The following is a 72089-nucleotide window of genomic DNA, read 5'->3' as shown; positions in this document are numbered from 1 at the left end:
GATGTGAATTTCTATTAGAGAGCAGTGACTTAGAGTATAGTTATTTTGTTTGTGTGTGTGTGTGTGTGTTTCTTAGAATACTAGATGATTTTTGTTTGCCTTTGTTGTTTTATTAGCACTATTTATTTAATATGCTAGAAAGAGTTAAACTCAAAAGTAAAGATAAACACAAATGATACATATATGCCTCAGTAATTAAAAAGTGGAGTGATTTTCTCCACATACAAAAAATTAATAAATTGTTGGAGCATTGTAAATTAGATTCAATTAAGTCGATAGTAAAAAAATCACTGTTTAGAATAAGATGCCTCCATTTCCTTGACAGGTTTCATAAGCCATTGTGATAATTGTCGATACTAGGAAGATTTGTAAAGACTGCAGTCTTCAGTCAGTCTTAAATAGTTTATTTTGGAATTTGCGCTTGATAGTTAAATTTTCAAGCAAAACACAACAAATGTGGGGGTTTTGACAATCCATGCAGAGTAACTTGTGATTCTTCAATATTAAACCAAGTTACATGCTATCAGTAATGCCATAAACTTAATCATTTCTATTTTATGTGGTATTTAAGAGTAACATCATCAAAAAATCAAAATATCAAAAATTGTATGAGACACAAATAAGATTGGTTACGTATTATCTGGTTCTAAGATTTGTATAATTATTTGCATCTTTTGTATACATGTTTGTCATCAACAATTAATTTTCATTTCTATAAGCCTGAAATTCAGATTTTTTTATTTCAATTTATGTGGTTTCCTTTCCAAATTAATATAGTGTTTCAAGATGCAGATACTTATGATCTCATTTGAACTCAAGTTGTTTTTGAAGACCATCATGGGTTACAGGAGCAATCAAATGATTCATTTTCAATTAGTTGATACTTAATTTCTCAAAAATAGTCTTTTTTTTTACTCTAGAATGATAATAATCTCCTCCACAAAATCTTCTACAATTTATAGGACATTTAAATCCCTAAAATTCAAATTTGATTTTGTGAGAAATGTGCACAGACAGTTCCATTCTTAGGGAATACAAGAAACAAATAGATTCAAGCATCAAGCTTTCCAAGTCCCTGCTAGATATATATTTTTGTTAGCTTTATGATTTCTGTATGTAAAATATCTGTGAAAACAATTTAAAGGAGAATGGATTTATCTTGTTTCAGGGTTCCAGAAATATCTGCTGAGTGAGTAGCAGGGCAAGAATGATGGTGTATAGTTCACCTTGTCGTTTCCAGGAAAGGGAGCCAGAGTAATAGACTGGGATATATTGGATAGATGGATGGGATGGTACAACTCACAGGTCTCTCTGTGAGCTAATTCCTCTGGCTAGACCATACCTACCAAAGTGTCTACAATCTTCTAAGATATCTCTGCTGCTGCTTGTACAACCAACATTCAAAGAATGTTACAGTAAGACATTCAATGTTCAAGAGATTATGTATTTGGCCTGGACTAAAGTAAAATAAAGCTGATTTATTCTATTTCTAAGGGTTTTAGGACATTGAGAAAATTTAAAACTGTCATGTGTATACAGTGTTTATAAAGGGATTTTCTAGGACAAACTTTTAGTTGTCTTTAAATTGAACAAATGTTACATTATTTAGCTGAAGATTTAAAGATGTAGACTAAGAATGGTTTTAGTTTTAATTTCCTAATAGATGGTTAGTGATTGTTAAAAATATTTTCTTTTGTTTAGCTTTTCTATTTATTTAAACAGACTATATTTGCAGAGGTTTCAGATTTACATAAAAATTGGGAAGCAGGTATCTATTCTATAGCTCATGGTGTTAAATAGATGCAAAAGCTTCTGAAGAAGGAACATATCACATGATAGAAGCATATTTGTTTCAGTTGAAGAAACTAAGTTGACAAATCATCATTCAGAGTTTCCATTGGTTGTCCCTGGTACTGTGTCTTCTGTAGGTTGAAGAACTATACAGTGACATGTATTCTCTACTATAGCATCATACAGTGTCACTGCCCTAAAATGATGTAGGATTCTGCCTCTTCAGACTTCTTTATCCTCAACAAGTTGGCAGCCATTTTACTCCTCAACTTTTTGAACGTTCTATAATTTCACAAAGGAGAAATGATAAAAACCTTCAGCATTAACATTGTTCTTTTTTATTTGATGTATACATGTAAGTTCCTTCATCTTCTTATAGCCTATAACTCAGTCTGTTTAATGATGAAACCTGCTCTTTTTTCCAGAGGTCATTTATATGTCCATTCACTGAATATCAATCTAGTTGCTCCTAAGATTTGAAAATTTTGAGTAAAATGTATCACCTCTATGTGAGATACATTGTGTGGATGTGTTTTCAACCATACTCTGTGAATAAATGTCAAGGAACAGAATTGTTGTGTATTGGACTGTAAGTGTCTTTAGTTCTGTAAAAAACTGTCAAATATTTTCCAAAGCATTTTTTTTATTCCTACCAGCACTTGCAAATCTTGAATAGCATTTGATTTTAATCATATACTGGGCTTTTACCATTGTAATAGGTATGAAGTATGACCTTTTTCTGTTTTAAGTTGCATTCCCTTGGTCTAACATATTGTTTGTTAACTTGAAGTAATGTACAGAGAGGTTTTATGCTAATTTTTAGTGTATTTTTTCAGTTTCTTATTTCTGGATTTAAGGATTCTCTGTATATTTTAGAAAATTTTTGAGTAAATTTTCTTCTCATCTTTTGCATCATTCATTCATCACATAATTTTCATATTTTAGATCTATCTTGTCACTTATTTCTTCCATGATACTTATCTTACATCAGATATTACATCACTTTTGACTCACAATTTTTACATATAGGCAACTTATAGTTTTATAATGGACTTTTGTGCTTATGGTATATGTTAGTAAATTTTATGAGTGTGTTCCAGAACTATATATAGTTCTAGAACTAAATATTGAAATAATTAATGTTTTTATTTCATGGATCTCACTGTTATAAAAAGTGAGATAAGCCCATTTTTTTTTTAACTTTGCATGGTTTTAATAAGCTTTCATTTGTAGCCAAAACTTGATTTCCATTTGCTTACCTTTAACTGGTTGGACAATGTGCTTATTCATGGGATTTTCGGCAGTCTCTAGGTTATGGCAGTTGCTTCCTGGCCTGTTCCTGGACTACTATTCACCATGACCACTCTCGAAACAGCAAACATACATCCTACCTTTTCTGCAAATAGTTTTTGACAGTTATTTTTAATTAAATAAACTTATAGTTCTACTTGTATGCTGAGATAAATATTAATTTTCTATTGTTCACTGCTTCCATTTTGTATGATTTTTAGCTGTATAGTTAATAAATGGGTCTGTGCTATCCCTGTCTTTTGTTATTTGCCTCAGAAATGTAATTTAAGTGTCAGAATTTTTTATTTTGAATAGTGCTTTATAATGCAATATTTAAACTACAAATAGTCTAATTTGCCTTTCAATTTAATTTTGTTTCTCTCTCTCTCTCTCTCTCTCTCTCTCTCTCTCTCTCTCTCTCTCTCTCCATCCTTCCCTTCTTCCCTCCTTTCCTCCCTTTCTTCCTCTCCCTCTCCCTTTCTCTCTTTACAGACCAAGCTGACCTTAAATGCAAAGAGATCTTGCCTGTCTCTCTTCCTATGTACTGAAATTAATAGTTTGTGCCATGTATATTTAGAATATAAGTACTTAACTTGTTAAGCTATGCGTGTATAATTTTTATTGATAATATTAATAAGAATCCATTTCTAAAGTTAGCATTCATTTCTTTCCTTATAGGTATATAGCCTTGCATACTAATTATAACTATTTTTATATATTAGTTAAATTTGAAAATCTGTTTTATTAATCTAATACTGCTCATTAATCTTGTAGATAAATTGTTTCATGTCTATATCAACATATGAAAATAAGTTGCACTTCATTCTTCCTAAAATATTTACCCCAATTTTATTACATTAAAAAAGGTTTTCAGTAAATTTTGAAAGGAGTATAGCAATGGTATAATATTTTGTTGTTTCTGATAAGATGTTTTATTTCAACTTTCTCCTTTGTCTTTTACATTATGTGATTTTTTAAACCTGCACATGCCTTAATAATAAATATGAGTATACTCTACAACACAGACATACACACACACATACACACACACACACACACACACACACACACACACACACGCACGCACGCACACATACATGCACACACACCCAGAAAACATTTAACACTAAGATAATGTTATATGGTAACTGTCATATGCGGCCCCATGTATTTGTATGGTTGGTTAGGTCTTGGAAGATGGTGATGCTTGAGGTGGTCATGAGACGTTTAGGGAACGCAGTGGTGTGAACTGCGGATATAGATAATTTGGGGATAATCTTGGAGAGTTATCAGTTGATCTTTGTTTATAACTAAAGCATTATACGGACTTTTCCCCCCGACTTCACTATCTAAACTGTGAACCCAAATAAAGGTTTGTATATTCTTTCTTCTCCAGTTATCTTGTCACAAATGTTGCTAGTAAATATCATACAAGTTTACACTTCAATTTAATTGACTTAATGTGTTGAGAATTAAGGTTGAAATTTAGACATTTTTTCACTTATATTTTTGAAAATTTGCATCATGCAAATTAAATTCAGCTTAATGTGAATAGTTACCAAGTCTGTGTCCAGAGTAGTAGGCTGTGCAGCCAGCTCAAAATGAGATTACATGGCTATTGACTGGATCATGGAGATGTACTTATATGTCAGTTGTGAAAAGGCTAATGACCAACAGATGGCTTTAGTTTTAAAGCCTTGGAATGAAGGGTTTGAATTTAGATTATCATGTGTCAAGAATCCACAGATCATTTTGTTTTTCAGCTAAAATACAAACAAAAACAAATATTCTGGGTATACTTTTGTTGTTGCTTGGTTTTTTTGTTTTTGTTTGCTTTTGTTGTTATTTTTTGAGACTTTGCTAATCACATTAGAGATGTGCACTAATGTGCTCAGCTTTTTACAGGGGGGCTTGAAAATTAGACTTGGGTTTCTATACTTGCACTGAAAGCACTTTATTAAGTGAGCTATCCCCCAGCCCATCCTTAAATTTTTATTTTAGATTTCAGTAATCTGGGTGTATGAATTTTAAGGATAACTCGTAATGTGTTCACCACTATTCTTGCTCTCCTTATCATTACAGGGATTTGCAATTTTATATAGTAAGGATTTTGACTGCATATATTGGAAGATAGCTATTTCAAAACATTGATTTCCTGTATTAAAAATAGAACAAATCACCTCTCTTAGGGGATTAATAAAATACCTTTCAATAATAGTGACAGTGGATTCTGTGTTCTGTTTGTCCTATTTCTTTGGCTGTTATTCTATTAACAGAAGGTGGATTTTGATGACCATTTGTTCAGAAATTGAGAACACAAAATGCCTAATCTAATCTTTGTCTTGACAGAGTCCCTACTAATTTCATACCGTTGGCACAATCGGTGCAATTGTGATATAAGCTTGCAATGAATAGTCATGAAATGAAACAAAAGTCTGTTTCACTGACCATCTATCTATATGCATTTATTGGTTTGACAAAAAATTTTAAAATGACTTTTTGTCAAACTGAGGTTGACCTAGATCCCAGCACCTGAATCGCAAAACTGACATACATAAAGAATGATAGATTATTGCAAGAGGTGGTAGAGATAGCATAGATGTTGTCAAATGTTCCTCAAGGAAAATTGAACCAAATTGCATCCTTACTGGAACTATATGTATGAAAATGTAATGTCTTAGAAATTGGCAGACTTCTAGAACCAAATGTACCTTCTAGGAATGCATCTCAGGGAAAATTATCATTAAAGTTTTTAGTTTTAGGGTCTTCTCTGCTGGGCTTTATACAGAGATAAAATCAACCTTTCAAGTGCAGATAATTGCTTAACAGGTTCTAAGTTATGAAGAAATAATTTTATTGTTCAAAATATTTTAACTCAAATGAGTTCAAAATAATTAAATTCCAAAGAGCTTATTTTTTATTGGTTTTCTCCTTATTCATTGATACAATACCTGAAACATAGAATATGCTTACTCTATACTATTTAAGTTGTCATTAACTAAAGCCATTCTTCATTGGTATTTACATCATTATTTTGTTTGCACCATACTCTATAGCATTTGAGATAACATGAGATCATTTATGTAGAAGCTATGTGAGTGATTTTTTTTTTTTTTGGTGACAAATGATTACTGTTTAAAACTGAATGGCATAATCAATTATGACAATTTTTGACTCCTGTAAAAAACAGGTATAGAAGAGCTTTGAATCTGACATAAGGGAAATATTCTCTTTTATTGAAAAATTGAGGAAAAAAGAACTCTTTCATCTGTAATTAAATGATGTACCACTAAAATACATGTGGTTATAATGGTTTTAATCATTTGGTCACAGAGTTGATGGAAAATATTTCATTTTGTCCACATTGTTTAGTTCACCCAAGCCTCTTGCTTTTCTTTGCTACTGAGGGAGAGAAGATAATTTCTATTTTGCACATCTTTATTAATGAAGCAAAGAAAGAGAACAGATGTGGGATACTTTAGCTGTTATAGGGATAAACAGAAGGAGATTTGCAAATTTTGGTTGTGTTGTTTTAAATGATGCCCATGAGACATCGCAGCAGAGGTAGAGGCTTTAAGGTGTAGAATACTAATGCCAGTAACACTGTTTAAAGAAAAAGTAAATGCATGGTAGGTCAGTTTTATCGTACATTAATTATACAGTCAGTCACGTATACACTGCAGCTTGTTGTTGAAAGGGCTCATGCTTCCTATGTGTTCTTTAAGTTTGTGGAAAGGTTAAATGGAGGAATTGGGTGAGGGAGGAAAAATGGGGGAGGACAACTAAGTGCCACTTGGGGGGAATCCTATGCCAACCTACTACAGTAGGAGCTTCCTAAAATACACATATGCGAAAGAAAGCTAAATGGAGTCACTCAATAATAGGGTCACAGTATCCCCATAGAAATTTTTTGCCACCAAATAAAACCTCCAGTGCCAGGGAAAAGTTGCATCTAGTTAAATCATAGGCCAGAGGGACAATGTGCATGAGCTTTTCTACACAGCCTCTTTGTTGCCAGAATAATAACATGGAGACTTAATTATGACTAAATGCCTAGTCCATAATCTTTGGTTGATTTCTGACTAGCTCATAACTTATAAAAACTGCTTATTCTATTCTATGTCTGCTACATGGCTACTTATGTCTCTTCAGGTTCATTTGTTTCCTCCTTTGAGTCCAAGGCAAAATCTTGCATTTGACTCACTCCCAGAATTCTCTTTCTCTGCCAGATGTCTCCCCTTCTATTTCATGCCTCAGCTAATAAGCCATCAGCTTTTTATTGACAGGTAATGCTTGCACAGTACATACGAGATTCTCTGTACAGGGCACCACGGAAACCCCAAAATACCCCATGCTTTTGTCATGGTAATCGGTTGCTCTCCACAAACTTATGGTGAAACCTAATAGCTGAAAACAACACAAACATACACACACACACACACACATACACACACACACACACACAAACACACACACTCATACAGACACATAATTTATATAACTTAACATGAAAATGTAGAGTTAGTTCCTAAGTAGAATCTTCTCCATGACTGAGTAGAAGATTGTACTAGAAAGTACTCTGCCATGCTACTAGAGACAAAAGATTACCATTAACCCAGCTACAAATTCTCTCATCTAGAATGGTGACCTATCTTTAATGTACAATAATGAAATAGAGGCATGAATATGGGTGTAACCAACTGCTCTGTTATTTTATATAAAGTTCACTAAATGGGATTGAACACATCTTTCAATAGCTGTCCAACTGCTGCTTAGTTGGCCAAGAACCTGTGACTAGAAATAAAGGTCATTGTCTTATGGAACCAAATGCTCCTATTCTGCTAAGGGCTTGTACCAATAAAATAATTCCTAGTAACATTTTGTTATGCCCCCAAATCTGTACTTCAGTTAGCTATCATCAGAAAAGATTCCTCTTGTACTGAATGATGAATTAACATGGAAATCTATGACTAAACAATGTGCAGAGTGACAGACTTGCAAACAGTCAATCCTAAATAAGATACCTTCATCAAATTCCTCCTCTCAAGACTCAGAGAGATGTGACAAATAGGAAGCAGAAAGATTGTAAGAGTAAAAATACTGCTTTCTAGACACAACAGAACTGCTATACATATAAAATCTCACAGACTGTGGCAGCAGAATCAAAGCTTCCACAGCTTCAAGCAGTGAGGGTCTCAGTGCTGACAGACAGAAGTAGACTAAGGATCACACTGCTAAACAAGTATCTGTCCTCAATAGTCACCTACCTGCAAAGAAAACATTAGTTTTTTTCTAACGGAGTCTCATTTTGAATATTAATCATAGGTAGAGTAGGTAACAGGCAATAGTGGGTCAATACAAAAAAAGTAGCATATTGTACTTTTTTGTAAACTTCTTGTCTTATTGATTCTTGCTTATTTTAATTTATTTTTTCACTATTTAGTCTTAACAGCCTTTACTTTGTACAATTTGCTTTCTTATTTTGTGTTTTTATAAGTGTTGTATGTATGTTTCTTGTTTTGTTTTGTTTTGTTTTGTTTTCCTTTTCTCTTGCTATGTGCACTGCCTGGCTTTGTGTGTCAACTTGACACAGGCTGGAGTTATCACAGAAAAAGGAGTTTCAGTTGGGCAAGTGCTTCCCTGACATCCAGTTGTGGGGCATTTTCTCAATTAGTGATCAAGAGTGTAGCGCCCCATGTGGGTGGTACCATCTCTGGGTTGGCATTCTTGGGTTCTATAAGAGAGCAGGCTGAGCAAGTCAGGGAAAGCAAGCCAGTAAATAACATCCCCCCACCCCCCCCCATGGCTTCTGCATCAGCTCCTGCTTCCTGAACTGCTTGAGTTCCAGTTCTGACTTCCTTTGGTGATGAAGAGCTGTGTGGAAGTTTAAGCTCAATAAACCCTTTCCTCCTCAACTTGCTTCTTGGTCATGATGTTTGTGCAGGAATAGAAACCCTGACTAAGACAGTATGTTTGTTTGTTTTTTGTTTGTCTGCCTGTTTGTTGTATTTGTTACTTAGGGGGAGAGAGAGAGAGAGAGAGAGAGAGAGAGAGAGAGAGAGAGAGAGAGAGAGAGAGAGAGAGAGAGAGAGAGAGAGAGAGGAGAGAGAGAGAGGGTGGGGGGAGAAAGAGAGAGAGAGAGAGATGAAACTTCACAGGTGTGTGAAGTCAGGAAAATTCTGTGAGATGAAGAAGGAGAAGGAGAGATAACTAATCAGAATATATTGATACATTGTATAAAATATATTAAAAAAGATTGCAAGAATCAAATTTGAGAAATTTTGCTATGATATTCTGCCTCCTAAAAATACCAGAGAAACTATACTCCTTATACCTTGATACTACACTGTTGAAACATGGTCTGAATAATGACAATATCAATAAACTTGCTAACATGAAAAGGGAAAAATCTTACAGAATCAATTTCTAGACCAAGTACTATATACAAGTAATGACTGCTAAGTGATAGAGAATTAATAACTTTCAGGGACAAACCTTCTAAATGGTTATCTAAAATAAAGTAGTCAGTCCTAAAGTTATATCCACATAAGCCACACTAAATATGCTCAATAGCTTATATTTTATACTTATGAAATAATATGTAATAATAAAACAAAAATCCATCCATTTGAAAGGAAGTGAGGAAGCATAATAAAGGGTTTGGAAGAAAAGTTGTAATTACAATTTCTAAATTTTAATAATTTTTATATAAATGCCCAATTTAAATAAATGGTATTTAATGAAGCAATTTTAATCTTCAGTAGTTAAGATTAATAATCAAACTTCTGATATATATATATATATATATATAATTTTAAAACACTTGCTTTTTAAAAATATCTATTTATAAACCAGAAAATGTTAATCCAGAAATATTTCACCCATGTCTCTAATTGACTAGTTTATACAGTGTTCATAGAGTGAAGGATCAATGCCAAGACAGAGCCCAAGTATTTCCCCCGCAAAGATTATTGCTTCTTATTTAATTTCCATGAGCCTACTGATTATATGCTTTGATTATTTTTCCCACAGCAAATAGTGCAAAATGTGTGGTTAGAGTATAATATACACACCTATTCCCTGACTCTTAGAATTCCAAAATCTTAGGATATAATTCAAATGAGAAAGTTTTACTATTTTCTAGAGAAATGTTACTTCATAATTGTGTGTAGAGAAAAAAATTACACTAAAGTCATTATGAGGAAGTTTGGACCTGTGATACATATGTCATGGATCTACCCACTCTCAGCAAACAGAAAGGATAAAGATTTAATACATTTCAAATAACATAGGAAATATTTACAGAAGACTTTCATGTTTTCTAAAATGTCAGTAAACATAATCATTAAAAATTAGTAGGCAGAATTCTTTACTGCTCTTCCAGAAACTAAAATAAAGTTTTGTTTTGTTTTGTTTCTTTTTTTTTAACCTTAGAAAAGGTAGCCAAATCTAGTAGGCTTTCTGGCATACTCAAACATCAGTAATAATAACTGAGACAGTATAAAATGCATTGAACTATTTCTATGTAATGGACATCCGTGCCACCAATTAACAATTTCCTTTCCTTTCCCTTCCTTTCCCTTCCCTTCCTTTCCTTTCCCTTCCCTTCCCTTCCCTTCCCTTCCTTACCTTTACCTTTCCCTCCCCTCCCCTCCCCTCCCCTCCTCTCCTCTCCTCTCCTTGCCTTTCCTCTTCTTTTCTTTTCTTTTTGTTTTTCTTTTCTTTTCTTGACTTTTCTCTTTCCCCATGTATGCCTTCTTCCTTCCTTCCTTCTTTCCTTCCTTCTTTCCTTCCTTCCTTCCTTCCTTCCTTCCTTCCTTCCTTCCTTCCTTCCTTCCTTTCTCTCTCTCTCTCTCTCTCTCTCTCTCTCTCTCTCTCTCTCTCTCTCTCTCTCTTTCTTTCTTTCTCAAAAGAAAGTATTTAACTGGGGCTGGCTTATAGTCCATAGCTTTAGTCCATTATCTCCATGGGAAGCATGCCAGCAGAAAGGCAGACAAGGATGCTGGTGAGGTAGCTGAGACTTCTGCATCTGGATAAGTAGGAAGCAGGAAAAGAGACTAGACTTCCAACTTTTGAAAAAATATATAAGAGAAACCAGCATGAAGTATTTGTTCAGTATTCCATATGCATCTCAGTATATATCAGAAAGCTTAAAGCAATAATATTCATTCTGTGTCTTGAATATGTATAGGTATTCTTTACTATGAAGCACAGTTTACTTGTCATTTGTCAATTTTTCTTGAGAATACAAATAACATAACAACAGAAAGCATTACTTATGTTGGAAAGTGTATTAATTTAATAACTGCTTGTGAGTGTTGACCATAGAGAAATATGTGATGAGAAGCTACCACAGATCAAGATGAAGATAAAAATACTCAACATATATATCCTGTAGGAACAAAAATATGATTTAATAATGTTTGCATTAATATTTTTCTTCCTTGTGACATTTAATCATAGGGAAGTTCTGAAGAGCAGACAGTTCTGAAGTATACTTCATTAATCTCCCATACCTTATTAATCCAACTATACTGAAAACTGTAAATAATCATTGCAGTATGTTTATAGTAAGAATAGGAGTAATGATAGCTAAGATAAGAGTATCAAAGGGGGGCTGTGGTGGAACAGGCCTTTAATCCCAGTGTGTGGGAGGCAGAAACAGGAGGATTTCTGAGTTCGAGGCCAGCCTGGTCTACAGAGAAACCCTGTCTCGAAAAAACCAAAAAAAAAAAAAAAAAAAAAAGTATCAAAGGAAGCAGAAGTTTACATGAATACATTTTTTTTCAACTGGCAATTTTACATTTGGTCTTTATTTGGGGGCATAATAGTTTACATGTTAATAAAATTTAGTGACTGAGTAGCAAGCAGACAAATGCATTAAGGATTAGGTATGCAGCAAGGCAGGTCTGTCGTTCCCATAAAAGTCAAGTATTTCCCATCTCATTGCCACTAATCCTAAAATGTGGAACATTTTAAACATATGGTAGTGTTTAAATTCATAAAATATCACATTAAAAGTCTGAGAGAAGGTAAATTAGATTAAAAAATTTCACAACTTAAAAAAGACAAAAGAAAATGTGTGCTTGCTATCTCCCAAGAACTAAGGGGCGGGGGTTAAGGGATGCTGAGTCATAGGATAATCAAAAGGAAATGTGGAGTCAATAACTGGATTGTTACGTAAAATAAAAATAAAAGACTGAACTTATGATTTATAAGCTATCCAGATATCTGGAGATTTCCAGAGAGCTGAACATAGAGAAAGCAATGTGGAAAGCTGTCTCAAGCAGAATATAGATCATCAGCTTGGAGCACAGTTTCACTTCTAGTCATTTGTTTTGCTGCTCCTAGAAACACTCTCCAAGCCAAGGATGCTCCTTGGCAACACTCATTTTTTTAATTGAATATTTTATATATTTAGATTTCAAATGTTATCCCCTTTCCTGGTTTTCCCTCCGGAAAACCCCTATTCCATCCTCCCTCCCCCTGCTTCTATGATGGTGATCCCCCACCCACCCACTCTCCTCCCTGTTTTGGCAACAGCTATTTAGTAAGTTCATTAGAACTCCAAATTCCAGGAAGAAGAAATTCTTTCTCTTCACTTGCATATACTTTTATTTACAAAGAGAGTAGGAAGGGAAAGGGAGGGGGAGGAGAATGCAGAAAGGATGAAGAGAGGAAGAGGAAGTGAGAGGGGGAGGCTGCAGAAAACATTCTTATTTACAAGATGACCCTCATATCATTTCAACTTTAGAGAGCTACTACTTTTAAAGTTATTCAGTATTGCTTTATCCTTTGTTGAATTTTTCCATACTCACATAATCACACTTATTCAATTAATCTGGATATTTTTCTCTTTTCCTTTATTTCCTAGATTTTTAATGGTTTCTAAATATTTACTGGTTCAAATTCAAATATTTTAGTTGAAATTCAGTATTTGAATATATTTATTAGGTCACAAAATTGCATCCACTTATGGGACTTTAAATGATATTTTAATGCATATGTACTGAATAGTCTTCAAGTTAAGTTAAAGATGTTGAACTTAAACATCATTACTGTTTGAGAGTAAACACTTTAAAAGTACTTCCAGCTATTTGAAACATATAGTACATTACAGGGGAACACAATGTAAGATCCAAAATAGCTATGGGCTGTGCAATGAAAATTAAATTACTATTTAACTTCTAACTTCCCATCACATTTATGCCCCCAGAGTTATCCACACATCGATTTATCCAACACTGGTGGTGTGGCTGTGAAGTAGAGCAAGAAAAATGATTATTGGTGAACTTATATTCATACTGATTAGACAGAATTGAAAGTGAGGTGATCATGCAGAAGAGAAGGGAAAGATCACAACTTGAGACAAAAGCACATAGAATTTGTGTGCAGTGACTGTCAATTGGCCCTCTGTCTGAATCTACTCTACGTTCCTGAAAACAACAGTGAAATGAAGAGAACTATCAATGAAACCATCTTAGTGAATAATACTAAAGGTTTTGTGTTTAACTTGGAACTCCTGTAGAATTCAGTGAGCTAGAAAAGGGGTCACTGGAGGGGGCAGGAAGATCTTAAGCAAGTATGGTAGGTAGTAAACCGAAGGCAATGTGAGTGAGAAAGAATTAGGGAGTGAGGCTTTGGTGGGGAGAGAGATGGGCCTGTAGGAACAGGAGTGTGAATGATGGATAACTAACCTTAAAGATGTTTGAAAACATTGCTATGCAGCCTGCCTAGGAAGTAGAGTAATCATCTGTATACACACCTAGCTGGAACACCTATGAATCACAATGGAAATACTAACAATATGTCCACAATTACAATAATAATAGCACTTTTATATTGGGGATAATTAGGAACTGTTTAATTGTATTTGATCTTCTCTAAGATCCTCTTGAGAGAAGAAAATTCCCATTGTGTTTTGTTCACCTAACAAACTACCCATAGCTGGGGAGGTCATAAACACAAAAGAATATACACTTCAGTTGGGACCCTGCTATTCTCCTGCACAAGATAGGAAAGCCTGTCTTCTACCAACCTCATCTTTCCCTGTCTCTGAATTTTTCAAAACCCACCCTTGAGTGCCTGCCCAAGGGCTTAACATTTTTACCACATATAGGCATGATCCCAGCTCCTCGTTCACAAATCATCACCCCTTGTACAAGACCCTCCCTTACTTTAGCCTGGGTATATGTCTCCAATGACCTCTACCCTAGAGATCAGAGCTGTTTCTCAATAAACCTGACTTCATATCCTTGAATAGGCTTGAGTTGGATTATTGGTGAAGAAACCTATTTTGTAATACTTTCATTTCCTAAGCCAATAACAATTGTGTTTGTATATACTTGTCCTTATATGCACAGGTGCACAAAAGAAAACCTTCACTTTGTAATAGATGAAAACTACTGGTTTTAGAACAGATCAAATGGATAGAAAGACTACTGGTGAAAATGAGAGAATAAAGAAATGTGGACTTCCACGCCTAACCACTATTATCTCTACAACAGAACTCATAAATTTAAGGCACAGTGAAAACCATAGAGGATGGGGAAGAAATATTGTATGAGCCAAGGTCCAGGAAAGCATCTGCTAGATAGTGACTTTTAGACAAGATAGAGAAAATGTAACAATGAACTTCCAATGATATAATTTTCTGAACAAGTACCTCATGACATTTGACATGTCCATATGGGCAAAAGAAATTCTACATGTTTCCACCTCTAGCTAAAGAGCTACAGGTGATCAGTGGCTGCTAAAATGGGAAGTTGGTGGCTTCCATGGAGAGATTCCCACATGGAATGTCCAATGTCAAGTGGCCAGCCCTGGACAAATGTATATATTATTAAATCAAAATGGATTCAATAAGTAATTCATACATTTGCATAAACACATACACAACCAAATGAACAAACACACACACACACACACATACACACACACACACACACACACACAAACACAAACACACACTTCCTCCCCATTTGCTAGCTTCCCTAGGTCAAGATCGTGTTGCATAGACTGCTGGGGTGAAGGTCATCAATAGTCTCTCTCAGCTGTGAACATCATAAACTGTAAGAAAGACATGTATGACAGGCTGTAGGCATGGGTGTGACAGTGTCATGAATACATGGAGTAAGCACAGCTTTCTGAGTGTATCTAACTCCACACTCCACAGGAGGAAATACATCCCTGGTAATGTAAACCTAGTCAAGAACCCATGCTGGAGGGCCTCACATCCCCAGCAATGAGTTTACTATCATTCCAATAAGTGCTATGATATCACACTCTTCTCTATGTGATTACCTCTCTTTCCATGGTCTACTGCAGCTCTCTGACCTCATCAGAGAAGTGTCTTTGTGCACTGGATAGTGGCTCATAGAGAAATTCACAACTGATCTGCCTTAGAGTTACCATTGCTGCGATGACATACCATGACCAAAAAGCAAATTGAGAAGAAACGGTGCTTCTTAGCCTTTTCTCATCACTGTTTATCACCAAAGGAACTTAGGAACTCAAGCATAGGAGGAAGCTGGAGTCAGGAACTGATGCAGAGGCCATGGAGAGTGCTACTTACAGGCTTTCTTCCCATGTCTTGTTCAGCCTGCTGTCTTATAGAAACCAGGACCTCCAGTCCAGGTATGACACCACACACAATCGGCTGAGTCCTTCCTCACTGTTCACTACTTGAGAAACAGCCTTACAGCTGGATCTCATGGAGGCATTTCCTCAACTGATGCTCCTTTCTCTCTGATTAGTCTTGCTTGTGTCAACCTCATATAAAACCAGTGAGTCCAGGACCAAAAGGTCTAGCATGTATCAGTTAGTGCTCAGCTATAAAGGGGCATCTGTATTATCCCTGTACTCTATTGCCAAGGCTCAGGAAAATGTATGGATTAGAAAGCAGAGGCTGCAAGAGCCAGAAAATTGGGAGAGCAGAAGAGAAACAATGAAATCATGAATATTGCCTTAACACTCTTGAAATAGAAATTATGATCTGTGGGTTTTGGAGGAGTGTCTTAGTCAGGGTTTCTATTCCTGGACTAAACATCATGACCAAGAAGCAAGTTGGGGGGAGAGGGTTTATTCAGCTTAGACTTAAAAATTGCTATTTATCAACAAAGGAGGTCAGGACTGGAACTCAAGCATGTCAGGAAGCAGGAGCTGATGCAGAGGTCATGGAGGGATGTTTCTTACTGGCTTGCTTGTTCAGCTTGTTTTCATATAGAACCCAAGACCACCAGCCCAGGGATGGCACCACCCACAAGGGGCTAGGCCCTCACCCCTTGATCACTAATTGAGAAAATGTCTTATAGCTGGATCTCATGGAGGCATTTTCTCAACTGAAACTCCTTTCTCTGTTATAACTCCAGCTTGTGTCAAGTTGACACATAAAATAAGACAGTACAAGGAATTACAATGAAAAAGAATATTTAATGTATTGGCATTGAAATCTTTCAAATTCATACTTCAATTAATTAAAGTACTATATTACTTTTATGACTTGTGCTGTGTTCTTATTCATGACAATTTATTAATAATGTTTTCCAGTCAAAAAGTAGTTCTTCAGTTTAATGACTAAAATATGCAATCTTATGAGTTACATGTTCATAAAAAACACCACAGTTCATAAATTGGGTAGAAGTCAAATCTTTTCCTAGTGCCATTTTCTAATTTTCTGTCCAAATCACACTAGCTCCAAATAAGGAAATGGATAATGTTTTCTCTTTATTCAGTTAAAGAATTTCCATAAGATTTGCTTATTTTGTCTTCTGGGTTTATATGTACTTTTCTATATAAATATAGGATTTTCTTGTGCTTAGTAAAACAAGTTTACTTTATCTTGCTCATGCTAATACTAATCTGAATAACATTTTGAACTAAATATAAAATTTATCTACTGAAGAATTATGAAGTTGTTTGACTTAGGAAAGACATTGTAATTTTAAGAAGGCACAGAGAATTTCCCAAGGTTTGGTTTGCTTGGCTTAGTTGTTGTTCCCTATTGTCTTTGTTTTTGAATTTATTTCTCTCAAATTTTGATCTGAGGTTAAAGAGAAGCCTTGGTGCTAACCAAAGCATGCCCATCTATAACCTGAGGAAAGCATCTCTGTCTTAGTATCTGAAGGGTTGAACACTTGTAGAAGATCTATAAATTTATTTCTTCAGTTTTTTTCTTCTCTTCTGTGTCCTCTCAGTGGCATCAAGGAAAACCCCAAACTTTAGCTGTGTCAAAACAACAGGCAATTTAAACTCCAAGAAAAGCTAGCTGATCTTCAAAACAAGCAACTGATGACTAAGAGTCATCAAATGCCTCTTCTTGGCATTTGAGATTCCTCTGTTGAGAATTCTCTGTTTAGCTCTGTAGCCTGTTTTTTTAATTGGGTTATTTGGATTATTAGTTCCTACATTCTTGAGCTCTTTATACATTTTGGATATTGGCCCCCTCCCCACTAGCACACTATATTAATGAAACTCTGCTGTGCTTAGACAGGAGTATAACATAACTCTTCTCTGAGAGGCTCCACCCAGTAGTTTACTGAAACAGATGTAGAGACCCAGAACTAAACATTTGAACTCAGGGAGTCTTATGGAAGAATTGGTCTAAGGATTGATTAAGGTAATAGCGACTCTACTGTAACAACAGCTAGTTAACTAACTTGGATCCTTGGTGGCTCTGAGTCTGGACCACCAATGAAAGACCATACATAGCCTGGAACTAGGACCCCCACAAATATGTAGCCGATGTACAGATCAGTCTTAATGTAGGTTCCCCAACAACTGGAGCAGGGGTTGTTTTTAAAGCTGTGGGCTGTCTGTATATCTGGTTCCCCTAACTAGTCAGTCTTGTTTGGGTTCAGTGGCAGAGGACGTTCCTAGTCCTGTCGAGACTTGATGTGCCAGGGTAGGGAAATTCCCAGGATAGAACTCCACTCTCTCTGTGGAGAAGTGGCAGGGGGATGGTAAAAGGGGGAGGTGGGTGTCATAGGTCATGGCTTGGAGGTGGGACAGTGAGGAATGCAGCAATAATCCAGATGTAAATTTAATAAAAGTAGAAAGAATGAGAGAGAGAGAGAGAGAGAGAGAGAGAGAGAAGAAAGAAAGAATGAATGAATGAAAGAAAGAAGGAAAGAAAGAAAGAAAGAAAAGAAATGGAAAACAAAGAGACCAACATAAACAGCAAACAAACAAACAAACAAACAAACAAAAAACAAAGCAACTGGCCTGAGCAGCACAGCAGAGCTTACTTTCGAGGCAGAGTGCACAGGCGAGCCGACACAAGGGTATGAGCATAGGAGAGCTGGACCCACCAGGTGGTGGAATGGGCATGGGAGAGATGCCTTCATGATGCCTTCATCAACACCTGTGGCAGGCAGGGATAGAAGGCTCCAAGTGTGGAGTGAAAATTTGAAAGGACAGGGAGATGTATGAGGTTGGGCGTACATGTATGATATTCACAAAGCATCAATAAAGTTAAACACACAAACTACAAATGAACAATGATGGCAACTTTGCAAGCAACTGTGTGAATTAGACTCACCAAGAAATTTTTAGTATGTTTTTTTTCCTCTTGTGTCAGAGAATCAGTAGCCTTTATTTTACAAGTCATACACGTAGCAGGAACACACTGTATGAGAAGATCTAGCCAATTTAAAGTAAGAGGCTAGAAAGCAGAAGTTAAGTGTCAGACTATAGATATCATTAATCTGTACATGGAAGAATCTCAAGGAATTTATGAAAAATTTCTAATACTGATTGAGCTAAAAATAGTAGAAGATACCATATCAGCATATAAAAGTTTATACTTTTATATTGTCAGAGATCATTCATGAATAATATTTATGATAGGACCAAAGAGACATGATCTATTGATGCTTGGAGAATGTGCATGATCTATGTCAAAACTTACAGAACCATGATGACATAAGATTAGAATAAAGATTAACTAAACTGTAACTGTAGTTAACAAAATCTAATGAATGACTTTGATTCTCATGAAGTACTCAGTAAATATAATCCGAATAAGAATAAAGGTAGATTCTTGGAAACAATAACTGTCCCTTCCCCCCACAGCATTTAGCTGTGACCCTCCTGGCTGGCAACCCCCACCCTTCCCCAGGCGTTATCTTCGGCCTATTCAAGCTGCAGCATTCCTGGCCTACAGCCTCCACCCTTCCCTGGCATTATCTCCGGCCCTAGTTCCTTGGGAACAATACAGCTGATTTCACCTCAGCGCAGCTCCACCTGGAGACCAACAGAAAACTGACTGAAAGCAGACAACCCGCCGAGAAGAAGATCTAATGAACTCTCGGCCATTTGGGGGGCAGGGTGGTTTTTCCTAAGATTATGAATATTGGCTTAATGATAGTAAAGTCGGTCTCTATGGGCAACTGTCCTCTTGACTCATTTCTCTTTTGCCCCCTTCCCGTTAACCTCAGAATTCTCTTCCAGGTATTCCAGTTCGTATGTGGCCGCTGGTGGCAACAAGTAACAAAGCAGTTTTAGATATTTATGGAAATGTAAGGGATTAGTAAAGTAGAAATAATAGTATACAAGAAATACCTAATATTTGTACAAAATAACAACAAAAACTAAAATAAGCATGCCAATGGACTAGATATGTTAATCAAGGTAACAGATTGCAATTAAAAAAAACTAAATAGGGTAAACTATTGATGGTGGTTATCAATGTACATATCTATATCATTCGGATTGGTACTCAAATGATGATCAGACAGAATTCCTTAGAATGATGAACCACTGTGTTTCTTGTTTGGCCAAATGACTCTATGTACATACTGAGGAATATCTTTAATATTCAATCAGGAAGGTTAAAAGTTTATCGTTGCCTTCAAATAACTCTTACTGAGGCTCAGATGAAACATAGGTGGACTCCTCAGACACTCTTCAAAATCTCAAACACAATGCAAAGCAGGGCAGAGAGAGGCACAGCTTTTTCCATGCATGTAGTTGTCATGGTGATTGGGAGCACAGACAGTTTTACAAAATCTTTTATGCTTATTTTGGGAATATATCTGATAAATTCTCCAGAATTTTTTTAAGATTTTCATTTGTTTGTTCATTTCATTTTTAGCCCACTGTTTTCCAAAGCTGTATGTACCTTCTCAGGTGTGACTAACAAATGATTTTCATACACGTTCCTAAAAAAAGAAGTTCTATATCAAGTTGGGCACAGACAGATCTTGCTGGTCTATGAAGGAGGCAGAGAGACGCAATTGAACAAACCTTCATCAGTGGAGTATTACAAGAATTCCAACTGAGTTATTTTCTTGAGTGTTTGCGGAATTTAGAGTCATCGCTTTGTGTGGGTTTTGTGGCATTGCAGGACTCTGAAGAACATAAATAAAGCAAAGACCATAAAGTTCCTCATTGTTATTAAGATTCAGTCTTTTATTTTTGTACTTTTAATCAGTACTTCCTGGATTGCAATATGTCTTTAGTCAATTTTCAGAAATCTGACGAAGTTAGTGCTGAAACCATCTGCCCTTGTTTTTCTTCCTTTGCTGTGGACAGTATCTTAGAAAGCCTGTGGTCCACCATTTGCTTTGATGTCACTCTTTTATCTTCACTGTATTGATCAAGTTTGCTTCCCTGTTTTACTATTTTATTGGCTTTATAATGGAGATCCCAAAAGTTACATTTTAGACAGTAGATGAATTGAATTTATGCCTAGAATTTCATTTTCTCTCTGGACAATGAAAAGTAACATGGTGTGCCCACTTTGAAGTTTCATTGTTATTTTATTTTTTAATAACTCTGGAGATCAGAGAAGTATATGGCTGTTTCCTTATCAAGTGTCTCCTAAGGAACTGAGTATGAACTACACATTTGCTAAATTTCCATCACTTCCCTCCAAGTCAGATATGAAAGTTGATGTAGATGATCCCATAAAATTAGAAAAACTATGACAAGTTTCTTATCCTTATAACAAACTGGGTGTTGGAGGTTCCTCATATCTTCTAACTAGAACTCTTCTTTACATACCAACTTACATATAATTTGTGTTACTAGTGTTTATAATATAAATGCCTGATTATGAGAGAAAAAGTACCTCAGGAAAATTATACAAATTGTTTACGAAAAATAGAATTACTTCAATGTAATTAAGCTGCTCTTCCAACCATTCCCAAGCCAATATGGCTCCTGAAAGGAAAGTAACTAGGAAAAATCACTCTGGGTTCTGTTTTATTTTCTCGGTTTCCTGTCCCTCTACATAGAAACAAGGCAAGTTAATATTGATGCTTCCAGCTCTAACTCTGAGGCACACTATATGACATTCACTTCTATTTATTTGCTCTTTGCATAATTTCCTCTAATGATTGCTTGTAATTGGAAAAGACCCTGCTTTATGACCATAAAACTAGAGTGTAGGAACACAACAATCCAATGTTCTTATCTAGTAAGAACCTTAGCAAGACTGCATTCTTGTTACTACTTTATATTCTATAAGCTACATAAGATGTACCTTTAAAACATTTAGGGTCATAGAGCTAATACATATATGCTGTTATGAAAGCCAGAGCCCAGTGTTTAATCAATACTTAATATGCAATATTGAACTAATTCTGTCTCCATCATGCAAGGATAACAAACTTCTAAGAATCAATCTATTTGAAACCTCAGTAATCTCATCTATGTCCAGGGGAATCAAGAATACAGGGTTTGGAAAACTTTGGGAGGAATGGTGTTGAAAGACACTTGAGTCATGGTCCATGGGAATATCAAACTGGTGATCATTTACTAGTGCCATCTCTACTGGCTAGCTTGCATCATGTTTGAACTATGCTTGATATTGAAAGATAAAATTCAGCCACAGTCCCACCCATCTGTGAACCTTAAAGGCTAAAATAATGATGACTTTGACACAATCTATCCATTGGTGCAACAGTTGCATAAATGTTAACGGAAGTAATCCCAATCATTTTTTTGCTTGGAACAAAAGCTCACTCCATATAATGGAACCCCTAACTGGCACAGTTAATGGGGACAAGAACATGTGTCCAGAGAGGTCATAGACCCTAGAGGACATTCAATTACTATTATTCCACTAGATGGAAATAGTATTATAATTACTCCTAATTACTTAGTGCAATATCTATATATTAATGTATCTCTCAATCCTCATCAAATCTGTTCCTTCTTGTAGCAAATGACATTTAACATAGAAACCCTCAAATTGTCACTGTGCAGAGAATAAGGGACTGTGAAGTGCTCAACCACTTCCCAAAAGATGGATTGCTCATATGTAAGGAAATTCCATCATGGAGAAGGAAAGGTGGGCCCACTATCCCTATAGACATTTTATTTTCAGTTCATTTTCAATAAACTAATTTCAATATAAATTAAGATTGCATTGCAGGAAGTGGTTTTCAGCCACCTGTGTTATGATAAGGAATGCTAGTCTTGGCTGTATGCTCTCACATCTGCTTCTGGTTTGCCTTGCTCTTCATATTGTGGTTGAGTGTATGAGCTTACAGCTTCCTGCTACCATCTCTACCTGCTGCCATGCATACTTTCACTGATCGACTTATCCTTATGGCATCATAAGCCCCCAATTGGTGTTTTACTACAGATAGGAAGAATTAATGAAAAAAACTTGATTTGAGAAAACAAAAGCAATATAGAGTCTTAGTGTGACATAATAGAAATAAAAGATGTTCTGATGTTCTGATCTGACATTGTAATTAGAGAAGTAAACCATTAACAATCTGGGTGTGATCCATTCATTAACTAGAAGATCTCTGAAAGTAATTACTATCTTCTTATTGGTGTTTCAGTACTGTGGGTGACCTTTCCCTAAGTGGAGTTTTGTTCCACAAGAAAGAAGAGCTATTCTGGCTTAAAAGTTTTGAGTTGGGTGGGTGACCCTCATTCCTCAACCAGGGTCCAAGCCTAACTTCTGGATATGGTCTCTATAAGTTCTCTCTCACCTTTGTTGGGTATTTCAGCTATTGTCATCCCCAGTGGGTCCTGGGAGCCTCTTGCTTTCCTGGCATCTGGGACTTTACGGTGGCTACACCCAGTTCCTCATCCCCCCTTGCTACATACCTCAGAATGGCTCCTGTCTGAAGGAAATGCAGGGACAAAGAGTAGAGCAGAGACTTATGATAAGGCCATCCAGAGACTGCCAAAGGGGAGGATCAGCTACCAAATCCAGATACTACCATGGATGAGAAGAAGTGCTTGCTAACAGGAAGGTGATATAGCTGTCTCCTGAGAGGCTCTACCAGTGCCTGACCAATACAGTTTCAGATGCTTAAAACAGATCATGGGACAGAGCATGGAGATCCCAATGGAGGACATATGGGGAGGATTGAAGGAAATGAAAGGGTCTGCAACCCCATAGGAAGAACGATAATATCAACCAACCAGACACCCCAGAGCTCCCAGAAACTAAACCACCAACCAAAGAATACACATGGAGAGACCCATAGCTCCAGCTGCATATGTAGTAGAGGATGACCTTATCTGGCACAATGGGAGGGAGGCCCTTGACCCTGTGAAGGCTCAATGACCCAAGGTATGGGTATGCTAAAGCAATGAGACAGGAGTGGGTAGGTGAGTAGGTGAGCATCTGCATAGAAGCAGAGGGACAGGAGATAGGATAGAGGGTTTTTTCGAGAGACAATGAGAAGGGGGATAACATTTCAAATGTAAATAAATAAAATAACCAATAAAAATGGACAAAAAAGGAAATAAGAGCCATGACTAACAAAATATACATGGTCACGGGCAAATAGGTTATCTGCTCAAATCCATGATCTTCTGGCCACTGGAAGTTTCTTTCAAAATAAAGCTGGAAAGTCTGTGCCAGGGTTAAAAGCCATTCACTGAGTTATGTACAACTATAATCCCTTTATATTTGTGACTTACTATATTTGTTCAGCAAGTGAAGACCTGGGGAACAAATGCATGTAGAAATATTTGATTTGGAAAGCCCTGGCATAAAAAGTTTGCAATATGTTTTCTGTTAAGGTATCTCCATATAGCTATATAAATAAAATATTTATAGAAAGGACTGGCATCAGCATCTTGAATTTTCTTGGAGCTTCAGTATGCTGCAGTTATATTCAATAAAAATAGTTATTACCAATATAGGCAGACATCAACTTTAAAATGTTCATTTAGTCTAAAAAATCATTGTTACAAATGCTTGCTTTTAAAGTTAGAGTTCATTGTTCCATAAAACTCCTGGGTAGATTAGTGTTTGGGATTGCAGACAGCAGCCCAAACCTTATTTAAACTCAATATACTTGAGGTGCTATGGCAGTAGTATTATTTCAGTTATTTATAACAGCTATTTGAAAATGGTTTCTATTTGCAACTGAATTCTGAGTTAGATATCAAGAAGCCAGGAACAGTGCACAACACTTAGAATTTAATAACAATGAAAGCACTCCCCATCAAAATTTGTGTGATACAGCTAAAGTAGTACTTGGGAAAATGAGAAGCCTTGAACACAACTGTCACAAAACAAGAATAAGTGGAAACAATTGAGCTACCACTGTAAGCAGTTGTTGAAGCATCAATAATGCATAAGGCCTTCTGTTTTGTGCTGATGAGAGTATAAAAAAATCTCCAATAAACTAATGAAATTCTTGTACAAAGTCCATTTTTCCCCAAATGTCTATCCCTGTGGACACACTGGGTAAGATAATGAGTGACCTATAGATTTACCAAGTATAATATCCTGAGTGCTTCAGTGTAAGTCAAGTCTACAAAATTGGGTATTAAGCAAAAAATGTTAAAAAGTTGTCATAAAAATTTCAGAAATCCATGTAATTATGTAATAATATATGTCGAATTTTTCAACATACATCTTGTTCTCTCAATTAAGAGAACTGGAATGTAGAATACTAAGAAAAGATTTTCTTTACAAAATCAAAGTTTACAATTTATTATTGATTTCTGTGCCCATGTTTCCTAGCTTCTTAGGATTTATGGGGAGATTTTGAAGATATTTTTGGAATCAGAAAACCCAATTTAGATATAATCTAGACAAGTTTGTGATGAAAAGAAGGGGTGTCAAGATAACACACACTTTTACCACTTTCCTTTTGAAAAACTATTAACATAAAGGATTAACAAAAGATCAATTCTGCCTCTAATCTTGTATCTAAATTTCATCCAACTTCACATCTATTGATTCAATAAGGTAATATTCTTCAAGGTAAAAGCTGTAATTATTTTTAACTATTATTTTATGGATAATATTAAAAGAAATAATGGACAAGTCTAGATTAAATTAGACTAAAATTTACTTTGTTTGTAAAAATGAAGGTAAAAAGATTATTCAGACCATTTATTTCAGACAAAAGAAAAAACTGTCCAAAATTTTTATTTTATCTCAAAAATGAAAAGTCATTGGGCTCCTTCTAAAGCACTTCTTTAAGTATTAGCAATTAACATTAGCAGACAGAAAATTATTTTTGATAGACATTATTAAATTAGTTTCCAACTCTCAATCTTTAATTTTGTAACTAAATACTGTGAACAAAGTGACCAATAGTACCTACAATCGTAGCCCCAAATGCTGCTTTTTAAAATATCTTCCTTGCTTCTACTTTGGCCTCACATTTGTAAGTAGTTTTTACAGAATAGTACTGTTTTTGAAACATATATGACTGCCTTCTGTTTTACCTTTTTAAGATGTTCTGGAATAGACTTTTGGAGGAATATCATTTGAATCCTCATAATGGATGGAAGATTCTTAATTCTCTCTGGTGCATATTTGTATTGGGGGAAAGGAGTTTGTATTGTTATTATTATTTGTTTTTATGTATCTCGGATGAATTAGACACTGTGCTTTGAAGTATGAACATACAACAATGAATGAGGATTTAAGTTTAAATTTCATCTTGGAAATACAGTTATAGAGCTTAGCGACTCCATAATATTCAGAACTTATGGATATTCGAAGAGAGTTTGGGACTCTCTGAATTGATGCTGCACTTCTTAACCACTTATGCTCAGGTTCTCGTTACTAGGCACAGACACCTCTGTTTTCCAAACACATTTTTTCAAATTTCTGTTTTCCAAAAGGTTTTTTTTTTTTAATTCTATGAGATTTTGTTGATGCTTAGAAATCTATTTTGGGGATTCTTCATAATTCTGGAATTATAACTCGGGTTTTCTCTTTAGAAGAATAGTTAGATCACATTAGTAGTAAATGTATTTTTGGTGTGGTTATTTCTGTGGTGAAAGATAATTTGATTGTAGTTACCAGACTCTAGTTAATGGTATTTACTAATCTGTTTGCTGCAAATGATAGACCAATGGAAATAATGCAGACAGAATGATATAAGTGCAAATTATGAGGAGCCAATGTACGATATAACCCATCCTCAGCTGCTTTCCTTTTCTCTTAATAGAAGAGGAAAATTCTGTAATACAGAGTGAGCCTCAGTTGATCCTTGAACATATTATGGAGTTTAGTTCACCACACATCATGAACATTATATCAGATAACATGCATTTCCACTTCTTAAGGTAGATTAGTATTTACACATGAATTAGCAATTTGAATTGGAGGGAGAGGCATTGAGTTTGAAACCAGCTATCCAAAGACTTCTGTCATAAGCCTTGCTGTCATCCAGAATTATTGAACAATAACAAGCATAACATCCAAAGCTCTCCTCCTCTCCAATTAGAACCTTGGCTCTTTTAAGACTGACTCATTAAGAAAAAAATGGGCTCAAATTGACCAGATGCATTTTACATTAGTTATAATATCACAGGATACCTAGAGCAAGTGTTACCAAACACTGTAGGAGATAAATGCTTCAGAAGTGAAGTGCACATAGGTTTATCTATATTGTAAAACGGTAACTAAAACTTCACAACATATTATTGTGGTAAATGTGATATATCAACTCACCATCAAAGCAGAAACAAGCATTTTGGATATAGGAAGCATTGGGTAGAATGTGAAGTCCTTATCCCAAAACTAATTAACTCCATCAATGAATTAATTCATTTGTAAATTCATTATCAAATATAAGTTATTCATCGATGAATTATAATAATGATAGCTAAATAATAATGATTCTTTATAGAGAGCATAGTCTTAGTTAGGACTTCTATCAGTGTGAAAAACCATCTTGGACAAAAGCAACATGTAGGATGGTGATCATATCTGACAGCTTGTTGTCTATCATCTAAGGAAGTCAGAGCAAGACCTTAAGACAGGAACCTGGAGGAAAGAACTGAAGTAGAGACCATGGAGTAATACTTCTTAGTAACTTCCTTTACATGGTTGTCTCTTTTTGTACACTACTCAGTACCACTGGCCTGTGGATGACACCACTCACAGTGGGATGAGACCCTCAAATCAATTATTAATCAAGAAACACCTCACAGGCTTGCCACAGCCAGATTAATGTGTATGTTTTTTAAGTTAAGATGCTCTCCCCTTAGGTTACTTTAGCTCATAATATTAACAAAACAAACAACAAAAATCTAACCAGGGTAGAGCATCTGTTTTATTTCTACAATCTTCTTCTATGTTAAACCGGGTGTACTAGCTGGTTTTTTGGGTCAACTTGGCACAGGCTGGAGTTATCACAGAGAAAGGAGCTTCAATTGGGGAAGTGTCTCCATGAGATCCAGCTGTCAGGCATTTTCTCAATTAGGGGTCAAGAGGGGAGGCCCTTGTGCATGGTGCCATCCCTGGGCTGGTAGTCTTGGGTTCTATAAGAGAGCAGGCTGAGCAAGCCAGGAGAAGCAAGCCAGTAAGTCCACAGTCTCTGCTCCTGCTTCCTGGCCTAATTGAGCTCTAGCCCTGACTTCCTTTAGTAATAAATAGCAATGTGGGAATGTAAGTTAAGTAAACCCTTTCTTCCCTAACTTGCTTCTTGATCATGTTTGTGCAGGAATAGAAACCATGACTAAGACACATGGCATCTGTTTCTCACAATGATAACCTAATAAGATTAGATGCCAAATGTAGTCTTGGGTATAAAAATGACTGTTATATGAAATAGGGCAAAGGGCATGCCAATCTTTAACTATTCACATTCCTTTTCCTATTTTCCAGTTCAAATTCCTCTTTAGTATGGAAGAACAAGAGTGTATTCATGAGACTGAGGCATGAAGATAGAAAAGAGTTCTTAAATATCTTGTATTACATCTTTTTCAGTTTATCCTAACAAAAACAAAATATAGTTTTTCTTGCCAGAATATGTGATCAGTTAGATACTCAGCATTACTGTATGACCTTTAACCTTGTTCTAAGTATCAAACCTGAAACTTATTTACGTAAAACACATGCCCTAACACCCTTATAAAAACACTTGTGGTCCATGTCTGTCACTTCTCAGATTGCAATACCATAGAATGAACCTCTGTGTGGTAGTAAAAATTTAAGAAGACATAGAATTGTTGATTTTGAATTTATCAGAGACTCTTTTAACAAGCATTACACAAGCATCCGGACAAGGTGAAGTCATTCAGTTTAAGAGGGATATTGAGTAGCCTGTTCTGGTTATCATTATGTTTTCTCGTCCATTTCTTCCTGTCATGTTCTTTTCTTATATTTTTCTTTCCATGTAGTGCATCTTTCTCCCTTAATATCATTTTCGTGTTCTAACTTGTATTTCTCCTTTATAATGAAACTTCCATTTCCCTGCCATGACTGTAGTTTCATAAGAGAGTTTGTATATGTGATAGAAAGAAGTAATAAGACAGTAAGTAGGAAAGACATCCAGGCATCATAAAAATAACAATAGTTTTGCTTTCTCATTCAAGTATCGCACAGCACAAAAGGTACCGTCTGCCCTTACATAGCAACAAGGGGAAAATTGGACATGTGACTTGCCCATCCTTGACACAACACTAATAATATATGTCCATAAACTACAATATAGAAAACAAGGCAAAGAGTTCAGTAAATGCACATTAGAGAGGAAGATATTTTGTTGTGTATTCCCATCAGCAAAGTGGGCAATAATTATAATTCTTTTAGCTTTATACAAGGGTAAAAATAAAGTGTTTATGTTGGTGTTCTAGTAAATGTTTAATAAATGTGTGGGTGAAGATTTGGATTAGCATTGATTTTTAATGTTCAGTGATTTCAATTGTGGAAAAATTGCCACTGTATCCAATTCCAAGCTCCAAGGCTGCATTATTGCACATGCTTTTGTATGGACTACCATTTGATGTAATTTATCTTTATATTATGACTCTTCTAAAACTTTATTGCTCTTCCTGTGTGACTGTGTATTTATATGCATCTGGTATTTGGCTCACACATGTACTAAAAGCAAAAATAAAAACAAAGATACATGAAGCTGTTGGCAGCAATGGGTCACTCGAAAGAATTGCAAAGATAATTATGAATGAAAATGTTTGACGTGAATTGAAAAATTTATGTGACAGTGAACAGTTTTCTACCCTGGGTCTATGGAATGGTTGGATACTTATATAAGCTAGGTTTTTTGCTCTGGAAGGTGTTCCAAGTTTGGTTTACAGCACCAAAATGGGACAACACAAAACACAAAACCAGCCTCATGTAGCTCTATCTTCAAGTGTTCTGCCACAATCCTTTAGCATTTTAGGACATTTGGACACACATGTGCACATACAGTCAAGCTCACATACATGCATAAACATAAATTAAATGAAATGCTTTCAAAGAAACTAAAAACAATATAGGAAAGTATTAAAATGTAATAACAATGAATTACTAAGTAGAAAATTGTTAATCATTAGAAATGTCGGGTCTGTGAGCCCGTGTTTCTTACTTCAAGAATGATTGTTTTGATATTTGTGCTTGTTTTATTTGCTTTCAACATCTTTATCCCCATTTCAAGAAGTGAGAATAAGGAGAAAACTTTTGTTTAGACAGAGGAACGATTTTCTAAGATACTCTGCGTTTCCAGTTGTATGACACAAATACACAAGAAATAAGTGATTACTTTCCCAAGATCTGGCAGCCACAGACAGCACAGTCTGAACTATTCAGTGACTTTGAAATAAATGCAATTTAGGTTGACTCGTTAATTTTTAAAACAGGCAAACCTATTGTGAGAACAATTAGCATGCAAAGGATGCTCTAATGGTCAAGTTACATTCTCTCCCATAGTTTAATAGACTTTTAAAGAATTAACGTCTTTCCATTTCACCAGTCCCTTCTATTCTCTTTTGCAAACAATATTCCTTATTTTTAAATGAATTTACCTAGTGTGAGGCTAAGTAATGAAAATTCACTCAGTAATTTTTTTCAAAATCAAAATAAAAAAAAAAAAGAAAAGAAAAACTTTCCTTCCCAATTTGTATGGATTTCCCAATGGAGTAGGTAGCTTTCAGAAAATTGTATACAACTTGATGCAACTTGTTTATATTAAGTTATAAGTTTGGAATAGTTCAGTGGATAGGAGAATAATTTTGCAAGGAGTGCCAAAGAAGGGTCAATCTATATAACACACACATAAAAGATGCTAGAACTGCAAACCTGAAAGCTTCAGAACTTAAAATGGTCTCTTAAAAAGTCATCCAAAATGGGACCACGCTGGACTCTATTATTTTCCTTCATTGATTTTTCAGTTGTAATGTGACCTTGAACAAGATGGCTCTCTGCAGTAGAAACAATCCTCCAAGTCTGTGACTGCTGAAAGATACTGCCTAACAGGGCTCACTCAAAACAGGCAGGGGTGCTTCAGTAAGGGGATCATGTGCACTGGCAGCATCTAGCCCATAGTGCTCTCTAGCTAAGAGGCTGGAGAAGATGTTTTTGCTCAACTGTGCTTTGCATGGGCAAACCAATCAGATCTTTTTCTTCTAAAAGAGAATACCTTATACACTAATGCTACTATTTTCTCTTTTTTTTTTTTTTTTTTTTTTTGGTCATTTTTGTGCTACACTGGTCTTTTTCTTAGTGTTCACCTCATATAACTAACAAAAGAAATATTGGTATAGAGAAGTATACCTAATTTTTCAAGTCAATTTACATAGTTTAAAGCACAAGTCAGCAATTATGCTGCGTTTTATTAATCATGCTCACATGACAAGCTATAGATTATTTTTACCATGGATAGTAATTTTTTAAATGCATAGGAATGATATATGACTTGCTTTATATTAAAAATATCTGTGCTTATATGTATGCACATGTGTGTTTGTGTGTACATAGACACATATATACATCAAATGTCAACTGAGATAAATATCACTGTAAAGGCTCCTTGATTGTGAAATATGGTCGTGATATTTCATAAAGTGTCATAAACAACTACACATATATGTTGTTAAACTGAATTAATTAGACCTATTCAATAGAGATTTTCAGATAAAGAATCTAAATCACTTCTAGAAAAAAATAAATTTTATATACATTGCTTGTAGCTAAATAATACCTAGAATATTAATGGATCTATCAGAAAAATTAAAATAATTTCTTGTTAAATTCACCAATTGTTCATTAGGTCTAAACACTGACACAACTGAGATACTGTATGTTCACATGAGAGGATTCCTAAGGTGCAGAGCCCCCAAGGAGGATTTTCTGATTGTTTTCTTAATAGTCAGTGTGATTCTGAAAAGACCACACACTGGGCAACCTTCTGAGTGATTTAGAGAGAAACTACTGCTCAGAGAATAGCAATGTGTTTCATATATATTAGTGAGAATCTTTTGAGAAGAAATGGACTTGTGTTCCTGTGAATGATGCAATGACAGTGTTTGCTCATAATGCCAGCAGGGGATTGAATGTCATTTTCCCTGGGCAAGAACCTTCTTTGTGTTTCAATAGGCAGCACGTCATTCAGCAGGAAGGTCTTATGAAGATGACACACCTCAGAAATGTCCTCAATCACTTGCCCTCTTTTAAAGCAGGCCAATTTTTGACAAAAGACAAAGGGGAAAAAGAGGTCCCACAATTTCTTCAATTCTAGAGCTGAAAGAATGTACTATTTCAATTATGTTCTGACAAATGTATGTCAAAATTATATAGCTATTCGGTGTGGTGAAAAATGTGTGGAAAATTGCCTCATTTCTTCAGATATAATATTATCATGAAGGATATATTATATAATTTTAAATGACTCAATATTTTAAAGATAAAAAAATTTACATGCTAAAATATTTGTTATTTTCCTATTTAGCTTGCGTTAATTACTTTTCTTGTCACAGTGAAAAAAGTAACTCAAAGGATATCCTAAGAAATTCTAACTCACAGTGTGAGGAGATATATTCTGTCTTGCCAAGGCAGTCATTATGGTAGGAACAACTGCCTTTGGTAGCTGTCCCTTCCAATGTGGCGTGCTACATCTTGACAGATTCAGAATCAGCAAGATTTGCTGTAATGAGAAACTGATCTTACAGTCAAGGTCTACCTACCTACTGTGATAAAGAGATCATAAAACCAATAGGAACCAATAGGGTTCTATCATCTCCCAATACATCACTCTTGTTTGTAGATAGCCTATTGGGATTGTATCTAGAAAATTATAGTATGTGATTTTAGCTTGAGGAAAGATGCTATATAACTAGCAGTAAATTATAATAGATTCAGTCTCCAGAAATATTTGAACATTATTTAGATAAAGCATTGCTATTATTATTAAAGTCTATTATTAAAATGTCTACAAAAGAAAAAAAATAAGTATATTTAACAGGAAAAGGCTAGGCCCTGTGTCACAGATTTTATCCCTGGTACAGAGCACTTTAAAGCAACAGGATGATGAATTCAAATTTCCTGAGTTGCTGGGCAGTGGTGGTGAATGCCTTTAATCCCAGCACTTAGGAGGCAGAGGCAGGCAGATTTCTGTGTTTGAGGCCAACCTGGTCTACAGAGTGAGTTCCAGGACAGCCAGGGCTACACAGAGAAACCCTGTCTCAAAAAAACCCAACCAAACCAAACCAAAACAAAACAAAGCAAAACAAATTTCCTGACTTAAAGAATGAGTGCACGACTAGTCTTGTCTTTGTAGAATGTTTCTGTCTTAAAATAAATGTTAAAGGAAAAGCAGGGCTGAAGCTTAAGAGAATAGTAGTTCAGCATCTCATAGACCCTGGATTGACTTCTCAGTACCATCACCACGAATGAAAAAGATAGAGAGAACAAAAGCAAGTAAGAAAGCAAGAAAGAAAGAAACAAACAAACAAAGAAATGAAGGAAAGAAAGCAAGAAAGCTAGCACGCAAGCAAGAAAGGAAGGAAGGAAGGATGGAAGGAAGGAAGGAAGGAAGGAAGGAAGGAAGGAAGGAAGGAAGGAAGAGAAAAGGAGTAAAGAAGGAGGGAGGTACAAATGGAAGAAAAGAGGAAGAAGAAGAACAAAGAAGGAAAAGCAGCAGGTACATCAGATTTTTTTTTCAATATTTTTATTTTTTATATTCTTTGTTTACATTCCAAATGATTTCCCCTTTCCCAGATCCCCCCTCCCCATATGTCCCATAACCTTCTTCTCTCCATCCATTCTCCTATTACCTCCCTCCTTTTTCTCTGTCCTTATATTCCCCTCCAATGCTAGATCAATCCTTTCCAGGATCAGGACCTTCTCCATACTTCTTCATGGGAGTCATTTGTTATACGATTTGTGCCTTGGGTATTCAGGGCTTCTAGGCTAATTAATATCCACTTATCAGAGATTGCATTCCATGTGTATTCTTTTGTGACTGGGTTACCTCACTTAGGATGATATTTTCCAGATCAAGCCATTTGCCTAAAAATTTTGTGAATTCATTGTTTCTAATTGCTGAGTAGTATTCCATTGTGTAAATATACCACATTTTCTCTACCCATTCCTCCTTCGAGGAGCATCTGGGTTCTTTCAAGCTTCTGGCTATTATAAATAAGGCTGCTATGAACATAATGGAGCATGTGTCTTTATTGCATGCTGGGGAATCCTTTAGGTATAGGAGAGGTATAGCGGGGTCCTCCGGAAGTGTCATGTCCAGTTTTCTGAGGAACCGCCAGACTGATTTCCAAAGTGGTTGTACCATCTCACAGCCCAGCAGTGGAGGAGTGTTCCTCTTTCTCCACATCCTCGCCAACACCTGCTGTCTCCTGAGTTTTTGACCTTAGCCATTCTCACTGGTGTAAGGTGAAATCTCAGGGTTGTTTTGATTTGCATTTCCCTAATGACTAATGTACATCAGATATTTAACCACATAAGTGGATCTTCTGATTGGAAACCACTTCGAACATTAGCATTATAGAGTACAATTGAAAAGTAGACTTCCAATAAAAAAAAAAAAAAGGAATATCTATCAACTCCATAGAAGAAAAGGAGGAAGTAGTTAAGCAGCAGAGTGAACTATCAAAATTCCGATGGATCTGGGTCTGAAACTCAGTAAATCTGTACAAATTTCTTTGATGGGGCTGAGATTTATTTATTATCAAAGAGGAGAATCAACACCCCAAGAATATACACCCTGTTGTCATAAGGTAAGGCATGGAAGCTCAAATTTCTATAGAAAGTTAGGGACTTTCCTAATGGCAATGTTTGATGCCTCCATGCATCCTTGTCTAATATGAGGGATTGGAGAGAAGATGAAACTTTGCCTTCTGTTTTGTTGATATCCCTGGGCGGCCTGTTCTTTTCCGAAGGGAAACTGAGGAGCAATAGATCTGGGGAGTGGAGAATTTAGGAGTAGGTATTGGGAGGAATGGAAAATGTAATCAGAATGTAATATATCAAAAAAGAATAAACTAAAAATATTCATGAGGGATACAGACACAGAAACAGAGAGAGGAGACAGATAGGCAGACAGACAGAGCCAGAGAGACTCAAGTCTGTAACTATGAGGTATTAGCATTTTTTAATGACAAGAAACAAATCCTTTTGTATATTTACTAAGATGCTCATGATTTGACTTTATTCTTGTACACTTCCTTACTAGCTTGAATTATAGCATTGATGTTTACGGTTAAGATTCAGATTTTTGTTCATTTTAAATGTGCATCAGTCCTGTTTTGTCATGAAGACACTGTTTCCTTGGGGCCACCCACCACCTATAGCTCTTACAATTCCTTTGCCTCCTTTTCCCTATAGATACCTAAGCCTTGAGGGGGATGGAATTGATAAAGACATCCTACTCATAACCAAGAAGCTGCTTTGAAACTGATACCTTCTGAGTAAGGAGAAATCAGTTTTCTCCAGTGAATTGTCTCTGGGTATATGAAGCATACTCCAGGGCAAGCCACATGCCCAGGAGTAACCAGCAGGCATAAAATGGAACCCGTGGTATTTTTATACATGTGGCTCTGTTTGTTTTGATAAATTATATCTCATTGAATTGTTTTGTTTGGCTGTTTTTTTTTCTTTGTTCGGAGGAGTGAGATAAAGAGAAAAAAACAGTTGGGTGGACAGGTGGGGATGAAAAAATACTATGATCAAAATATTGCATGTAAATTTTGAATAAAAATAAATCAATACTAATAACAAGTAAGATAAAAATGTAAGTAATTTCTAATGGCAAATGCCAGGAAAGGATATTGTTTTAGTTTCAAGATATATAGTTTACTTATATAAACACATAGATATAGAGCATTATAATTTCCTTTTGTTGAAAACTTTACATGTCATGTTCCCTGTATTGGGTGTCATATATTTAATCAATATTCATGATAATATTTTCAAATTTTAGAATGGTTTTGCATGTATAGGTGTTTTACCTGCAAGTATGTTTGGGCAGCACATGCTTGCCTGGTGCCTGTGAAGTGAATGGATGTCACATACCCTGAGACTTAAGTTACAGATGGTTTGAGAAACCACAAAGGGGACTGGGATCGCCTGAGAGTAGAATTAAGATGCCTATGATCCACCCATTTGGGGACTGGAAATTAAACATAGGGCTTCTAGATCTTATAGAAGATCAGTCAGTGCTTTTAACTGCTGAGCCATTTGTCCAGCCCCCAGTATTTATGATAATCTAATAGGTAAGTCAGAACTGGTCTTTTACATTCTATACATGAAAACACAGAACTGTATTACTTGAAAAAATCTCCAGTGAGTTTGTATAATTAATGCGTAGCAAAGCTGGGGTATAAGGCCAGGACTGTCTAAGTGAAACCTCTGGGATTTCTGAAAAGCTGTACTACCTACCCCTGAACAGCTACATATGTCTTATGCACTTTGCCAGAATTATCCATATTATTTATCTGTCTAGCCAGGTAGGTTTGCCTAAGACAAATATTAACTAGGACAACAAATGTAAACCACAACTGTGCTAGATAAAATGGGCAAGTACGGGCTGGTGAGATGGCTCAGTGGGTTAAGAACTCTCTCTGAGGCTGAAAACATCCAATGGAAAAAAAGATAGCCTTTTCAACCAATGGTGCTGGTTCAACTGGAGGTCAGCATGCAGAAGAATGCGAATTGATCCATCCTTGTCTCCTTGTACTAAGCTCAAATCCAAATGGATCAAGGACCTCCACATAAAGCCAGACACTCTCAAACTAATAGAAAAGAAACTGGGGAAGACCCTTGAGGACATTGGTACAGGGAGAAAGTTTCTGAACAGAACACTAATAGCGTATGCTCTAAGATCAAGAATTGACAAATGGGACTTCATAAAATTACAAAGTTTCTGTAAGGCAAAGGACACCATCAAGAGGACAAATTGGCAACCAACAAACTGGGAAAAGATCTTCACCAATCCTACATCATATAGAAGGCTAATATCCAATATATATAAAGAACTCAAGAAGTTAGACTCCAGAAAACCAAACAACCCTATTAAAAAATGGGGTAGAGCGTTAAACAAAGAATTCTCACCTGAAGAACTTTGGATGGTGAAGAAGCATCTTAAAAAATGCTCAACTTCATTAGTCATTAGGGAAATGCAAATCAAAACAACCCTGAGATTTCACCTTACACCAGTCAGAATGGCTAAGATTAAAAATTCAGGAGACAGCAGGTGTTGGAGAGGGTGTGGAGAAAGAGGAACACTCCTCCACTGCTGGTGGGGTTGCAAATTGGTACAACCACTCTGGAAATCAGTCTGGCGGTTCCTCTGAAAACTGGGTATCTCACTTCCAGAAGATCCTGCTATACCACTCCTGGGCATATACCCAGAGGATTCTCCACCACGTAATAAGGATACATGCTCTACTATGTTCATAGAAGCCATATTTATAATAGCCAGAAACTGGAAAGAACCCAGGTATTCCTCAGCAGAAGAATGGATGCAAAAAATGTGGTATATATACACAATGGAGTACTATTCAGCCATTAGAAACAATGAATTCATGAAATTCTTAGGCAAATGGATGGAGCTAGAGAACATCATACTAAGTGAGGCAACCCTGACTCAAAAGGTGAATCATGGTATGCACTCACTAATAAGTGGATATTAACCTAGAAAACTGGAATACCCAAAACATAATCCACACATCAAATGAGGTACAAGAAGAAAGGAGTGGCCCCTTGTTCTGGAAAGACTCAGTGAAGCAGTATTCAGCAAAACCAGAACCGGGAAGTGGGAAGGGGTGGGTGGGAGGACAGGGGGAAAGAAGGGGACTTATGGGACTTTCGGGGAGTGGGGGGCTAGAAAAGGGGAAATCATTTGAAATGTAAATAAAAAATATATCGAATAAAAAAAAACACTGTAAAATTGACTATTTCATGGAAAATTAAAAAAAAAAAAAAAAAGAACTCTCTCTGACTGTTCTTCCAAAGGTCCTGAGTTCAAATCCCAGCAACCACATGGTGGGTCACAACCATCCCTAATGAGATATGAAGCCCTTTTCTGGTGTGCCTGAAGATAGCTACAGTGTACTTACATATAATAATAAATAAAATCTTTGGGCCAGAACAAGTAGGGCTGGAATGAGCAGAGGTCCTGAGTTCAATTCCCAGCAACCATATGATGGCTCACAAACATCTGTACAAGCTGTACAGCTACAGTGTACTCATATACATAAAATAAATAAATCTTTTTTTAAAAATGGGGCAAGCACAATCTTAAGGGCATTGAACGAATGAGTTATCATGTGACATCATGTACTATAGCTACCTGTAGGGTTTGTCTCAAGAATCTGAACTATTACCTAATCTGCATTTATAAAATGTAGTCTTGCATCCAATTTGCAGGAATTATTCATTGCAAATGGTTGATTTCCTGCCTTTCCTTGGATTTGTGTAAGTGACTCAATTATAATCAAGAAACAGCAGAGCTCGCAATGTAACTGTGTAATCACCAATATGGGTCTCAAGCTCTGATGGGATGCTGCTCAGATATTACATGCAAGCTGAAAAGGGGACAGAGAGTCAATGAAGTATTTGCCCTTACCGTTTCAGAAAAACTAATAGTAAGTTTTCATCATTCTACAAGCATTCTTCCTCAAATTTGCTATCCTGCCATATCTAGGTTTTAGGACGATACGTCAGTGTGAGAACAACAGATCTGCACTGGTAATGACACAATTGCAAATACTTCAACACGGGTGAGAAATTAAGTTTGTCGGCTTGGCAAGTGGTTCTTACTCTGTTCTTTTAATAGCATCTTAGAGAAGAACTCAGTGAGCTGCTGCTTCCCATCAAGCACCGTGTTTATCTCTTTCGTGGCTTGTGGTGGAGGGCTCTTGTGAATATGTCACTTTTTTCTCTCTCCAGACCTCTATAAAAACGAGACATTCCTTCTGTGAGGAAAGAAAGGCCAGTCTAGAAAACACATTGAACTTCTCTGTTCCTGGCTCACTTTTGTGGGCTAATAATAATAGAACAAGAATTTCTCGGTCCATGGTTTCTACCATGTCACATGGCTACAGACTCCAATAGACACCAGCATTGTTTAAAACAAGCACTGGGCTCATTTAGCGAAGATTGGCACAGAAACAACCTAGGTACCCAAGGAGCTGGCAAACACATTACCTTGCACTTGCAAACAACATACAATCCTCAAACCTTCTTTTTAAATAGAGCAAAGAGGAGAAAGCCTTTCTTCCCAAATGCATCCTTCCTTGAGTTCCAAACTATTAACATCAGTCCCTAATTAGGGCTTGCAGGAATATCCCATTGCAGGAACTGTGCCAGATCTATTAAATAAAAGGTCTCAGAGCATGCTAGGGTCACTTTTAATATCATTGGGGACAATTTATATTTATGTTTAAATCAATCTGTAGTCTTGGTCTCCAAAAACTCATGTATCTCTGGTATTGAATATAGTTTTGCCATATATGGTAGCACGCAGATGTAATTCCAGAGCTCCAAGGGAATGAGGCAGTAGGATTTTAGCTAGTATAGGATCAGCCTGTATAACAGTGAGTTGGATACTGGCCTCTGCTATAGAGTAAGATGTCTCAAAATCAAAACAACTGGCACTGGAGATGAGGCTCAGCACTTGAGGGCACTTGCTGCTCTTGCAGAGGACAACAGTTTGTTTCTCAACACCTACATGAGAGCTCATAACTGTCTACAACTCCAGCGACAGTAGATACAATGCCCTCTTCTCACCTCTATACTGATGTCATGTGCATGCTGGCAACACTCATACATATAAATAGAAACAAGTAATTTTTAAGATTATATTAGTTTCCCCTAAATTTGGTGTTTTCTTTCATACATATGAAAATAACAAATAAATCAAGCAAATTCTTATACTCACAGAATTTGGGGGGGGGGATTTCACACAAGATCTCACTACGTAGCTCAAACTGGCCTTGATCTTGTGGTTCTCATGTCTCCGTCCTACAGAATGTTGGAGCTACAGGTGCGGGGCACCATGCTCACATCTAGGTTGTTTTTGTTTGTTTGTTTGTTTGTTTATTTGCTTTTTGATTCTCATTTTTCAAACACACTAAGAACCACTTTACATAGTAATTTATTTCTGGATTTGGTTTTGTCGAGACAGGGTTTCTCTGTGTAGCCCTGGCTGTCCTAGAATTCACTCTGTAGACCAGGCTGGCCTTGAACTCAGAAATCCACTTGCCTCTGCCTCCCAGAGTGCTGGGATTACAGGCGTGTGCCACCACTGCCCAGCTAGTAATTTATTTCTTATCTACCGATATTTACATAAATCAAGGAGTTTGACAGAGGGTCCTTCCAATAAGATGTTTAGAACTCAGAAAGATTTAGTGTTTTCTCTCCACAAAGCAATGATAGATGTCAGAGCTCTAACTAGATGAAATATTTGGAGAAAGGAAGATTCAAAAATGTTTTGTCTATTTTCCTCCAGTAAGTCCATCACATCATTGAATATTGAGTGTAACCTTCAGGAATTCAGAGTTTTTCCTTTACAGCTACATTCTTATGCCTAGAAAACCCTATAAAATACAGAAACTATTCAAACAAATACTTGTCAAAACTGTTCACATATCATGTGTCAGTCAAAAAGGAATGTAAATGTTTTCTATGGTAAAGAGCTTGTGAAAGCAGATTCCCAAAATACAGCATGGTCCAAGTCCATGCTTTCTAAAAGCTAAATGCTTTTCCTGAGGTGTATATTTACACTTTGTGGCATATACATATATATATATATATATATATATATATATATATATATATATATATATATATATATATATATACATAAATGTTTCATATATATGTACAAATATGAAACGTTTTTAAAAGTTATTTATTTTATAAATGTGAGTCCATTGTAGCTATCTTCAGACACACCCGAAGAGGGCATCAGATACCATTACAGATAGTTGTGAGCTACCATGTGGTTTCTGGGAATTGAACTCAGGACCCCTGGAAAAACAGTCAGTGCTCTTAATTGCTGAGCCATCTCTCCAGCCCAGGAAACTTTTTTAAATGTGTACATGATTAAGTATATATTTTCCCCTATGTTTGTGTGTCTTATATACTAAAGATTTTGTTATTTCTTTAGAATTATTATTTAATTCTTCATATAATATATTTTTCTCATATTTTTCCACACCCTCATCTCCTCTCAGACCTCTTCTACCTCTCTACCAACCAAAAGTCATGCTCTCTCTCTCTTTCTCTGTGTTTCTCCCTCAAAAAACAAAAAACAAACAGACACAATGATACAATACAAAACAATAAAAAGATCCACCAAACAAAACATGCTCCATGTTCTCTATAAAATGTATTTTTAAAAATCCATGTTCAGTATAGAGATGATGTTCAGTTTTGTAGTTTTATATTTGGGAGCTCTCAAGATCATTTTATTTTGCAACCATGTTTATAAGCAGCTGAAGGATAAACACAAAGACCAGAAGAAGATACTTTATAATAGATTAAAAAACAATAGAGAATATAACTCTGCTGCTACATTAGACACTACCCTTTTCCAGCTGAATGTCTCTTACTTGGAAGTTAAAATAAATGTCGAAAATAATGACCAGAAGAAATAAAATTTAATTAAAATATATTCATGTAATATATAAGCATATTCAGATTATGAATTGGGAAAAAGAACTGAAAATTTAGCATTTAAAACTTTTACTGAAAAGAGATTCTTTCTTGATACAATACATCTTAACCACTGTTTCCTTCTGTCTACTCTTCCTAACTCCCACACACATGATCCCCTCTAATCTACACCTACTGCCATCTCTACTTCCTTTACAGAAAATAGTAGGCCTCCAAGAGATGACAGCCAAATAGGATAAAACAAAACACAGTGAGCCAGGGCAAAAGTCCTTATGGTGAGGCTGGACAAGGCAACATGAAAAGATGAAAGGCATCTCAAGAGCAGGCAAAAGTGTCAGAGACACACCCACTCCCACTGTTAGTAGTCATACAAAGCCACCAAACTAATAGCCATTATCTATTTTCAGAGGATGTGGTACAGACCTATGCTTAACAGTTCAGTTTCTGTGAGGCCAAGTGATCCCTGTTTAGTTAATTTAATGGTCCATCTTCTCCTGGTTCCATGTTCTCCCCCATAACCTCTGACTCCTACAGTCTTTCCTACTCTTCTATTCTCTTCTGCAGGGTTCCTGATCTCTGATGGAAAGGACTTGATGGAGACCTTCAGTGTAGACTCTCTCTTTCTGTATAATAGGTGACTATGGGTCTCTGCACCTGCTCCTATCTTCTACAGGAGGAAGCCTCTCTGATAATGACTGGGCTAGGCACTGATCTGTCTGTGAGTATAGCAGAGTATCATTAGGAATAATTTCATTGACTTTTTTTGTTTTGTTTTTTTTTTGTTGTTGTTGTTTTATTTTGTTTTGTTTTGTTTTGTTTTAAACCAGTCTTGTTTGGTTCTAACTTAGGTCTCTAAGGATCAAACATCCAGTTCTTGGTCATTCAGGCAGTGTTCAGTTATCAGCTCCCTCTTGTGGAGTAGGCCTTGAGTTAAATCAGACATTGCTTGGCTACCTGTACAACTTCTCTACCACCATTGGCTCAACAAATCGTGTGAGTAGGACAGGTTGTAGGTTTAGGGTCTTGTGGCTGGGTTTGGTGACTAGGTTTCCCTTTTCATAGCCCACAGAGAACCTACTGTGACAAAGAGATTAGATTACAGTAGTGAAGACTCCAAGCCTGCATCAGCTCAACTTCCTTGTGTTCAATGAGCTGGCTGGAAATTGTCCTTGGCAATAGGGCCCTGCTGTCAGATTTCATAAATCTATCTCGGTCTTAGCACCGAACTTGGTTCCTTAGAGATCTCCATGGAACCTCCTCAGCCAACAACTCAATCAAATGTAACCCAAGGCCTCCATTGGACACATTTCCTGACTACAAAAGGTGACAGTTCAGATTCTGAATCCATTAGCAGGAGCCTGCAATACTGTTACACTCAGAGATTCAATAAAGTTTCTACTGCACTAGGTTTCTACATCAGCCCCAAATGCCTCCCAAATCTGTCTGCCTCTTCCTACACATTCTCTCTCTCTACCCCCCTACCACGCACATACACACGTTTCTCCCATTCCTGTCCCCCTTTCCCCCAGCCCCACCCACAGCCACAGCACATGGGAAAATCTAGTCTATTTAATACTCCTTCCCAGGGAAACCCATGCTTCTCTTTATAGCCCTCCTCTTTACTTAACCTGTCTGGATCTGTGTATTGTAGCCTGATTATTATTTACTTAACAGCTAATATTCACTTACCAGTGAGTGCATACCATATTTGTCTTTCTGGTCCTGGGTGACTTCACTCAGGATATTTTTTTGAAGTTTCATCCATTTGCCTACAAACTTTGTGATGTCATTTATTTTTAACCACTGAGTAATACTCCATCGTATAAATGTTCTACATTTTCTTTATCTATTCTTTAGTTCAGGAACATCTACATTGTTTTCAGTTCCTGGAAATTATGAATAAAGCTGCTATGAGCATTGATAAGCAAGTGTCCTTGTAGTAGAATGGGTCATCCTTTGGGTATATGTCCAAGACTTGTATAGCTGGGTATTGAGGAAGTTCGATTTCCAATTTTCTGGGGAACCAGTATTTTGATTTCCACAGGGGCTGTACAAGTTTATACTTCCACCAGCAATGAACGAGTGTTCCCCAGGCTTCACATCCTCACCAGCATGTGTTGTCACTTGTGTTGAAAATGTAACATCGTATACAACTTCTAGAAACCTAACTTATGTTTCAAAGTTGTATTCAGGTATGTATATTATAGAGATTAAATAAGCTTTTTATTCTTAGAGAATTCCATACACTATATTTTTATCACATTTCTGTCCTGTCATCCAACTCCTTCTAGATCTACCCTCATCTATACCTGCCTAATTTTTTATTCTTTCCCCCTTAAAACAAAACAAAAACAAATGAAGAAGAAATTGCTAGACAGTCAATTTGTGTTGGCTAAGTATTCCAAAGCCATTGTGTGTAGTTGATAAATGCCAACTGTCACTTCATCAAAGAGAACTTAATTTTAGTTTTCCTAACAGCTGTTTATTATTCTTGTCTGTCTGCTTGGCTCGGATAGGACCCTGAGATCATTTCTCTTTCTCCATTCTGGGATTTTGTTTGGTTTGAGCTTATGTGAGTCTCAGATAGGTTGCCTCCGTCTCTGTGAGTTTGTTAGTACACATGGACTATTGGAACTGGAAAATAATGTTTTCTTAAAATCATCTACCATCTCTAGCTCTTACAATCTTTCTCCTCCCTCTTTTGCATATATCTTTGAGTCTTGAGACGATGGCTGTTGTATGAATCATTTGGAATGCCTACAGAGGTTAAGTGGTTAGGAAGAGACAATAAAAGAATATCTTCCAAGGAGAAGGAAATAAAGAGAAAGTTAGAAAAGGTAGATTGAACAGGTCATGGGTAGGAGAACAAGATAAAGGAAGAAGTACAGTGAGGGGTAACTGACAATAATGGCTTTTTGAAAAAAACACATGAAAGCCTACTAGTATAGAATTTTCCTAATTGTATAGCTATATAAAGAGAATTTAAATTGAGTTACTATATAATGTGGAAGAGAGAGCCCCAGCTAGATATCATATGCTACCACGAAATGGGTTATCTTTTTGCGTTATTGGTCAAAATGGAGGGTCCCATATATTCTCCCAAATGCTACAGGCTATTTCCAATGCTATTGTTTAAATATATATGTAAAATATTTTTAAAAAGATATTCAATAAATTATTTCAATTGTAATTGTCAATTATTTCAACAAAATATATGTTTGATTACATCAAAAGTTTTATGTGGGAGCAAGTAGAACAAGATACTTCTCAACAGCAACCAGTGGAATATCTGATCCTAAAATATGAATCAACCAGTTCCAGACCTAACCTTGACATCATACTCTGACAGTCGTTTTCATTTCATAATAAATATTACCATGTGTTGGAATTCTTTATTTTATCCAGGCAAGTTGGCTTAGAGATACGGATTATTCCTCATTCAGGAAGGTATGATTCTACAACCTAAGAATTAGTGAGTAATAGACATAGTTACTCAAAGAAGTTTTATGTAGTAGTCAACTCTTTATTGGTAGTTTTCTCAGAGAATCAGTAATGTCAGTGTTTAATCATATTAACCTACCCTAGGCCCTCTAAGGTATCTGTATAATTGGCACTGTTTTGGGGAACTCACAAAGTAGGAATTGTGGTAAGTAGCCCAATGTCTCTCTCATGCCATCCCTAAGACTCCCCCGACTAATAACTTTATGGAAATATATTTGCAAGTATGCAATGTTATATAATAAAATAATTTGCATATGTAAAGTTACTAATAAGTTGCTCCAAAAGTAGAAAGACTTATCATGAGGTCTCTAATGTAGTCTTAAGGGCTTCTACTTTTTGATCTATATTCTCTTGTATTTCTTTTTTTTTTTAGATTATTTATTTATTTATTTATTTATTGGTTGTTGAGAAGAGATTTTTTTATTTGATATATTTTTTATTTACTTTTCAAATGATTTCCCCTTTTCTGGCCCCCTATTCCCCGAAAGTCCCACACACCCCCTTCCCTCCCCCTGTTCTCCCACCCACCCCTTTCCACTTCCCTTTTCAGGTTTTGCACTATACTGCTACGCTGAGTCTTTCCAGAACAAGGGGCCACTCCTCTTTTCTTCTTGTACCACATTTGATATGTGGATTATATTTTGGGTATTCCAGTTTTCTTGGTTAATATCCACTTATTAGTGAGTGCATACCATGTTACCACTGAGGAGAGTGGAGTGTTGAAGTCACCCACCATTATTGTGTTAGGTGCAATGTGTGCTTTGAGCTTTAGTAAAGTTTCTTTTACGAATGAGGGTGCCCTTGCATTTGGTGCATAGATATTCAGAACTGAAAGTTCTTCTTGGTGTATTTTTCCTTTGACCAGCAAGAAGTGTCCTTCTGTGTCTCCTTTGATGACTTTAGGTTGGAAGTCAGTTTTATCTGATATTAGAATGGCTATTCTGGCTCGTTTCCCAAGACCGTTGGCTTGTAAAATTGTCTTCCAGCCTTTTACTCTAAGGTAGTTTTTGTCTTTACACTGGGGTGTGTCTCCTGTATGCAGCAAAATGTAGGGTCCTCTTTCCTTATCCAGTCTGTTAGTCTATGTCTTTTTATTGGGGAATTGAGTCCATTGATGTTAAGAGATATTAAGGAATAGTGATTATTACTTCCTGTCATTTTTGATGTTATTTTTATATTTGAGTGGTTATCTTCTTTTGGGTTTGATGAAGAAAAGTAAACTATCTTGCGTTTTCCAGGGTGAAGTTTCCCTCCTTGAATTGGAGTTTTCCTCCTATTATTCTTTGCAGAGCTGGGTTTATGGAAAGATAGTGTGTATATTTGGTTTGATCATGGAATATCTTAGTTTCTCCATCTATGGTGATTGAGAGTTTTGCTGGGTATAGTAGTTTTGGCTGACATTCGTGTTCTCTTAGAGTCTGCATGAGATCTGTCCAGGATCTTCTAGCTTTCATGGTCTCTGGTGAGAAGTCTGCTGTGATTCTGATAGGTCTTCCTTTATATGTTACTTGGCCTTTTTCTCTTACTGCCTTTAATATTCTTTCTTTGTTTAGTACATTTGGGGTTTTGATTATTATGTGACGGGAGGTATTTCTGCTCAGGTCCAGTCTGTTGGAGTTCTGTGGGCTTCTTGTATATTCATGGGCATCTCTCTCTTTAAGTTGAGAAAGTTTTCTTCCATAATTTTGTTGAAGATATTTGCTGGCCCTTTCAGTTGTAAATCTTCACTCTCATCTATTCCTATAATCCTTAGGGTTTGGTCTTCTCATTGTGTCCTGGATTTCCTTGATGTTCAGGGATACAAGTTTTTTGCATTTTTTATTTTCTTTGACTGTTGTGTCAATGGTTTCTATGGTATCTTTGACATCTGAGATTCTTTCTTCCATCTCTTGTATTCTGTTGTTGATATTTGCATCAATGGCCCCTGTTTTCTTCTCAAGGTTTCCTATCTCCAAAATTGTCTCCCTTTGTGATTTTTTTTAGTTGTTTCTACTTCTGGTTTTAGAGCCAGGATCATTTTTCTCAGTTCCTTCATTTGTTTGTTTGTGTTTTCCTTTAATTCTTTAAGAGATTTTTGTGTTTCTTCTTTCATGACTTCTGCCTGTTGACTCAAGTTCTCCTGAATTTCTTTAATATTTTTGTGTGTGTGTGTTTCTTCTTTATTGGCTTCCATCTCTTGAGCCTTATTCTCCTGAATTCCTTTAAGTGATTTTTGTGTTTCCATTATATGGGTTTCTAGCTTATTCATGTTCCACTGTATTTCTTTAAGACATTCATTTATGTTCTTTTTGTCTTCTTCTAGCAGCATCATGTCCAGCGATTTTAAATCCAAATCTTGCTTTTCTGGTGTGTTGGCATAACCAGGACTTGCTGATGTTGGAAAGTTTGGTTCAGATGCTGCCATATTGCCTAGATTTCTGTTAGTAGTGTTCCTGCTTTTGCCCTTTGCCATCTTGTTCTCTGGCGTTAGTTGGTCTTGTCTCTGGGTGGTGTTTGAGCCTCCTGTGAGGCTCTAGGGTTATTTCCGCAACACTGGATGGCTGGGTTTCCCCTGTCACAGATTGCTGATGTGCTGTCCTCCTCTTGGGTGCCCTTGGAGCCCTAGTGTGCCTTGCCCCAGATTGTCTCTGTGAACCAGGTGGTGCCCGTTTGCTCCTTCAGGGAGTGCTGATGGTGTATGCTGCGGGACCTTTTCTGAGTGATGATCACTCTGCTGGGCAGCCGATCTCCCAACCGGGTTGGTGCACACAAGGCTAGCCTCCACAAAATCTTTAAAATAACAATGAACAGTCTCTGACTTGTGGTAGAATGAAGAAGGGGAGGCAAAGAAAGTCAATCATGGGAGAGACAGATATTTTCCATATTCAAAGTATAAGAAGGGTTTGAAGAGAAAAGGACTAGAGCTCTCAGTCCAATGATCATGGAGATTTGAAATTTATCCATAACCCAAGTGAACCCAAGTAGGTTTCCTAAATGACACAAATTTCAATTGACAGATATGAGGTCTTCAGAAGAGAAAACAACTCATGGCTTCCACTCATGCGGACTGTTATGGTTTGTATATGCTCAGCACAGGGAATGGCACTATTAGAAGGTATGGCCCTGTTGGAGTAGGTATGGCCTTGTTGGAGTAGGCATGGGAGTGTGGATGTGGCCTAAAGTGACCCTAATCTTAGGAGCCTGGAAGTCAATATTCTGCTAGGAGCCTTTAGATGAAGATGTAGAACTTTCAGCTCCTGCCTGGATGCTGTCATGTTCCTGCCTTGATGATAAGGGACTGAATTTCTGAACCTGTATGCCAGCCTCAATTAATTGTTGTCCTTTATAAGACTTGCCTTGGTCATTGTGTCTGTTCATAGCAGTAAAACCTTAACTAAGACAAGGACTGTGCAACAAGTTATGTTATAGGGTAATAACAAAAGTTGGGTTCTATTGTTTGATAATATCACCACCTAGCCTACAAATAAACTAAAACTTGTCATTCACAAAATACAATGTACTAAATACAGGGTACAGAGCTAAAATAGTAGCTCTGTACCATGGTCTCCTACCTATTGTGGACGGCCCTGGTGCTGTTTGTATTTTGATGTTAATTTCCTCTAATCAATAAAGAAAGTAATCACTGGGCAAGTAGGTGGGATTCCAGGTTGGAGAGAGGAAGAGAAGAAATAGGATTCGCCTCGGGAGGATATGGATTTACTATGGCTTACAAGATTAGGATTCTAGTTGTTGAGCCCAGTGACTGAGTTACCATTATTTTGAACTAAGTTTGTGTGGTGTATTCCTTCACACAGCAGCTCAACTGGGTTCCAGAGAGAAAGGTAGAGTGGCTAAGTGTGGGTTTGCCAGAAGTGCACCACAAAAGGCCATGAGAGTTTTGAAGCTGGTGGGATAGTGACTCACCATTGAGAGCTTAGGGAGCTGGGTGGGGAGATTTTGGAGCTCTGAGTCAGTCTCCTTGAGATGAGAACAGGCCAGCCATGGCCACCATGATCTACCGGCATAGCATGAACTGCATTTTTTACTATTTCTCACAACACCTATCCATGATGCTATTATGCCAATTTATGATCTTGTGTTCATATCAGCAGTTGAAACCTAGTGGAGGTCAAAATTATCTGAAAAGGTTTTTAATATGCAGTTACCTGGCTATCACCCTTAATTTCTGATTAATCAAATCTGGAACATGGTTAAAAGTATGTACCTGTTTTGCAGCATCTGAAGTAATACTGTTTTTAGTTCTCCAGTAATCCCACAGAGGAAACGACTGTTTTACAGGATGTTTCTGTTCCTCTTCAGTGTATACTTCATCTTCCGTGGAAAAGGCTTGTTATGTATGACTTACAGTTTCTGTGGCAGTTCTTTGGGTGGCAAATGAGTATTGTCATGGTGCCTGGAGCCCAAATGTTCTTCTGTGCATGAGAAATGGAAAGGAAGGATTTATAGCATCTACCTAAATTGCTTTTAAAGAACGCTCGATGAAAATCATTTAATTCTATTTGTGGCAACAATGTTAACCACATACCTGCCTTCACCAGATTTCCCTCAAATTCAGCAAGCAATGGGTTTCTGTTTGTTTCCTCTGATGGTCTTAAACCTAGAGTGCATATCGAGTCCCTATTGCCAAGATCTTAGGAATTAAAAAGTCAATGAACAAACAACAGGAAATCTATGTCTTAGAAATTTCCCAAGAGAAGCAATTCAAACAAGGTATCAGGCCCTATAGAATAATGTTAATAAACAATTGGTTTCACTTGAGAGAATAAATCCTAACTAGATATCTGTTAACATGTTCAGAAGCACTCTATCCATTTTGTACCTCAGGATCCCAAAGCAAGTAATCTTTATGCCACATCAAAGTGTATTTTGACTTTCTTTTAATATTGAATACATTTTCAATATGTTTAACATGTTTATTGAAGTATGGTTTATTTATCATAAAATTCTCTGATTTTCACCTTAACAGTTTTTGTTGTATTTACTGAGCTGTTTTGAAACATCCCACTGATAAAGTTTCTAATTCTAAACATACCAACAAGATCACTTGTACTAGTTTAGAGTTACTCTGCATGCCTGTCTCTAGTTCCTAGTTTCCTTCTATATTTATTGATTTGACTTTTCTGAGTATTTCACATAGTAATAAATGAAACTACCTGATGTCAACTTTTTGCCAACTGTCTTACTCAGTGTTTCTTTTCCTGCACAGAACATCATGACCAAGAAGCAAGTTGGGGAGGAAAGGATTTATTCCGCTTACACTTCCATACTGCTATTCACCACCAAAGGAAGTCAGGACTGAAACTCAAGCAGGCCAGTAAGCAGGAGCTGATGCAGAAGCCATGGAGGGATGTTTCTTACTGACTTGATTCCCCTGCCTTGCTCAGCCTGCTTTCTTATAGAACCCAAGACTATCAGCCCAGGAATGGCACCACCCACAAGGGGCCCTCCCCACTTGATCACTAATTTAGAAAATACCTTATAGCTGGATCTCATGGAGGCATTTCCTCAGCCGAAGCTCCTTTCCCTGTGATAACTCCAGCTTGTGTCAAGTTGACACACAAAGCCAGCCAGTACACCAACATATACAGATCTTGTCTACTGGCCCTAGTATCTGAGGACCTGAAGAAATAGAGCTGACTCCAGTCTGATACTATCAACAGCCTTACTTCAATTTCAATGTACTTTTATGCATGAATGTACAAACAAAGAAAGCAATGATCCAAAGAAGGTTGTTTGAATTAAGAAAATCATGATTAGAGAAACATGTACATAAACTTCAGTAAGCACATTCAAAATATTAACAGTGCATCCCTTTCCCAGAACTTCCTCAGGACAGACCAATTGAAGCACATACACCTGGAATGTACTAGAAATTACATCAGAGACGGCACAAAAGAGGTTGGAAGGCCATATCCAGATTCAGGGTATATTAATCATGATGAGTTCTATAGACATGTTCTGACATCCAACAAAAATAAAATAAAATAATCAAAATGATGAGGAATTTTAACATTACTAGTTTTATATCTTAAGAGGGCCTCTTGTGAAAATTTGTTATGATAAAAATGGAAGTGTGAATTCAGAAACTTTTAAAAATATAATTGTGGTTGTCCTGCTGATAGACAATATGACAGATTTTGTTTGGCTCAGGCTTTTTTTTTTTGTATGTTTTTTTCCTGGAGTTGAGTTTATACTCAGACTTTTGTGGTAGCTGAAGGCTATCTCCTAGTCAGTTTGATGGGAGATGGGTTTTGGCAGGGCCCACATCAAATGGGAACTTCTAGGTCTCATATTTTTCCCAATTCTGCTTCCTGGATCTGCCAAAATAATATCAAATACTATAAAATTGGAAAACAAAACTTTTAGCACTAGGTAGATCTAAATGTCAATTATGTCTCTATCTAATTAACTTTTTTCAACCTCAGAATTCCTGGGTATCCTGAAATCTCAGCTATGGCTATACTACAACCTCAAATCAATATAATAAAAAATATGCATACTGCAATATCTAGGGTCTTATAGTCCTCAACATTGGTTGAATTTTACAGTAGAAGAGTTGTTGGTCAATCAGGTATATTTTACGAATTTAATTTTGCCTCATCTCATTTTAAAAGCTTTTAGTATCAAAGCACTGCTTGGAAAAATACTGAAAATTAATAAATATGTTTTGATGCTACCGTCCCAAGTATAAATATGACAAATTAAAAAATATCAGCATTTAAATCTTCACTAATAGGTCCGTAATAGATATTTTAGGCAGAGGCAAAAAAAGAAAGAACTCCTTTTTATAGATCTACTTGTCATAAGAGTCATATCTGAAGATTCACTTCATGTCTCTAATTATAAATGAAAGCCACACATTAAACAAAGAGACCATGGAGCTCACACTTCCTTAATTAGAGGTTCACAGGGATGCTAGGTTTCTCTACGCTAGCTTCATTTTCATTACTACGCATTGACATTCTCCGGTAACCTCACCATAGGTAAGTTTTCTTCCCAGCCATGTACTTTGTAACAGGTTAGCAACAATTCCAACTTCATGCTCCATTTTTCTCTGCCTCCTAACCCTAACCCTAACCCTAACCCTAACCCTAACCCTAACCCTAACCCTGAGGCAATTTCCTACCCATGCACTTTGTTATTTCCTCAACTTTGTGGCTCTGACCTGCAAGGTATTTCATGATGGGAGCTACACTTTGAATATCAACACTTCAATTGCTCTCCTGGCTGAATACTATCTATGTCACTTGCAGGGGAGGATTTTAATATACAGGTCATCTTCTTACATTAAATAGCTGGTCAAGACTATGGACTGAGTTGTTTCAAAAATAAATCTCATCACACCTCACAGGCTTTTATCATCATGAAACTGAAAGTTTCTGATCAGGTTCCAAGTCTCCTCTTCCACCTTGTTAGATGTGATGGGAAATGTTGAACTCTGTGATATGCCCTAAACTGATAATGGCATTTATAGTGCTATGTCTTTCTGCAGAAGCTGTTTTCTCTACTTCTGAGATTCTAGATTGTCCTGTGCTCTGTACTTCTTAAGCAAATGCTGCCTTCTGTGATTCCTTTTGAGAATTACTTCATGCTGAGTGGTCTTTGTGATTCACTACATTCTACTCCCTGACCCTCAGCTGTCTTAGAACTCTCCTTGTATCCTTACAGCCCCCTGGTTAAGACTCAGTTATACAGTACAACTCACTTGGCCAAGGCCTTTTTTTAAAATCTTAATTCATTTTACAATTTGACAATGAACTTCTGTGTCCATGTCGAATCTCTGTGCATCTCCAACACATCTGTGCTTTGAGCCCAGTCAAGATACTAAGTGCTTACTTCACTGGTTGACGTATTAGAAAGAAGCAAAGAAAAATAATATTTTTATTATAGATTTCATCTTGTCCCACGTGTTATATTAGCATAGGTTGAACAAAGACAATTATTATTAAGTTTTTCCCTTAGATCTTTAAAATCTAGATGGAATAAGATACAAAAATATAATCATGGCAATTATTTTTAAGAAAAGTTTTTAATATAGATTTAAGCATGAGCATGAAGAGAAATCAAAGGGCTGGGAATGTATGTCAGTTTGAAGAGTGACACAGCATACCCAAGCCTTGGGTTTGATCGCAGAACAATATAAACTGAATATAATGGTATTAAGTCTGTAGATATAGCTTCGAGGAGCAAGAGGATCAGAAGTTCAAAGCAACCCCTCAGCTATATAGCAGATTCCAAGACATCCAGGGATACAGAAGGAGTAGGAGGAGGAAGGAAGAGGGGGAGGAACAGAAGCAGGAGGAGGAAAAGGAGGAGGAAATTTATGAAACATCTATGAAGCCAGTATCTTTTTTATTTTCTGCCATGCTGTATATTAAAACCAGAGACTAAGCTGGGCCGTGGTGGTGCAGCCTGTAATCCCAGCACTCTGGGAGACAGAGGCAGGCAGATTTCTGAGTTCTAGGCCGGCCTGGTCTACAGAGTGAGTTCCAGGACAGCCAGGGCTACACAGAGAAATCCTGTCTCGAAAAATCCAAATCCAAAAAACCAAACCAAAACAAAACAAACAAAACAAAACAAAACAAAACAAAAAAACAACACAGACTTGCTTTTGGATGAGCAGTGCACTGCAGAGCATGTTCCAGCCTCCAAAGCATTGTGATTGTTATTAGTGCACATTGTCACATAGGCTCTCAGAAACACATCAAAATGAAATTTTTACAAGAATGTTTGGAGAGCAATGCAAGCTTCAAGTTGAAGAGTATCCCTAATCTGAAATCTAAAATCCAAGTATTCTAGAATCCAAAACTTGGAGTGATGACCATGAGATTCAAATGGTTTTTGGGTTTTCTACATTTCAGGATTTCAAATTTTAAGATTATAAATTCTCAAAATAGTAAAGGATGAGAAAAGAGACCAAACCTGAAACTACCAAAACTGGAAATTCTTTTAGCTCAAGCCTTTCAGATAAGGTATATTTAACATGTACCATTAGTAATAATAGCTAAGTGAATTTCAACAATTATTATTTTTAATACAGTATTAGCTGCTTACTATACATTGAGGTTTCAACACTGACTTTCTTATTTTTCACACTTAGGCATGAGTACTGTTTTTTTTCGATATAATTTATTTACATTTCAAATGATTTCCCCTTTTCTAGCCCGCCCACTCCCCGAAAGTCCCGTAAGCCCCCTTCTCTTACCACCCACCCCTTCCCACTTCCCCGTTATACTGTTTCACTGAGTCTTTCCAGAACCAGGGGCCACTCCTCCTTTCTTCTTGTACCTCATTTGATGTGTGGATTATGTTTTGGGTATTTCAGTTTTCTAGGTTAATATCCACTTATTAGTGAGTGCATACCATGATTCACCTTTTGAGTCACACATCAAAACGATCATCCACCATGATCAAGTAGGCTTTATCCCGGGAATGCAGGGTTGGTTCAATATACAGAAATACATCAATACAATCCACTACATAAACAAACTCAAAGAACAAAACCACATGGCCATTTCATTGGATACTGAAAAAGCATTAGACAAAATTCAGCATCCTTTCATGCTTAAAGTCTTGGAGAGAACAGGAATTCAAGGCACATACCTAAACATAGTAAAAGCAATATACAGCAAACCGGTAGCCAGCATCAAACTAAATGGAGAGAAACTTGAAGCAATCCCACTGAAATCAGGGACCAGACAAGGCTGCCCCCTTTCTCCTAATCTTTTCAATATTGTACTTGAGGTACTAGCTCAGGCAATTCAACAACATAAGGAGGTCAAAGGGATACAAATTGGAAAGGAAGAAGTCAAACTATCATTATTTGCAGACGACATGATCGTCTACCTAAGTGACCCAAAGAACTCCGCTAGAGAGCTCCTACAGCTGATAAACAACTTCAGCAAAGTGGCAGGTTATAAAATCAACTCAAGCAAATCAGTGGCCTTCCTATACTCAAAGGATAAGCAGGCTGAGAAAGAAATTAGGGAAATGACCCCCTTCACAATAGCCACAAACAGTATAAAGTATCTTGGAGTGACTCTTACCAAACATGTGAGTACTGTTTTAACTATTCTTTGAAGGAGATACTAAGCCACCAGAGAACAGTATTAACTTGTCCTTGAAAGACAATTCTGTATGTAAGCATTGTGGGGTTGGGAAACAGGACTTTTTTCTAAACAATTGTTTTTACTAATTCTTTAAAGACTTCATACAATGTATTTTGAGCGTATTTGCTCCTATTCCTCCAACTCCTCCCATGTCCTACCTATCCATTTTCCCTTTGAGGGTTCTTCTTCCATACCCATCACATCCCGTTTATGTTACTTGACTAGTCTTAGGTGTGGAGCATTCTTACCATTAAGGAAAACTGATTCCTCCTCTTCTGGCAAGTAGCAAATATCAATAGCACCCCAACTAATAATGAGACCATGTAGACAAAATCCTCTTTCTCTCTTTCTTTCTTTCTTTCTTTCTTTCTTTCTTTCTTTCTTTCTTTCTTTCTTTCTTTCTTTCTTTCTTTAATTAGGCATATTCTTTATTTACACTTCAAATGTCCCCTTTCCTGGTTCTCCCCTTCCCTGAAAATCCCATAAGCCATCTCCCCTTCCCCAATCAACCTACCCCTGCTTCCCTGTCCTGGTATTCTCTACACTACAGTATCAAGTATTTCCAGGACTAAGGACTTCTCCCCCATTTGGTGTCCAACAAGGTCATCGTCTGCTGCAGATATGTCTGGGGCCATGGGTCCCTCCATGTGTACTTTTTGGTTGATGGTTTTGTCACTGTTAGCTCTGGGAGTACTTGGTGACTCATATTCTTGTTCCTCCTATTGTGCTGCAAACCCCTTCATCTCCTTTGGTCCTTTCTCTATCTCTTCCATTGGGGACCCTGTGCTCAGTTCAATGGCAATATCTTCTTTCTATACTAAAATTTTTGTCTGATTTGAGCTTGCCAATGTCTTGTGCATGCTATAACAACCACCGTAAGTTCATATGTGCAACTGCCCTGTTGAGTCTGGAAAACATTACTCCCCTCATGCTTTCTACCACCACTGGCTCTCCTAATCTTTCTGCCCTCTCTTCTATGAAGATTTCAGAACCGTGAGTAAGTTGTGTATGTTCTTTCTAGGACTGAGAGCATGCACAGTCTGTTACTCTCTGAATATTGATACAGTTATTCTCTATGTTAATTGTCAGCTACTGTAAAGAGAAGCATCACAGAGGATTTTTGATGTATCTTTTTAATACTAATGTAACTTCCTACATTATTATGAGTCAAAGATGTCATCTTTGTAATCTTAGTGAAATTGACCTAGAAGAGAACCATAGTCTAGAGTGAAGGAACGATCATAGAGGTGGAAGGCTTGCTGTGTTTTGGAAAGGTCTTAGAAGCATAATTCTTCTAGGGAGTACAGAAACCACTGGGAGTGAAAAAGAGAAAATGAAATGTTTTTGAACAACCAATTCCAACCCTGTACAATCTTTAGCCATACAGGAGGCAGCAGCTTTTGGAATCCTGAGAGTAACAGAATTTAATGGGTAGCACTGAAGAGAATAATTATTGGGTTTCTTGTTTAGAAAGTGCTATAGTGTTTAGAAATATCGGGAGAATGACAAAGTACCTAGACCCTTCATCTTCCTCCTTTGCTGAGGCTAAAAGGAGAGAATAAATAACAGCTTGGAGAAAAGATCAGTGAAGGCCTTGCCTGCAATAACAGATGAACAGTACGAGGCCAAGGGAAATTATAAATGCTACAGAACCTCATTCCTCATCCTTTGAACTGAAGGTCTATTCTGACCAGAGCATTAAAGATCAACTGCAGCTCTTCCCTTGAGCACAGGTGCTTGCTTTACTTATCATCCTGCCCAGCAAGCTAGCAGGGCACTGAGAGCTTGTCAGCAAACACATTGCAGCCTTTCTCTCAGGGCAAATCTATAAACTTCATAAATGTTACATTTATCTATCAAGACCCACAAAGTTCATATTATCCACAGTAGGGTATTTACTTCTCCTTCTTCCATTAGGAATAGCATCAAGCATAGTGAGCTGGCCAGATCCAAGGTGCTCAGGACAGACAGCCAATTGTTTCCCTGCCTCTCACTAGTGATGGATAGAAGTAACTGAATTTTTCATCCAGAGCTACCACACTCCTTTAGATTGTGCTGTAAGATGACAGGTCTTCTGCCACTGCAGTTTCTTGAGCATGATGGAGTGAGGTCATTTTCAGCTGAGTCCTGAAGCCCCGTGGAATCCATCTTGGAAAAATCAATCCATAGGTAATGGCAATAAACATGGTGCTGAGGGTTTCAATTTTATGCCTCCGTTCCTGCATGTACTTCTTTATAAAAGAGCTAACTAACATTACATTTGTTTGTGGTGACACAGGCTGTTATGACTGAAGATCTTCCTTAAAATAATAGTGTTGGTTCTTGTGATGGTGGCTAATGTTCACTTTCAACTTTCCTGGTGCTTACATATCCTACATTATACAACACAACATAACTTAACACAACATAACAGAATGCAACATAACATAATATAAAAATAATGTAACATTGAACCTAGCAACACAATATAAACATGATATAACATTATACATTTAAACGTAACATAACATAAACTTATCATAACATAAACATATTCTTAAATGGAAGCAAAGATTTACCACGTAAATCTATGAATGAATAAAAATAATGGAAGGATTAGTAAAGTCCAACAAATATCAACATCCATTACTGATGAGCATCTGTGAACACAGTGTAATGAGATGTCTCAGGCACCCAGTCGTCATGCCTTCCTCACCATGATGGTCTGTTCTTCAAATATGATCTGCAGAGTCCAGCCTGGCATCACAGAATAAACCACAGTAGGCAATGAAAAAAGGTGGATATGGAGTCAGCTATTGTGGCCAAAGCTTCTTTACCTTTGGCAATTTCTATCTTCAATTACATGGCCAAAAACTGCTTACTTTTTGCAATTTCTACCTTCTTCAACTCTTTACTCTTCTGTGGCCAAAAGCCACTGGTTTGTGGCAATTAACTCTTGCCCATAGTAGCATGGGTTTAAGAAAATGGTTTAGTTATCTGAACTCTTTTCTTTCAGACTCAAGTACCCTCACTGGCGATGAGAAAGATTAGAGTTCATTAACTCTTCATGAGCCAGAGAAAGAAAGGGATTAAAGGGAGAAAGTCAAACACACGTGTGGGCGCGCACGCATGCATGGGCACACACACACACACACACACAAACACACATACACACACAGTTTGGCCAGGCTATGTATATATATATTCACATATGTACACTTTTGGTGGATGAAACAGGTCCCAAAAGCCACAGTTTATCACTTTATTTCTTTTCTCTGGTGATTAATATTATTTTTGCTGTTGTTATTGTTATTGTTATTCAAAAGCTTTTTACATAAAATTAACTCATATTTAAAATGTTAGACAAAAAGGGAGCTACAGAAGGATGTGGAAAATAACTTCAAAGTAGTGTTTCATACTGTAAGCTTATTATAAGTTCAAATTAAGAATTTCACATGGCCTTGCTTTACCATAGTGAACACTTGTGGCTTCATCCTTGCACCTGACTTAGAATGAATGTTTTTCCTTGATCACAAATATGTATCAATCTTGTTTCTTTCCTTAGTGCAACTAATGAAAACTCATCGTGTTCCATATCATGCAGTATTTTTGTTGTTGTTGTTGTTGTTGTTACTATTCTGTGAGGAAGGGGCATATTCTAGTCTTGATTCTAATGTCATCATATCTTTCTGGCAAAAACAACTAAAGCCATATCCTTAAGCTTTCTTCCTAAAATTATTGGAATCAAGTTAGAAATTCTATAAATTCATTAATTCATCTAAATAGCATTAATTCATGAATGATGTGAGAATGTCATTAATGTCATATCAGCAGGGAGAAGCAGTCCTGGATTCAAGTCATTGGGGCTGTGCCTCTCCAGAGCGCACCCATGGCAGCCATGAAAACCTGGACCATCTCCAGAAAACTCGCTTGTTTCCCATAGTCTAGATGGCTTCTGTCAATGATCAAAATACACTATTTTTCCTTTAAGCTGCTTTCATTAGCTATTTTAACACCAAAACAAGAAAACTCACTTACTCAATATTTGAACTCTACATTGCTTAACATCTTATTATTAGGGTAATTTTAAAAATGTAGTTCTCTATGTTGTAGACATGCTACAAATAAAAGTACTATGTTAAATATGAAGTGCTGAGTAGTTGTTAGGTCAACTGGCTACTATTCTGGCATACTCTAATTTATAAGTAAAGGTGATCTTATTAGCTATCTCTTAACTGGCTATCACATAAGATGATTTCTATAAACACAGTTTACTTTCTTTGGCCATATTTTATAATTAATTTTATTTTTTAATATTATAATGTAATTACATCATCACCATTTCCCTTTCTTCCCTCCAGTCCATTCTTGTAAGTGGTGATTCTGATGCTCTGATCAGGAATCTGTGTGTGAACCCTGAAGTTCCTATTCCCTGATTGGTTCTTGATTGATCAATGAAGATGCTAGTGGCCAATGACTAGGAAGAAGAGGCAGAACTCCTAGTTTGCCACAGACAGGATAGTAGATGCAGGAGAGGAGAAAAGATTCCTCATTCTTCAGAGGAAGGAAGAGCCACAAGTCATGTAAGATCTAGGGTGGGGTGGCCATTGGCTGCTTCCCCTACTGGGCCTCGGGGAGCACAGTCTCAGAGCAAACTCCCTGAATCTCAGGCTCCCATAATCTTTATGTCGCATCTTCTGCAACATTATGAGCATTGTGAAGTCTGTTTAGAATATTACATTGATCTGAAGCGTTCCCACAAAGAAGCACACACACACACAATCACAAGTACCATCAGGATCAGCACTACCACCACCTATGCAGAATCATGTTTGCTGTTCCTTGTCATGGACATTATGATAAAAATTCACAAAATGGGAGTGGAACTGATATGTATAATCCTACCATTCAGGTTTTATTTTGCATTCTGAGTATTCTGTGTAAACTTGAGTCATGGGTTATATCTTCCCAGTAGGAACCGTGGTATCCACCTCTCCAAGTCCAATGGTATCTTTTTGGTCTCATTCCGTAAGCCTTGGTTTTGAGTCTGTTGTCATTTCTACTTTTACCTGAAGAAGGTTATTCATCAGTGTATGGGTGAGATGAACAAAAATCGACAGGGAATTCTTGTGGACCTGGACAAACAGTGGCAGAAGAAAATGAATAGGATTGCTCTAAGGTGACAAGTCAACTGTCAGTAGCAACCTCATCAGAAGTCTGTCCAATGCAATCTGTACCAAAATGTCATGACATGTATGGCCATTAGATACATTTTACAATCACACAGAAAAGTAAAAACAAGATATAAACCTATGCTGTATATGTCATACCACAGCCACTCTCTCCTCACCCCACAAAGATGCAGTAGAATTACTGCAAGTAGGTATTTACATCTTAGATGGGAAGAGAAGCATTGCTATTCTTTTTCAGAGATAGCACAAATCTATTGTTGAATGGATGACTATTTGCCACTGTAAGCTCAGTGTTTCCTTTCCTACCTCACCTTCCTATCTTTCCTTTCTTCTTTATTTATATTCCTCTGCATTTCACGTTCCCTTCTTCCATATTTTCTTTGTTTTCCCCTGAGTTCTCTGCACACAACATTGGTTACTCAAAAGTACCTGAGGTAAACCTACATATCATCAAGGGAGCAAACTGGCATGCAACTATTACTGTGTGTGAATCTAGAAGTAGTCTGACCACACATGCCTTAGATATCAGACTCATCTAAGTCTGAATCCTGTCACCTGTCTCTCATACTCACATGACTTTCATTGAGCTATTTGAACCTGAACTCAACAATAGTGACTATGTACAAACTTGGTAAACACAGAAAGTCATAAAATCCATGCAAAGTGCGTATAGTTATGAGTTAGAGAAATTACAAACAATAGATATCACTTATAAAATCTTCCTCAGTGACATGGCAGTGGTAGAGATCATCATTCTGACCTTTTGAGAAGTTTTAAGAAAGCATTGGGGATACTCAGCCTGAATAATAGAACTAAGGAGAAAAACTGGAGCAGCAAAACAGTAGGTTCATTACAATAACAGCATGGTGTTTCTGAAACTCTAAGCAGGGAACCCTAGATTGTACACAGTGCTAACTGTGCATATTACTGGATTTACAGTACAATTAGGTTGCCACCGTAGCTAATGTTTCCAGTCACTGTGCTAGGTAACTAGTCAGTTCAGCTCTTGACTGATTTACACGTTATGCTACAAATTCAAATTTTTGTTTCTTCTTTTTTAAAAGGGATTCTTTAACTGAAATTTTATACAATGTTGCCTCTTTAGAAAATATTAATAAGGTTAGGAGTTAAAGAGCCCTAGTTAAACCATCCTTTACAAAATTTGGTGTGGTGGGAAACAACTTTAATCCCAGCACTATGTAGACAGAGGCAGGTAGATATCTGTGAGCTTGAGGCCATAGTGAGTTCTAGAACAGCCAGGGCTATGTAGAAAGATTGTGTCAAAACCAAACCAAACCAAACCAAACCAAACCAAACCAAACCAAACCAAACCAAACCAAACCAAACCAAACCAAAACAAAACAAAACAAACCAAAACAAAACAAACCAAAACAAACAAAACAAACCAAACCAGGAAAAAATTGCTTATAAATCAGTTTCCTTGTGAGTAACTAAAATCCAAGCAATTGCATAGAAGTGGAGCATGCTGCATCTGTTCCTAAAGGTAACATGTAAATAGGGATAAGCTATAAAGTACCAAAATAAAGTACAGTAAAGTCTGCACTAAGTCCTCCTTCTACACAAGGATCTACTACAGTACCAGTAATTTTATGCTGCTATATTTCAACTGATTTCTTTACATCATGCTGCTCAATTTAAAAACAAAAAGCAGGAAAAAAAAAAGCAAAAACAAAAACAAAAAAAACACCTCAGACCTCTGAGAAAGAGATTTCCCACGTCTAATTCCAACCAAGGCTTCTTTCTTAGTACATTATCTCTTAACATTGCACACTTCTAGCAAGGTTGCCACCTTATGCACGTTCTGGATTTCATGCATGTACTTGCAGTTTTGACCTTTGTTTTTTTCTGTTCTCACTAACTCTGATGTGTGTCATTGTGGGTTAAAATGGTAGCCTGTGTCTGGCCAGAACTCTGGCTGCAGGGTGAGGTGACAGGTTGTGAGAAGCCACAGGACACTGCTTCCGGGTGTGGAAAGACAGTCTGAAGTCCTCAAGGAACCTGCAGAGCTAGGCTAGTGGCTCCCCCATGCCCAGCAGGGGCTGGGAACAATAGTTTCTCAGTCTTGGGCACCTCAGAAGCCACTGAATGCATGAATTCATTGCTTTTAATAGCTGAGTAGTATACCACTGTGTAAATATACCACATTTTCAACATCTGTTCCTCTGTTGAGGGACATCTGGGTTCTTTGTGTTTATTGTAGAAAGGCAGAAAGATGGAGAAAGGAGAGAAGTAGAGGCTGGCCATGGCTATGTGGAGAGAGGAGGGAAGGGAATGTGGAAAGGGAAAGCAAGAGAGTGAGAGGCAAGAGTAAGGGAGTCAAGAGAGTAAGAGAGGAGGGGGCAAGCATCCCCTTTTTATAGTGGGCTGGGCCTACCTGGCTGTTGTCAGGTAATTGTGTGAAGGAGCAAAACTGGCTATTGCCAGGTAACTGTGGGGGTGGAGTCCAGACAGAATGCCAGGAGCTTGGGTCATTGCTCTACTTGACTGATGGCCACAGAATTATGGAGCTGGGGCCTCATGTCAGGATCCTAGGGTCTGAGAGCATAGCAAATGGCCTTCTGTCCCTTCCAGAATTATCTGGTGGGTCTTTGGGGTTTTAAAGCTAGCTCAACCAGAAAACAGGATGCCTTTCCCACTCCCACATGTCATCAGTCTCAGTCCTCAGCACTATTGCTGGAGTTGTATCTGTCAGTAAAATATTAGATGCCTTCAGCCTCCTGTCTACCAGCTTTTTCTGCCTGACTTTTAACGATGGAGCTCCTTGGGTCTCAATTTTTACTCCCTTAATTTTATCTTTCTTGTCTAGACAGTTTTATTCCTTTTCCAATTTAAATTAGTATCCATTTTGATGACTCAAAAATTTATATGTTCAGCCTAAACATCTCTTTTAACTGTGGAGTCTTATATATGACGACTGCTTTTGGTAATACTATTTTAATATATCTAGGACACATAAAAGTCAGTGTGTGACCAATGGAAATCCCAGAGCAGCCCACACATCAAACCAAATGACCACCAGTGGCCCTAAAGTTAAAAAAACCCATTTTTACTCATCTGCTGCCTTGTCCCAAATATGTGAAAGTATTTTTGGTCTTTCTGCATCTAACTTTTCTTAGGTGAACCTTTAGCATATTTCACAATTTCAGCCTCATTTCTCTATGAACAGAATTCAAATACAATTGAACATTACATCTTGTCTTAAACATTTACTGTTCTAATTATATTGCTTCCAACTTTATAATATCAATTTACACAATACAGACTACATAATCTTTGTAAATGCATTTATGACCTCATGGCTTTGAGACTTAAAAACAAATGAAAATAAAACAAACAAACAAACAAACAAACAAACAAACAACAACAACAACAAAAGAACCCACCTTTAAGCCAGGTTGCATTGCACTTCAAATACAGTGCAACTTTCAAGATGTCTTTGTAAACTGTATCATCAAACTGGGTCCTCCTCTCTGTGCACTTCTCATGACACTCTTCCTTCTTGAATATGACACTTCCTCCAGCTTGTAATTCTCTCTAAATGCCTTGATCTCTGTAGGAGTTGCTCCTTCTCTTCGTACATTGCACATCATTATTGTTGCTTCTTCAGAAAAGTTAACTCTGAACCAACTGAGAACACCTCATTAATTTTAAGGGAACCTTCTGCTCCATCTTTATAAAGCACTTTTGTAAATTATTCTTCAAATTCTTTACATTCTAGCTTGGTCATTAGCTATAGAGTTTATGAAACATAAACATTACACATAAGTGCTGAGAATTCTGTCTTCCATTCTTAGATGTCAAGATAAAATATTTTTTCTCTATTCTTTATAGGTATAGTTGTATCTCACACATCTGTATTCAGACTTCTCTGGTACTTCAGAATATTAACTTATTTGGAAATTAATTAGTTAAGATGATGAGTCATACTTGACTAAGGTGGTTCTTAATATAACATAATTTATATTCTTAAAAGAAGGCAAGAGAAGCTACAACAGGAGAGTTTAATGAAGGAAGATACAAAACTAGATGGTCTAGATAAAAGCTGAGATGAAGAAAAATAAAGGGACACCTCTAGAGAAAGATGGTGCTTACCACAGTTTCAGAGGGAACGAGGTTACCCTTTGATTGTTGTTACCCTTTGATTTTGAGTCTTCCACAAGTATGAAAATAACTGCCTTTTACTTAAGTGATGGAGTTTGTAGACCTGGTTTGTTACAATGCCCTAGAAAATCAATATGCCTTCTATCCAAGTCCTCATGCCTTAATTATTCTTATTCTTATTAATTAATTTATTTGTTTGTATCCCAAATATTTCTTCCTTCCCAGTCCCTACTCAAATAGTTCTAATATGCAGTTCATTCTTCCACTCTGTGAGCATAATATATATTTGTTAATAAATGATAGTATATTTATATATTCTGTATAGACACAGAATTTATTACCATTAATGTAAACAAATGAACAAACAAAAAGTTGACATAAAAAATTACCTGACCTCCAAATCTTGCCTTTACATCTTTAAGCGATATTTAAGTACAAATACTTAAAACAGTAGGATGCATCCTAGCCCCAAACCATAGATTCTGCAATCAATGGTGCACTGTTGAATAATAAATTGTAAGCTGATACACAAATAATATATACCAATCTTGAGATGTCACCTAGGAAATAAAATCCTTGGGAATGGAAAAATTTTGGTTTCCCAGGGAAGCAGACTGGGCTCCTAGGAGAGAACTGCTGGCAATGGGCTTATAATCATTGATGGCTCTGACAAAGGAAGGATGAGCTGAGAGCTGAGACAGTTCCTAGGATATTTGGCTCAAGGAAACAATGAGGCTATAGCTGAGTAGGTTCCTCAAAGTCTTACCAAATATAGTGGAACTAAAATGGCAGCCAATCAGAAGCTGACCTATATTACTTTCTCAGCACCCATTAATGGAGTTTAATATTACCTAACCTTTGATTAAATTCCCTTAATTTTCTATAAAAAGGCTTGTGTGCTTTTGTCTGGGGTCTCCATTTTGACGAATGGTAGATCCCTGTATGCTGGATTTCTGTAGAATAGAAGCTCTTTACTTTTGCATACTATTTAAGTCTGGGTTGTTCTTCATTGACTGAATCCTTACAACCTCAAATGCATTACTGTAAATGAAAGAACCTAGCCTCAAACACAGATACCATATATGCCATCCATTAACTTCTAGCCATGACGTTCTAGAAATGATAAAGCTGAAAGAAGGAAGAACACAAAAGTGTCACTGTAGTTTGTAGTGAAAACAGCATTTGAACATGGAAGCTGAACACAATATCTTTTCTTAAACCTTCATTGTTTTGTTTTTTGGGTTTTTTGTTGTTTTTCATTGTTTGTCTTTTTGTTATAACTGTTTTTGTTTTTTTATATTCTGGTTGTAGTTTGTTTATGAAAAGCAAACACTTTGCTTATAGAACTTAAAAATAACTTATAATTTTATCTTGGGGTGACTCTTACGAAACATGTGAAAGATCTGTATGACAAGAACTTCAAGACTCTGAAGAAGGAAATGGAAGAAGACCTCAAAAAATGGGAAAACCTCCCATGCTCATGGATCGGCAGAATCAATATAGTTAAAATGGCCATTTTGCCTAAAGCACTATACAGATTCAATGCAATACCCATCAAAATCCCAACTCAATTCTTCACAGAGCTAGAAAGAGCAATTATCAAATTCATCTGGAACAACAAAAAACCCAGGATAGCTAAAACTATTCTCAGCAACAAAAGGAAATCTGGGGGAATCAGTATCCCTGACCTCAAGCAATACTACAGAGCAATAGTGTTAAAAACTGCATGGTATTGGTACAGTGACAGGCAGGAGGATCAATGGAACAGGATTGAAGATCCAGAAATGAACCCACACACCTTTGGCCACTTGATCCTCGACAAAGAGGCTGAAAACATCCAATGGAAAAAAGATAGCCTTTTCAACAAATGGTGCTGGTTCAACTGGAGGTCAGCATGCAGAAGAATGCGAATTGATCCATCCTTGTCTCCTTGTACTAAGCTCAAATCCAAATGGATCAAGGACCTCCACATAAAGCCAGACACTCTGAAGCTAATAGAAAAAAAACTGGGGAAGACCCTTGAGGACATCGGTACAGGGAGAAAGTTTCTGAACAGAACACCAATAGCGTATGCTCTAAGAGCAAGAATTGACAAATGGGACCTCATAAAATTACAAAGTTTCTGTAAGGCAAAGGACACCATCAAGAGGACAAATCGGCAACCAACAAATTGGGAAAAGATCTTCACCAATCCTACATCAGATAGAGGGCTAATATCCAATATATATAAAGAACTCAAGAAGTTAGACTCCAGAAAACCAAACAACCCTATTAAAAAATGGGGTACAGAGTTAAACAAAGAATTCTCACCTGAAGAACTTCGGATGGCGGAGAAGCATCTTAAAAAATGCTCAACTTCATTAGTCATTAGGGAAATGCAAATCAAAACAACCCTAAGATTTCATCTTACACCAGTCAGAATGGCTAAGATTAAAAATTCAGGAGACAGCAGGTGTTGGAGAGGGTGTGGAGAAAGAGGAACACTCCTCCACTGCTGGTGGGGTTGCAAATTGGTACAACCACTCTGGAAATCAGTCTGGCGGTTCCTCCGAAAACTGGGCACCTTACTTCCAGAAGATCCTGCTATACCACTCCTGGGCATATACCCAGAAGACTCCCCACCATGTAATAAGGATACATGTTCTACTATGTTCATAGCAGCCCTATTTGTAATTGCCAGATGCTGGAAAGAACCCAGGTATCCCTCAACAGAAGAGTGGATGCAAAAAATGTGGTATATCTACACAATGGAGTACTATTCAGCCATTAGAAACAATGAATTCATGAAATTCTTAGGCAAATGGATGGAGCTAGAGAATATCATACTAAGTGAGGTAACCCAGACTCAAAAGGTGAATCATGGTATGCACTCACTAATAAGTGGATATTAACCTAGAAAACTGGAATACCCAAAACATAATCCACACATCAAATGAGGTACAAGAAGAAAGGAGGAGTGGCCCCTGGTTTTGGAAAGACTCAGTGAAACAGTATTCAGCAAAACCAGAACGGGGAAGTGGGAAGGGGTGGGTGGGAGGACAGGGGAAGAGAAGGGGGCTTGCGGGACTTTCGGGGAGTGGGGGGGCTAGAAAAGGGGAAATCATTTGAAATGTAAATAAATTATATCGAATAATAAAAAAAAATTAATTAAAAAAAAAAATAACTTATAATTTTAAGTTTCATGCAATGAAAGGACACATCTCCAAGTTAAATATGTGGGGAGATAACTTTTGAAACTAAAATAATCTACATGTTTTATGTTGTTTTTCTTTGTGAGAAAATGACTCAGTTTTGTTTTTTTTTAAACAGCCATCTATAAGTTTCAAAGACATCAATCAGTACTATATCCATTGTAAAATAAAAATATGCTATGTGGAGATATTTTCTATACTCATCTATCACTACATATTTAATGAAGAACATTTTGCTTGGACTTATTTATGTACTTCAGTCCTCTTTCATTCCTTGAGACTAACCCGAAACTAGCCCTGAGCACTAGCAGCTGGAAGTCATTGGTTTATAATAGTGACTTCCCATTCTTAGCAACAGCAAGCAAACAAATGACTAGTTCCAGTCCAGAACGGGTGTCCATGTTTTAAGGATTTTTCTAATTGTCATCCTGCTGTCAGACTTAGTAGATCCCTAAGAGAGAATAAGCCCCAGAGGCTGAAAAATCCCACAGATTGGTGTTTGGTTTAGCAGTTTAAAATGCTTGTTGTGGCTGGTCTCATTAGTTCTCTATGGCACATGGTGAGTACCTGGCCATGGTTGGGGAGCTGGACAGTAGTTTAACAACCTTTATTTTCACTATGCCTTCTGGCCAGCCAGGAAATATATTTTAGGACCATTGAGCCAGCACCTATCTGTCTCAGAGCAAACACAAAGAAAACAATTTGGGAAAAATCTTTCATATTTAATATTGATTAAAAGTGCAAATTCTGGCTCTAATTTTTCTGCTAGACAATCTGGTGGCATATAGTTGAAGCAAACAAAATCTTAATTATTCTAGAGTGGACCAGTACTCTCTCAGGCAATAACCAGGCTTGGCTTCTAAATCATTCTTCCTTTTAATAAAGTTTGATAGATGCATTTAATAATTTGCCACTACCACTAAGGAAAACAGACTGCATTTTAAGAATTCCAGGGCAACATTATTTTACTTAGGTCACTGTGACCTAATATTTAGTTACTGGCTTGGCATGAAGACTTAACTCAATGCTCTCACAGTCCCTACACTTATAAGTTTCAGAAAGCTAATCCTTTCTAAAATTTTAAATGTAAGACTGCAATAAAATAAAAAAGTCAAATAAAATAACTTGTAAATGTTTGATAGGCACTAATATTGATCGATTTTCTGCTTCCACTAGCTCTTCCGGTGGTAAAGATATTGAAATAGCAGACCCCCTTCCATGGTATAAATGTAACATGAGTGATGTTCCCTTCATGGTTATATCCAGCATCACTCAGTAAGAGTGTAAGAAACAATTCTATTTGAATTTAAACTTCTGCTTTCTTAAAGCTAAACAGAAAGCACAATTAATACTATTTGAATGTGACTCTTCTAAAGAAAGTTACTTAAAAAGTAAGTCTTGGCACACAGGAGATGACTTGGTCAGTAGTATATTCACCACATAGCTGTGAAAGCCCAAGTTTTGTCTTCAGTATGCACATGGTAAAGCTGGCTGCGGTAGTGTGTGACATGTGCCTGTAGTGCACTGAAAAGAGCAGAGAGAGGAGCGTGGTGCTGGAGGTGCTGGTGCTGGTTGCTGGTGCTGGTGCTCGTGCTGGTGCTGGTGCTAATGGTGATAATGTCTTCCAGTGTAACGAAAGGAGTTGGACCAGCAGCTTCAGGTTTAGTTGGAAACACTATCTCACAAAATAAGTTGGAGAGAAATTGAAAGACAAGAGATATTAACCTATATCCGCCATGAACATAGGAATATCTGTTCTTAAATATGTACACACACACACACTCATATGTACACAGAGAGAAAGAGAGAGAGAAAGAGAGAAAGGGGACATCCATAATACAACAAATTAATACCTTTCTTCCTGCTGTTAAAGTCAACAGTAACAGACCCTGCCAAAGTCTCTACCATGTTACCTTTTAAACATGAATACAACTTCTGATCACATGTGTAACTCTACCAATAAAAAACAGAGGTCAACTAAGTGATAATAATAAAACAGTATTCAGACTGAATATGCATGTATGTATGTGTGTGGTTTGTGTGTATGTATGTATCTGTTTAAAAGTATAGATGGTAAGATATCTAGCAATTAATAACATCTGACGTTCAGAATTTTAATAGACATCATTCAGAAAGTAAATGCTAATAGTGAACATTTTTACATGTCATTTGAAAAACTCTTGGAAATTAAAACAGGGCAAAATAATTTTAATGTGTTGAAATAAAATTTGAAGTGGCATTTCAGAAAGTATGAGTGATAGGTGGACACTGATAAAACTTTGAATCACTTAAATTATTAATATGAACATATTGATCCAAGACATTAAATATCTACCTGATAAAGTATCAGATTCGATCCTTTCATCTCTTTCCATAGTTCTTTTCGAAGAATTGGATGTGTGAAAAATATAGCTAAAATTTGGGTACATTGCTTTCATATTAAAAGAGCTCACCATAACAAATATACTAAATGATAAAATATCCTCACAACGAGTTATACTATCACGAAATATTAAAATTTAACTTACAAAACTTCAAAAAATTAAAAAGTGATTCCGTACAACACTAGATTAAATAATAGTCCTGAACACCAAATTATCATGAATCCATGTTTTCAAAATACTGAACGTATGATTTTGATTTTCAAATTTGACTTCAGTGCTTAGACAAACTGTTAATCCAAAGGAGGGTAATAGTGGGGGGGGGGTCTTTGACATGTGCAAAGCCTTCAAATACAATTGCACCTCATGAACCAGGTTTCAAAAAATGTATTCTTCAAATGAAACAAAGGGGTTGATTCCACAAGCAGCAGCAGAAAGAACTGGGAATGAAGGCTGCCCTGCATGAGAAAACCAAAGCAAGTGGCCAAGAGGAGAAGACGGGCCAGGAAGCAGGACAAGAGATAAGTCTTATGTCTAGGGATGGAGTTCAATTGATAGACTACATGATTGGTGTACAGGAAGCCCTAAGTTTTATCTCTTGCATCATATAAAGTCTGCATGGTGATGCAAGCCTCTCATCACAGAATATAGAAGATGGAGGCAGAAATGCCAACAGTTCAATGTCTTCCTCAGGGCCATTGTCATCTTGGGTTTCATGAGACCCTACTTCAACAACACGACAAAGAAAGAAACAACAAATGAGTAGAACAAAAGATTAAGAAAAGAATCACTGGAGTATCTGCAGCAGACAAGAACATTAATATGTGTAATTCAGGATGGATAGTAGATGGGAACAAGAGACCAGAAATTTCTTAAGTTACCTAAAAATTCTTTCATGCACATTCAAACACCTGCTGGAGTTTGGAATGACTTGCCTGTAAGTACAAGTCAAATTGCAAATTTTAGAAAGAAGTGAGTGTTCATTATGTGCAATTCAGCATACTAGTGTCTCTTTACAACCATTACATGATTATTACTCTGTAAAGAGAACCAGGAACTGCTTATTATTTAATTCATAATGGTGATAAAAAATTTTGTGGGAGCTCATGTAAGAACACAAAGCATTCTTATTAGGAATTTGATAGTATCTAAAAATCGATGTAATGGAAAACAACAACATAAACATATTTTTTAAATTAAAGAGACATCTACCAGAACAGAGAGTTAGCACAGTTTGTATTGGGTATGCTGATGAGTAGGACTGATAATTTGTGGAGGAAGCCACTTGTAGTTTAACACATAAAGTTTATCTGGATTTCCAGCACAAATTGATTGAACCCTTCACTGAAGATCATCTGGCAATCCTAATGTAAGGGTCCATGATTTGCCAAAGAATGATACCCCAGAGTCAAGTAATAAGAGTGGGGGGGGTTGTTTTTGTTTTTGTTTGATTTTGTTTTGTTTTGTTTTTTGTTTTTGATTTTGTTTTTGCAAAAGTCCTGCATGCTGGGGTCTGCCATTCTCAAGATAGATAACCAAGTAAGTTCACGGGCCTGATTTGAAGCACATTAGGGGATTACAGGGTAGGTGACCTTTATCCTACTCCATCTCTAGGGATGGGGAATGGAGTGGAATGCTGGAGGGTGGCTGGAAACTGTTACTAAAGAAGTTGCTGAGGAAGTCTGGAAGCTAATGCTGAAACATTGTCCTTGCCTCAGGCCAGGTGGTGAGGCAGGTTCTAAGGCCTGGCCTTCCCTGGACTTGCCCAGTTCTTGGAAACAGAAATTTCATCCTGAAGTGCCAGTTTGAAGCCTGCATTGGAGTCAGCCTGTCTCACTACAAGATAACTTAATTCTAGTGCTATCTATCTTGAAGTAGCATTAGAACTCACACAAGTTAAGGAATTAATCACCAAAGGGCTGTCCCTCACTTCACGTAACAATTCAAGACAAAAACATAGAACATGAATTTTTCTAAGTCTCAACTAATTTGACAGGGCAGCTCATATGATTCAGGGACACACTTACATTGATTATAACAGATAATGTGAAGAGAGAAGAAAAACAGTCAGATGGGAAACAATGTGTGCACCGGCGAGAAAAAAGAGTGGTTTAGGGAGTCTATCTGGGGAAGGTCATCCTCTAGGTATGTCCTCCATGTGTTCCTCAAACCTGTTCTTTTGTATGTATGTATGCATATATGTATGTATGTATGTATGTATGTATGTATGT

Source organism: Apodemus sylvaticus, chromosome 13 (assembly GCF_947179515.1).
Source record: "Apodemus sylvaticus chromosome 13, mApoSyl1.1, whole genome shotgun sequence".
Classification (NCBI taxonomy): Eukaryota; Metazoa; Chordata; class Mammalia; order Rodentia; family Muridae; genus Apodemus; species Apodemus sylvaticus.
The sequence above is the reverse complement of the archived record's forward strand: the minus strand, read 5'-3'. Positions refer to the sequence as shown.